The sequence below is a fragment of the Arvicanthis niloticus genome, chromosome 14, assembly GCF_011762505.2.
Source record: "Arvicanthis niloticus isolate mArvNil1 chromosome 14, mArvNil1.pat.X, whole genome shotgun sequence".
Taxonomy (NCBI): domain Eukaryota; kingdom Metazoa; phylum Chordata; class Mammalia; order Rodentia; family Muridae; genus Arvicanthis; species Arvicanthis niloticus.
The window spans coordinates 5,307,730-5,379,347 of NC_047671.1; the positions used below are offsets into that span (position 1 = coordinate 5,307,730).

At 44.2% G+C, this 71,618-nt stretch overlaps 2 protein-coding genes and 2 long non-coding RNA genes across 6 annotated transcripts in view; 2 read left to right on the forward strand and 2 right to left on the reverse strand.

Moving 5' to 3' along the window:
• Positions 1-7,891: 7,891 nt before the first annotated feature.
• LOC143434257 (uncharacterized) lies at positions 7,892-12,545 on the reverse strand. Its single transcript, XR_013103595.1, has 4 exons — positions 12,477-12,545; positions 12,210-12,307; positions 11,891-12,092; positions 7,892-11,625 (listed from the first exon to the last, which is right to left on the reverse strand). It is a non-coding gene; the product is annotated as an uncharacterized LOC143434257 (long non-coding RNA).
• Cndp1 (carnosine dipeptidase 1) lies at positions 10,704-52,122 on the forward strand. 2 transcript variants are annotated; one of them, XM_076912345.1, is made up of 14 exons: positions 10,731-10,811; positions 13,290-13,365; positions 17,662-17,739; positions 21,576-21,783; positions 24,445-24,594; positions 25,971-26,133; positions 28,244-28,332; positions 30,147-30,347; positions 34,421-34,505; positions 41,651-41,811; positions 44,680-44,844; positions 46,119-46,260; positions 49,837-49,984; positions 50,969-52,122. In XM_076912345.1, exons 4-14 carry the CDS (start codon positions 21,700-21,702, stop codon positions 51,063-51,065), a joined length of 1,485 nt encoding a protein of 494 aa, XP_076768460.1. In that variant the 5' UTR covers positions 10,731-10,811; positions 13,290-13,365; positions 17,662-17,739; positions 21,576-21,699; the 3' UTR covers positions 51,066-52,122. The 2 variants fall into 2 exon arrangements, with proteins under 2 accessions (XP_034374513.1, XP_076768460.1); XM_034518622.2 differs by lacking the exon at positions 13,290-13,365 and having other exon boundaries at positions 10,704-10,811.
• Positions 52,123-63,632: 11,510 nt separating this feature from the next.
• LOC143434259 (uncharacterized) lies at positions 63,633-66,182 on the reverse strand. The gene is made up of 2 exons (XR_013103597.1): positions 66,056-66,182; positions 63,633-64,534 (listed from the first exon to the last, which is right to left on the reverse strand). It is a non-coding gene; the product is annotated as an uncharacterized LOC143434259 (long non-coding RNA).
• The window catches only part of Znf407 (zinc finger protein 407), a 389,208-nt gene continuing 383,748 nt past the window's right edge, over positions 66,159-71,618 (forward strand). The window contains exon 1 of one of the 2 annotated variants that reach the window (XM_034518392.2): positions 66,159-66,648. The gene's annotated coding sequence lies outside the window, so the exon portion shown is untranslated. The remainder of the gene's footprint in view (positions 66,649-71,618) is intronic. The other variant, XM_076912347.1, reaches the window with a different exon arrangement.

Below are 71,618 nucleotides of genomic sequence, written 5' to 3' on the forward strand. Positions count from 1 at the left end.
AAGCCCCCTTAGAGTTTTCATATAATTCTTAGATTAAGAGGGATGTGAAAACAACAAGCCGAGCAGAACTCCACAACACCGTGAAGCCCTCAAGACACATGGTCCTAGGAGCCATGCCTCTCCATGACTGTGCTAACCAGTTGGCAACATTCCTTGAGTTCTAAAGCTGTTTGTCATTCCTCCTGAATGGCCTTTGGCAGAGAGATCAGGGTGTAAGTGTTTCTCTGTTTGATCTCTAGATGAGGTAGAATAAGGCAGAAAAGATCAACCATTAGATACTGATTTACTGATTGATTTAGTGACTTACTTAATACACTGTTTGTACCAATCATTTGCCAAGCATGGCTTCACTCGCCACTTGGAACAGAAAGACCCAGAAGAACAGCTGAAACAATAGGCCATTGCCCTTAACAACCTGCTCACTGCTGCATAAGCTTCTGTAAAATCATGCTAGCTTGCATGCCACACCTTGTGGTGTTAGAGTATAAAATACAAATACAAACTAGGCCTGGCATTGAGGTCTTTCAGGAGCTGTCCTGGCTTCAGTCCACCAGTGATATCTCCTCTCTTCTACTCTCATTGCTGTTAGGGTGCTTACTCCAGAAAGAGTCCTGTATCACTTGGAGTATCTGGAGACATGTCCAGGTCGACCAGTTGGCCCTGGTCCTGGTGACAGGTTTTAGAATTTGAATTCTCAGTGTCAGGGCTTTAAATACGGGAACGTCCTAGTCCTAATGGCAGCAGACACAGGCCTCTTAAGGTAAGTAGCCCTTCCTATCTTCAGCCTAACCTGTGGTTCTTAGGAAAGTCCTCATGGGGAGACAGACAGCACTCTATGTGATTTGAGCTTAGTACAGGGCCAGGCTATGAGGACATCACCTTCTAGGAAGCTAGATTGTAAGTTCTGATCAAGAGTCCGCATTCACTGTTAAAACCCCACTTCAAAATAAAACAACTGAAGGCACCTTAACATTTTAATAAAAAATATACTTAAAACCACACTCATGTTCCTGCCAAATAGCAAAATCTGCAGCTTGACTGGTTGTGAAGTCTCAGGAAGCCACAGGATAAAGGAGAGAGGTTCCTCCTGTGTGCCCTGAGGCAGACTAAACAGACCACAGCCTGTCTAGCCTCTGGAATATAAGCTACACAGGCCTGAGGACTCCACTACATGTAGTATCCCCTGAGCTCCAGCTCTCTGGGTTACATTGTTTGGAACTCTGAGCCACCAGCATGAACCCTAAATTGGCACCTTAAACCAGAAGACTAGTTCTTCTAGACAGAATAGTTGAGAAAGATCAAATAGAATACCTTTCACTAGGGCGGAGCCCACAAGAGGAAATTCCAATGTGTACAAATATGGGGCATGGAAAAAAGTGACCCTGTGCTTCCACAGTAACATAAGAGGTCTGGTATCACAAAAGGAAGACTAACAGGTGAGCGGTGGTGGTGCCCACCTTTAATCCCAGCACTTGGGAGGCAGAGATAGGCAGATCTCTGTGAGTTAGAGGCCAGCTTGGTCTACAGAACAAGTTCCAGAACAGCTAGGGCGCTAGGGCTACACAGAGAAACCTTTTCAAAAAAAAAAAAAAAAAAAAAACAACAACAACAAAAAAAAAAACCCAGGCAGACTGACAAAGAAAACATATAGCTTGGTTATTAATGCTTCCAGAGCCAGCCAAACATGAAACTCAGAGAAAGTGCCAGCAGGTTGACACCTACTCACTCTCTGTGTGTGTGTGTGTGTGTGTGTGTGTGTGTGTGTGTGTGTGTGTGTACTTAGGAAGTACATTGGGCTTGGGAAGGCATTGAAAGAGAGAGAGTAGGTGCTGTTTAAAAGAGAGGAAAGAGCTGAGAGCACATAAAATAGCCTGGGGTGAAGTTCCCCTGGGTTCTGGGCCTGTTTATTTTCAGCCTTGTCTTTTCCTTTGGGTAGTAGATTTCAAGGTAGTTGTACATTCTTGGGTAGACAGGGAAGTTCACCAAAAGGCTCTGCATTATATGCATACATATATACATATAATATAATAATTATATATTATATATAATTATATAGTTATATATAATATTATATATTTATTTATATAATTATATATCTTTATTACATATGTATTTATATATATAATAAATATAATATATATTATATATATGTTATTGGATAGTTTGTGTATTTATATTTCAAATGTTATCCCCTGCCCAAAGAATTGTCAGTCCCAAATGTATGTGTAATTATTCCTAATGACAGATGAAGACTGACCTGCTTCTTTAGGATTGTCAGTTACCAAAAGGAGGGAGTTAAATTCAAGAGTTTTGCAACTAGGAGAAAACATTCCTCTAATTAGTTGGATTTTATTATCAGTGACATAAGGTCACCCGTATTACCAAGGGAGGTCTGTTCATTATCTTGGGAGACCATCAGACAGTGTGGGAATGGACAGCTAGCACATAGGGTCCTGTCTAAGTTAGGGTTACTATTGATGAAACACTATGGCCAAAAGCAAGTTGGGGAGGAAAAGATTTATTTGGCTTTTGCTCCTACAGCTCTGTTCATCAATGAGAAAAGTCAGGTCAGTAACTCAAGCAGAGCAGGAATCTGGAGGCAAAAGCTGATACCGAAGCCATGGAAGGGTGCTGCTTACTGACTTTCTTCTCATGGCTTGCTCAGCCTGCTTTCTTAGAGCTTCGCAATGGGCGGGGCCCTCCCACACCAATCACTAATAAGCAAGCTGTCCTATAACCTTGCCTACAGACCAATGTTAGTGGAGACATTTTTTCAGTTGAGGCTTCACCCTCTTTATCTTGTGTCAAAACTACTCCTCTCTACCTCATGTCAAGCTGACATAAAACTATCCAGCATGGGTACATAGGAGGGTCTGTGGTGTGCACACCTGTACTTGTTTTTTGTTTGAAATGGCCTCTGTGGTATAGTTTTCATAATATGGTATATTTTTCACAAGAAAGAACAAGACAGACATCATACCTAACAATCAGAGGGAGCTGTTCTCTGCCTTATTAATGAACCAGACACAGTTAGTCATCTAGAGGTGATGCCATAACAATATTAGAAGCTATTTAGAGTCAGTTTGGTGGCAGATGGACCAGGGATGGCTGGCCTCTGCTGGGGGCCAGCCCTGGGAATGGGCAAGAACGTTGAAAGAGATAAGGAGTCCGTGCAGGAGGAGTGAGTCAGGCACGGGGGAGGAGGGGTTGAGGGGATCTTACAGCCTGATTGGCAGTCAGCATGCTTCTTTATTTATACAGAATTCAGTGGGCAGGGATAGATTCATGTTGTTCCAAAATATACGTCAAATTATTTTAGTCCCAGGACATGTGTTTTAACTTTTTCTTAGTCATAAGTTTAGTCGTTATTGATGAACAGTGACAGAACAGAGTTATCTTTCACAATCATTTTTTCTCATCAACCCCAAAATCCAGCTTTTAAGAATCTTGTGTTTTCAAGGGCACTAGACAGGAGAACAATCTCCTGGACAGCCTGGGCAGATTGCCATGTCCCAAGCAGTGCATTATCAACTTTTAATGGTCAGAGTGTTCATTGTCATTAGGCCCAAGAAGAGTCTTTAGGCCAATTATAATATAATAGCTATTATTCAATGTCTGCCATAACAGAATGTTTATATTTCATGTCTTTATAGAATTTATTTATGTGTCTAGTCTTGGCATTCTTTTGCTCCTTGATCAAACGACACCACAGTGGCCCCACACAAGCTAACTTTTCTAAGAAAGAAGGGGAGATCTTAGTGCTTCATTCTTTTATCATTTTTCCATACTATTCTTTGTCTATCAGTATAAGCCCCTGTATAGGGCAAAGATAACCCCAGCCAATCTAACTTTGTTGCTATATATTTCCCTTGAGGAGCATGCCATATGCAGCCCCCGATCTTATATGCCATGCAGTCACCTGAGAATACAGTAGGAAGAGGATTATAATCTGACCTCCTGCTAACTCTTATCTTGCTTACCTTTTTAAGTTTACTTTGTTCAGATTCTCTTGTTCCTAAGTACATGGGTAGATATTCCAAGAGTATCTTGGAGTCAAAACCTCATAAGATCTCTGGTGTTTTCATTTGAGTCATAACTTCAAGGGTGTAAGGAAAAGACATGATCTCAAGGGTGTAAGGAAGACTTTCAAGTAGGGCCAGGTAAGAATATCTCCCTAAAATTGTGATGGGTAATATGCTCGGGACTTTTGTGAGGAAGCCTAGAAGCAGTCCTTTTGGGAGAAGTCATAAATGATTCATAAGAAATTTCCCATCACTCTAATATTCCCAAGTTGTACCATATTAAAAGCTCCCAATGCAACCTGTGGAGCTCAAGACCAAAAGTGAAGACAGCAACATGCTGGTTACGTCATTCAGCTCAGCTTTGCTGGATCTTTGTCAAACCACTGGGCTGTCTTATGACTTTTGATGTTCCCATTAGATATGACTGTGCCAGCCAGCCATCTCACTCAGAGTCTGAGGAGAGTGACTTCTACAAGTGTAGTGAGTCCCACTTTTTCTCGGTAGTTGGGACCTCAGTCTTACTGGTAAGAGGCATCTGATACAGTTACTCCCAGGTGACTCAAGCTTGGCCTCTTTCTAAAATTTAATTAGAACTCAATCATGGGCTCTTAAAAGGAGGTATCTGGGCCCCCACCCCTGCCCTGTGGCCTAAAGAATAATAAAACAGAAGACAAACCAAGCACATAATTCCACAGAAAATGGTCTGCGATTCAAGGGAGGAAGGCCAACAGGTTGACCTAAATACAGCAGCCTGTAGGACATTTTATAAACAAATAACTGGTCCTTCCATGGGGCTGTTCTGATTCTTAGGCAGACAATTGGAAGACAGCGTTCAGGGGAGCTCTGTTTCCAGGACATGTTTGGATAACTGATTCTTTAGAGCTTGATTCATCCCTTCCATTTCACCTGAGGATGGAGAGTACCAAGGGTGTGATAGGCCCAGGGACTTCTCAGGGTCATCATGAGTCCCCTGAGAATCTTAGCTGTAAAATGGCTTTGGTTATCCAAATATCTATTTTCAATTAGACTATTTCTAACAGCACGTTACCAACGTTAGAAGCAGCAGCACTTGGCTAGCTTCAGTCTAATTAATTAATTGCTCACTGTAAGTAAACTACATCTAAAAAATACTGACTGCCTTAAGCATCTCTGTGTAATCAGTTTGGATGCTCTGAAAGGGTCTTTCCCAGGGTTTTCCCCTCCCATGCATTGTCTCCTTAGGGTTTGTCTGTTAACCCTTGTATACACAAGACAACTCTGTAATTTGTTTGGCTACTGTATAGAGCTCTATGCATCTGTAAAGCTTTAGGACAGTGTCACACACATCCCAAGGACCTCAGGGACTCCCTTGGTGGAGCTGACTTAGGATTTCTGTCATTGTAGTTCTTGAAGGCAGAAGTCATCTCTCTTAGATGACTATTTAAAATTCCTAGATTCCTAATTGTTCATCACTTGGGGTAAAAGTGAGAGAGACACACTGGGTGAGGAGAAAGCAGGAACTACATGGAACATAGATGCCTTTGCCTGGAGACCTGCTTCTTTTGTTGCCTTGTCTAAGATTTCCATGAGAATGTCCCCATTGATGCCCTGGAATATATATATCACCAAAATCAATCAGCCAACCTTCCTTCCTTCCTTCCTTCCTTCCTTCCTTCCTTCCTTCCTTCCCTCCTTCCTTCTACTTGTTCTCTCTCTCTCTCTCTCTCTCTCTCTCTCTCTCTCTCTCTCTCTCTCTCTCTCTCTCTCTCTCCTGCCTTCCTTTCTTCCTTTCTTTCTTGTTAGAGACAGGATTTTTTTTCTACCTATCCCTGGGTGTCCTGGAACTATGTAGACCAGGCTTGACCTGATCTCACAGAGATCTGCCTGTCTCTGCCTACCAATTACTGGGATTAAAGGTGTAGGCTATCATGTATGGCTTCCCATCACTAATTCTTTAGGTAACATTAAACTACCTAAAATTTCAGACACACACACCCATTTTATTTATTATTCTTTATATAGTAAGTCTTGTTCCTGTTAATAAGACCTGTATTCTATGCACATTTTTTTCTGTTGTTTGTTTGTTTTTGTTTTTGAGACAGGGCTTATCCATGTAGCCTTGGCTGTCCTATAACTGATTCTGTAGGTCAGGCTAGCCTTGAACTGGCCCTATGACTGTGAGTTAAGACTCTGTCTTAGTTAGGGTTTCATGAGACACCACAACCGAGGCAACTTGTACAAAGGTCAATATTTAATAGGGCCTGGCTTAAAGTTTCAGAGATTCCGTCCATTATCATCATAATGAGATGTAAGGAAGCATGCAGGTAGACTTGGCTGGAGGAGTCAAGAGTTCTACATCCTGATCCAAAGGCAGCCAGGAAGAGACTCTAAAGCAATTTCAACTTTACAGCTTCTTGTTCCAATGTCTGGTATACACACGTGATATTTTGGGCTCTTCCTCACTTCTCCAGGTCTACTTTCTATAGCACTCTGGGTTCTGACTAACTCTACTCCACTGCTGCTGCTGTTCTTAGTGGTCATCCCATGATGCTGGCATCTCCACTACACTGGGGTTTTCTGCTGCAACTTGGCTTCACCAATAGCTTCTCATAGGCTCTCTTCATGGTGCCAAGCCTCATCTTCTTTGCATGACCCCTTCAGCTGTGGGCCATCAACTGCAACTGATGCTGCACCCTCACCAGTGTTCTGCTCTGGCCTCCCACGGTGCTAAGGCTCACCTGTTCTCCATCACCCCTTTAAGCCTTCAAACTAATACCACTTGGGTGACTCCCAAGTCTGGCTAACAGCATGAGGTACAGCCTTGACTATCTCTAGAACACAGCTTCTTTGTGCTCTCAGAAAACACTGCCCAGATGGTTTCACCACAATGATGCTGGCCTCTTCTTAATCACCCCAATTTCTTAGCTCCCACTAACCAGTGAGAGGCCAAACCTACTCCACCTTGGGACTGGACTCCATCGTAGAAAAACAAAACAAAACAAAACAAAACAAAATGCCTGAGAACTTGGCTCACAGCTGAGTCCAAGCTGCACCCAAGTACCAGGAAGGACCCCATGACTTATCCTTGGCCCATACCCAAGAGTTACTCCTCCCTAGCTGCTTCCTAGATATAGCCAATCAAGATAAGTCTGATTGTTTTAGATGTACTTTCAGACCATTTGTGATAGTTCATGGTCTTGCTTCAGTGCACCCACCTGTCGGCTTATAATAGTCATTCTACTAGATGCTTACCAGGCTGGACATCCCCTCACTTGCTCCCATTTCCAGTAAAACCTTGTTCCAATGAGGTTTGAAGCTAATTCACCAAACTGTCCTGTTGTATTAGGGCTGGTGGTGAGTAGGCCCAAACTCGAGTCTGTAATAAAGAGACCCTAATACGGTTGCATTGGAGTTGGCTCCTGGATGGTCTTTTGGAGCTCGTGAACAAGGCACAGCACCACCATCAACTGTCCCAGTAACCTCTTCTATTCTTGCCTCTAATTCTAGAGCTACTTGGCCGAAGCTGCCCAGTCCTTCTACTTGCTGTGGCTGGAACACAACCTTCTTGTTCTATTACATCATCACAACTTTCTGTTTTGAATGATGTCATTGACTGCCTAAGCTTGTCTTGAAACTGCTTGGCTATTGTTAAGAACTGCACTCTCAACACTTGGTGGCCCCACACTTTGGGAGCCACTAATGTTGGGGACCGCACTGCCCCACGCTTTGGGGCTACTATGTTGCTGTCCACACTGCCCCACGCTTTGGGGCTAAGTACTCTGGTCAAGAGAGAGAGAGTGGAGATGGAGGGGCAAGAGATTAGAAGAATGGAGACAAACCAGAGTGTGTAGTCTAGTCTGGTTACTCCTTTATTTCCCCTATTCTCTCTGTTACAAGGAAATCCTGGGTGTTTATAAGCACAGGCAGGAGAACACAGGTGAAGACATTTTACCACGTGCACCATGCAGCTGGGGTCAATAAACAGCAAAACAAGCTATGTGGGATAAACAATATATTTATCAGAGTGTGCTTCAGCTGTTGTAGGCTTTTGAAAAACAGGTCTCTCATCAGGGTATATGGTTCCAGATGGCTGCAAAGATAATCTAGCCGGTTTCTGCTAAACGTTAGCTCCCAACGGGCCAGAATTTCCTCTGTAGACTGACTATGAACTCAGAGATCTACGTGCCTTTGTCTCCTGAGTGCCAGGATTAAAGGAGTGTACCCCTACACCTGAACCTAAGATTTTTTGGTTTTTAATTTCTTTTCACAAGATCTTTATAAGTTCTGAACTGTAGTTCATTCCAGATTTTTGTCAAGTTGAAAACAGAGATTACCCATCACAAATTCCAAAGGCCATTCCTTTGTTTATATTTACAAACAGATGGAAGGGTTTCTATGAGGGTAGAGTAGCTCTGGTACTGGGCTGAAATAAGATTTTTTTTTCAGCTCTAGGCAAATTCATCCTCTCAAGGCACCATATAATAGGAATGGTTCTTCTTCTAGGAGTTTGAAATAAAGGTCTTGGATTTTAAAGGCATGTGTCAATCATAGTCTACAGTATTTAATTAGTCCAAAATCTTTCTGAGATCTGTTTTATCTTTTTAATAAGACTTATTTTATGTGCTTAAGGGTTTTGCCTGAATCACATGTATGCTTAGTACCTGCAGAGATCAGAAGAGGGCATTGGATCCCCTATATCTGGACATATGGGTGGTCCTGGGCACATGAAACCAGATGTGTGCTGAGAACCAAAACCAGGTCCTCTGCAAGAGCCCCATGTGCTCTTAACCTCTAAGCCATCTTTCCAGAACCTACTAAGGAGTCCCCAATATGTTTTTGTAGAAGAAAGTTGCAAGTTAGTAATTTCCTCTGTTCATTCAGGGCTCAAACTTCATTTTCTTGGATAATTACATGTTTTAAATATGGGACTTTATTTTCAATGAATTGAAATTTTCTTTGAAGACCTTTAGGTCCTGTTATCCCTGTGTTCATTCCTCTTGGGATGTCACTGACAGCAAGAGGTCATCCATGTACTGAATCAGGTTGACTGGGAGGAGCCTCTCCTCCTCTGGTCTTGATGTCACTTTATTTTGTTTGGGAAAAAGTCTTACAGCCCAGGCTGGCCTAGAACTCACTGTGTAGACTAGGAGGGCTCAAACTCACAGAGCTCCTCTGAAGCTCTGTTTTAAAGAGCTATTCCAAAATATGTCCAAATAAGATCAGTCTGCTGGTATTGCTTGTTTCCAATTCATCCTCCCACTGAAAGGTGAAGAGATCCTGACTATCCTCAGCCAAAGATAAAGCCCTAGTGGATCTTTAGGCCAACAATACTGTAACAACTTTGACAGTATGGAGTCTGAGGAAAACATGATTGGGAACTGTGGAGTGGTTGGCTGTGGACTATCTTGGGTCACTGCCCCAAGGTCTTGATACAATTGGTGAAAATCATCACACATTCTTACTGTTAAGTCGCACTGGCAAGTTAAAGACATACAGAGCTTGAGGAGGCCATAACATACCAAGCCATTACTGATGGCATTAACCCTAGTCTCCCTTTAAGCATATGGGATACTGCCCTCATCTAATAACCCCACCTCCTGAGGATTTTAGAGTAATATAGATTGAAGGAATTTTAAAATCCTTGTTCTTCCTAACTTTGAGTTAGACCTCACGAAAGACACCTTTTTCTGCTTTCAGACTCAAAAGGCACCAATAGAGCTACAGGTGGTGGTTACAATCAATGCTACAGCAGTGGCCACAAATGCCAGGTGATGTCTCCTCTCCTGCCAGTACTGTTGGAGCATGGTTGATACAATTGCCCCTGCTTCAGTTACCTGTGCCAGCTGACCTAAAACTACGAGGGACCCAGGACTCAGCATCAGGCCCTGCAGCACACTCAGCGTCTGGTGATTTCTGACTTATTATAGCTTCACTTCATTCTTAGAAAGTTACTTAGGGTTCTCCTAGCTGGGTCTCCTTTGTCAGTATCATTCATCAGTCATCATTGTGTGGGCCTTACCTTGGGCAATGGGAATGAATCTAAGTCAAACTTGGTCTCAGCCAAAGCTTTCATGTCAAACTGGCTGATGAGACCACAGTAGATGATGATACAGAAACCTAGTTCTTGTGGCTTTGCCATTCATGTATGACAGTGACAGACTTACCAAGGGAAGCGGGGGTGTCAGAAATAGAGAGGATATGCAGTTTGGTAAGTGTATGCACTGTGGTTCAGCAGACAGGCAAGGCTAAGAGAAAGAGTCATGCCAGGAGAGCTGAGAGGGTGGGATCTCTTTTTAGCAGTAAGAGATGGGTTACTATTATCTCATGGACTGTTATGCGTGTGTCTATATCTGAGGGTATAGAGGTCTCACTACCTTGCTAAATAATAAGTTTTATACATCTGTTGTCTTTCTAGAGCCTGGCCTTTCAGGATCAGAGTCTAAACATTTGTGTAAGTTCTCACAAAACCCTGGGTCAGGACTGTCAGCTTGTAGGGATGTTTGATTATATCTGCCTATACATTTCTAGGGGAGCCTTGCTCCTCAGAACTGCTGCCTTCATCTTGAGGGAGGGCGACTCCTTGAAGAAGGCCCCGCCTTAACTGCCCCCTGGGTCCCTGCCACTCCTCTCTGCTGGGATCCTTGGACCTTGTTCTGCAGGTTTTCTTCCTTTGTATTTTGTTTTAATCCAATCACCGTGAAAAACCAGGTTAATCAAACACATTTTTCCCTGTCATAATAAATTCACTGAAGCAGAAACAGGACAGAGCAGCCTTCACCACACAGGAACATTAGGACGACAGGAGACTTGGTAAGAAAACTTTTTGGTGCCTAAATTGGTATTGTTGCAGACAACCTCTGGCAAATGGGAAACTGAAGGGTCTCAGGGTCTGAAGTGCAGGTTCAAGAGAGATACTAAGCAGGATAGTTGGGCAAAGTTTCTTAGAAAACAGTTATTAATGCCATGAACAGATAGAGAGCAGTGGTGGGGGCTCTGGGTATAGTTCTGGCCTCAGCACCACAGACCGATGAAGGTGAAGGCTCTGAGGAGAATTGAGCCTTTGTAGCAGAGTTGGGGTCCATTCTTACAGCTCCGTGAGAAAGGGAGAAGACTTTGCACCATGGCCTGCAGCCAGGTTTTCTGATTCCCTAGCAGGTAGCAGGGAACCAGCTGGGCAACAGGATATATGGCCACTAACAGCCTTTTGATGTAAACTCACTTCCCCAGGTAAAAAATCCTGGCACCTGGAGGTCTGTTAGCTCAGGCTTCCCAGACCAATGGGTACCTGACTGTCTCTGTAGGGGTGGGGCTGCCGCAGGCTCTGTGGCCTTGAGCAGTAGTTGGGTTTGGATTCTAACATTACATGCCCAGCTTTTATGTTTATATTAAAAGAAATAAGGGAATGGTTTTATGGAGGGAGGAGGCAAAGGATAATAGGCATCAATGCAGAGACAGCAGCGCTACCATCTCTGTAGATCCTTCATTGTCAGGGACAACTAGTGAGGTAGAAGGTTCAGTTCCAGCTCTCTGCTCTCAGCTATTCGTGTTGCAAGTGGATTGTCACTGATGAAGGAGGCTCTGGTCAAAGTGGTTCAGGATCAGCTGAGCAAACATGTTGACTAACCTGGAGCAAGAAGAGGGGGAAGGATATATGATGTCATAGCAGGCAGGAAGTCTGAGCAGCATCTGTCTAATAATATCCATGCCTTATGACCCCACTCAGCATTAAAGAAGCCTGGTTAGAATTCTCTGAACTGGGCCTTTTTGTTAGCATCACCTTTTGGAAGTGGAAATTTGTGAAAATTTGTTTAGGCTAAACTTGGTCTCAACTTCAGCTTTGGGTCATACTGACTGATCAGACTGTAGTACTGGATGATATAGAAACTTACAGTTCCTTAGGAAAGGTAGGCAGCATGGCTGGGTATAGCTGAGGAGTTTAAAGTATCTGAAGCTAAGACGGAAACACTGGGAACCTTTGTCCCCCACACACTGCAACCAGCACTAGTAAGCAGGAATCCAAGCTCGAGACCAGGCCTCTGCTCCAGAGCCCTCATATGTCCAATCTTCCTTCCTTTTGCTCAGCTCTTCTTTCTGCAAACACAAAAGCCAAGAGTAGTATGGTTTGAGGGCCAGCATGACTATAGTGCGCGCACACACACACAAAAGAAACAGGTCAAGGAACAAAAGGAGAGAGCCAACGGCTCACACCTGGGATCTCATCCTTGGATGGGGAGGACAGGCTCCCGTTGCCCAAAGTCTACCTTGGTGACCTGGACCAAATGCTCAGCAGCAGGCTCTGTCCAACTCTGTAAGCAGAAGAGAAAGAGAGGGACATAAAATGGGCAGGGAAGTAAAGAGTGTACCGGCAAGCTCCTTTATCTGCTTTACTCTCAGGACCACAGCTTCTAGTTAACCCCAACAACAGACCTTGGTCCCTGGTGGCTACATACAACTGTGAAATCTAAGTTCTTGTACCTAAAGATTTGAGAGCTGTTTCCTTCTCTTTCTGTGGTCTTTCCCCTCAAACTCTCCTCCTCCTCTTCCTTCTCCTCCTCTTCCTCCTCCTCCTCCTCCTCCTTTTCCTCCTCCTCTTCCTTCTCCTCCTCCTCCTCTTCCTTCTCCTCCTCTTCCTCCTCCTCCTCCTCCTCCTTTTCCTCCTCCTCTTCCTTCTCCTCCTCCTCCTCTTCCTCCTCCTCTTCCTTCTCCTCTTCCTTCTCCTCCTCCTCCTCTTCCTCCTCCTCTTCCTTCTCCTCCTCCTCCTCTTCTTCCTCCTCTTCCTTCTCCTCCTCCTCCTCTTCCTCCTCCTCTTCCTTCTCCTCCTCCTCCTCTTCTTCCTCCTCTTCCTTCTCCTCCTCCTCCTCTTCTTCCTCCTCTTCCTTCTCCTCCTCCTCCTCTTCCTCCTCCTCTTCCTTCTCCTCCTCCTCCTTCTCCTCCTCCTCTTCCTTCTCCTCCTCCTCCTCTTCTTCCTCCTCTTCCTTCTCCTCCTCCTCCTCTTCCTCCTCCGCTTCCTTCTCCTCTTCTTCCTCCTCTTCCTCCTCCTTCTCTTCCTCTTTCTCCTCCTCTTTCTCCTCCTCCTCCTCCCCCTCCTCTTCTTCCTCCTTCTATATTTATAAATAGGGTCTAACTATGAAGCCCTGGATGTCCTGGCACTTGTGCTACATACCAGGTTGGCCTCAAAGTCACAGATATCCACCTGCCTCTGAAGTGCTGGGATTAAAGGTGTGTACCACCATGTCCATCCTCTTTTCTTTTTTTAAAAATAACCTCCCCTACTTTTTTTTTTTTGAGGGAAATGGATTCCTAAGCCTCCACCTACCTGAGGCATATGGGCAGCCGCTGGCTTCTAAAGGAGAGGCATTTTTCTGTAAGTGTGTTGTCCCTGGTAGGTCTACCGTGCTCAAGTACAGGACCCCATACCTAGGAGTATATGAACAACAGAAGTTAACTGGATGGGTTACTTACAAAATAAAAAAGGACACATAATTGGGGGAGGTAGGGAGGTGAGGTGTATTTGGGAGGAGTTGGGGGAGGACTAGAAATAAGCATGATCAAATTACATAAATTACATAAATTCTCAAAGAATTAATAAAAACATTTTAATTAAAACCATCTTAGTAGCCACTGGATGAGAAACAGATTCAAATGTTGATCTAGACAATGCTTGCCAAGAATCTTTCTGTCTGAGATTGGAGATGAAGCTCGTTAGTATAGCCTTTGTGCAGGGCCCTGGTCAGTCCTCAGAACTGAGGGGGAGGGATATCAGCATCTTACCGTCTCACACGTCTCACATGGACAACGTGGGCTCTCTTTGGTATTCGAGCTCCTCTTTTTTTTTTTTTTTTTTTAAGTTTGTGGAAGACTACCCTGGTTGTTTACCACACAGTTCATTTGCCCCTTGGCAATAGGATGTAGCTGAACCAGCTGTGTCTGGAGTGAGGCAGAAGACAGAAACAGGCCAGCAGTGCCACCTGCTGGCCGAAGTGATTCTACCACAAGCAAGGCTCAACCTCCCTCAAACGTTTCTCATGCTCAGTAATAGCAAAGTGAATGGTATGAATGACAGGTACCTTACATCTGTATATTAATGCATGTAGCTTACAACTTAGCCAGGTAAAGCATGCAACTCAACTATTTGTGTTTTGTTTGTTTGTTTGTTTTGTTTTAGTATATTAACAGTGTTGAATCACCATTACCACAGTCCATTCTAGAACGTTCTCACTGAAAGGAAACTTCCTCATGGACAATCACTGCCTCCTTCACCCTAGTAACTACTCACTGGCTTTTGTCTCCATGTATTGATCTATTCTGGTCTTTTACTTAAAGATGGATTCAATAAGTAGTCCTTTATGGCTTCTTTCCTTCAGCATTATAGTGTCAAGGCACGTGCTTACCCACGAAACTATCCACAACCCCACCAAAACATTTTATGACCAGATACTTTATTATTTTCATCAGCCAAATAATATTTCATTACAGGGATACACAGCCTTTGCTTATCCAGTCATCTGACGATGGACTTTTGGTCTGGTTCTGCCTTTTGGCTACTATAAATAACACTGCTGTGTAACCATTTTTTTCAAGTTGTGTGTGTGTGTGTGTGTGTGTAACATTTTCATTTCTCTTAAGTATATGACTCTGAGTAGAATTGTTGGGTCATATAGAAACATGTTTAATTATGTGCAGAACAGTCAGACTGCTTTGCTTTTGCTCTTTTTTAGTTAATTAGTTAGTTTGTTTGTAGACAAACTCTGTAATGTAGCTCTGGCTGTCCTGGAACTTGCTATATAGACAAGGCTGGCCTCGAACTCACAAAGTTTTATCTGCTTCTGCCTCTGTCTGCCTCTGCTTCTGAAAGTTCTGGGATCAAAAGCATATACCACTACATCAGGCTAGACTGTTTTTTCAAAGGATTGTATTATTATACTATTTGTTTTTATGTTTACTTATTTACTGGGTACAGGACATGTGCAGTACAGTGTCGGTGCGCACACGTGTGTGCAGTGTGTGTGTGTGTGTGTGTGAGAGAGAGAGAGAGAGAGAGAGAGGATTGGGAATGGGTTGTTTTTTCCCACTGTGTGGGTCTAGGGACTCGAACTCAGGTTGTCAGCCTTGGTGAGAAGCTCATTTCTGCACTGAACCATCTTTCTGGCCCAGCAGTTTTTACCATCAGTCAGCATATAAAAGTTCCAGTTTCTCCATCCCTGCACTAGTGCTCGATATCCAACTTTGATTCTTGGCCACTCTACTCATGTGAAACACTGTGTTGTGGGTTTGCTTTGTCCTCAGTGGCAATATCTTGGTACCCTTGTCGATCCATGTTTTATTTTATTTTATTTTATTTTATTTTATTTTATTTTATTTTATTTTGGTTTAGACAGGTTCTAAATGTGCCACCCAGGTGCAAACTCAGTCAATTTGACTTAGGATCATGTCCAGGCCAAGGAGGAAGTTTTTTCTTAACAGTATCCAAGGACATCAGGGTAGAGTCATTCCCAGGAGTGGCCTAAGGGTGGGGATGGCAGATTAGAGGACTGATAAGATGAGGGATGGTGGCTTCTACACAGGACCTCTTTAGAGACCAGGGAGGGAGAGAAGGAGTAAGTCAGAGTACAGAGTGAGAGACTCGCTGAGAGACACAAACTAGAAACAGAGGATGTTCCCCAGCTGTGGCTGCCTCTCAGTGTTACTTATAACAGGGAAACTTGTCTTTGTGTTTTAGGACACTTCAATTGTAGGATCTGTGGAGGAAACCCCACCAATCTGCACAGGATTTAGGCATTATGAGGTTTTTCCATGCACATCCGCTTGGTTTCACCTGGTGCTCCCCACCTTTCTCATGTAAAGCCCCTCCTACCTTTCTTTTAGAACTGGCTCTGCTTATGGGAAATAAACCAGGGGGTAAATTGTATTACAGGAATGACTTGAGTTTCATGGCTTAAAGACAAGCTCATTGGCTGCCTTAGTTACCACTAAAATCCATGTCTCTCTAGGTACACAGGATGGTTTTGAGGCCTCTGAGGTCTAATTTTAATTAGACCTCCTGATTGGTATCAGAAGGTGCTTTGCAAGCTGCCTAGGGAGAGATATCAGTCATCCTACCCAGGTGTGGAGCCTGTGAACTTTAGCGATAGCTAGACCCTCAAGATATATTCGATGGTGCAAGAATGATCCTCTAACCTCTAGAGTTATTAACAGCTGTGTGATCAGCCTTGCAGCCAGCTTGATGGGAGAAGAATTCATGCCTGGTAACGTTAGTCTAGTCAGCACCTGTGGCTAAAGAGGTCCCTAGAGGAGAATTTACTGGTGTCATTTCCCTAAACAAATGTAATTACAAACTGCATTCCAAATATTTGTATACCCACAGATAAGTGTTGTTCTTAAAGAAGCTTCTCTTTTAAAGTTAATTTTTTTATGTGCCTTGGTGTTTAGCCTGCACCTACATCTGTGTGAGAGTTTCAGATCCCTTAGAACTGGAGTTACAGATGGCTGTGAGCTGCCATGTGAGTGCTGGGAATTGAAACCAGGTCCTCTGCAAGAGAAAACAGTGCTCTTAACTGCTGATCATCTTTTTTGTTTTGTTTTGTTTTTTTCGAGACAGGGTTTCTCTGTGTAGCCCTGGCTGTCCTGGAACTCACTCTGTAGACCAGAATGGCCTTGAACTCAGAAATCTTCCTGCCTCTGCCTCCCTGGGATTAAAGTGCTAGGATTAAAGGCGTGTGTCACCACTGCCAGGCTGCTGATCATCTTTCAAGCCCCAAAGAAGCTTCTTTTTTTTGTAACAGCTGAAGATTTACAGAAGTCCACAGCTGCTCAAAATGCAAATAACAAGTGACTGTAGGGTGCTAAGCCCAAGTTGATACATCTACAATGTAACCCTATGCCTAAGCCTTAGATACATCTACAATGTAACCCTATACCCAAGCCTTAGATACATCTACAATGTAACCCTATACCCAAGCCTTAGATACATCTACAATGTAACCCTATATCCAAACCTTAGATAACATCTAAAATGTAGCCCTATACCCAAGCCTTAGATACATCTACAATGCAGCCCTGAACCCAAGCCTTAGAAAACTTGAAGGGAAAGAGAAAGAAAGACTGTAAGCCAGGCAACTAAGATGCCTGCTCTAGATAGTGTCCCCTAAACCTGACGGTTTTTGTAGACAGACAGATGGGGTCCTGGGTATTTGACCTGGATTGGAGAGCCAAAGACTGCAAGGTTAGCAGTGTGACCTCATGTTTGCCCTTTTCTGACCATACTGTCTCACACATGTCTGAAAAACATTGACTTTGTAACTTTAATACTGCTACCCAAACCTCACTTGAGACTAATTGGTGGTCAGGAAATATATATAAAAAAAAATTGTGCTTGCTGCAAAACTTTTATGTTTGAGATTTTATAGTTCCTTTTTTTTTCTGCTCTAAATCTGTACTAGTCTGTATCACAAGACAATGTTGACACAGGAAAACAGAAAAGCATTTATAGCCCCCCCCCCCATGAACTTTGTAACCCAACTTCCTTGTATGACTTCAATAAAAGACTAGAGCTGAGTCAAGTCTATATGGGCATTCTCACTCCGAAGTTCAGAAAGCTCTCATGGAAATGAACAATCCTGTCAGTTTCCTCAATTGATGTGTTTTCTTATTTGCCTACCAGGTATTCCTAGTCCTTGACGTTCTATGACTCCTGTGGAGGCATAGGTGGCACTCAACATGGCGCTCTTGGACCTTTAGGGTAAGTAGAGGTGCAATTCGACCTGGTAAGGACCCCACTGTGGGAATTCCTCAGATCCTGAGTTCAAAGATTAAGGCTGGAAAGAAGGAGTGTGTCATGTTTCCTTTTCCCCTGACTCACAATGGACCAAAGTGAATCATCCGAGAGAGCGATGTATAAAAAGATATTAAAGAGATTATTATTACAAAAGGGTACTCATTTTGAGCAACAACATTTGGATGAATTTATGCAGTATGTTAAAAAAGACTAGTCCTCAGCTTCCGGAGAAAGATACATTAGAAGAGAAAGCCTGGGAAAAGGTAGAGAAAGGCACTAAACAATGGATTCTTGAGCATTCAGATGAGGAGGGCAAGGCCCCAGAAAATGTTGTTAGCTATTGGTTTGTGGTTAAACAGGCTTTTAATCATGTAGAGGTCACTGGTCTACCAAACCCACCCTCTGGTTCCCCTGCTGGGAGTGTGACAGGAGAGTGTACACTTTCAATTTCAAAACCTAAGAAACATTGGTCTCGTTCCTCTCCTGCAAAAAAATTGCATGGTGGAATTGGTGGATACGTCCCCTGATTCTTCTGAAAATGAGGATGACGAACCCCTAGATCCAGGGGATGCGTTTGATTTAGAGGAAGAAGCAGCTAAATATCATAACCCTGATTGGCCCCACTCTAATGCTAGGTGCAGACTTCCTAAGTCCCGGTTGGCTGCTGCTGCCAGAGAATGTAGGAAACGGGGCTCCTCGTTTTCAACGCTTTCCTATCCTATCTAAAGTGGAGAAGTTGATTAAAGAATTAAAGGAGGGAGTGTCTAAATACGGGCCTACTGCTCCTTATGTTTTGTCTCTTGTGGAAAATCTACCAGGGAACCTTATGCCTCCCTCTGACTGGCAAACATTGGCAAGATCCTGCCTTTCAGGAGGCCAATTTCTGTTGTGGAAAGTTGGACATGAGGATGAAAGTGGAGGGCTTCTGCAGTCTAGGGATAAAATCTCAAGAATGAGAAGGTAAAGGTTTCCTTCTCTGTGCAGGCCTGGGCAAATGGGCCACTTGGGACGCTCAATTGGCTACTGTTCTTAAAGAAATCACTGCTAGTGCTGTCCGAGCTTGAAGAGCTCCGCCTAGTCATGATACTAAAATTGTTCCCTGGGTTGAGGTTGGCCGAGATATGATGAGCCTCGGACTGATTTTGTGAGCAGACTAATGGCTGTGGTAGGAAAGACTACCCCTGAGAGACCTTCACCTGACATAGTCATTAAACAATTGGCCTATGAAAACGCTAATAAAAATCGTCAGGCTTTACTGAGAGGCAGATGAAAAGGATCCACGGACATTTTATTCGCTGTCGTGCCGAATTTTCCCCTGCTGTAGTACAGGGTATAGCATTTGCTGTGGCAATGCAGGGTAAGGCCCCGAGACAGCCTCTGTTTGATGAGCAAAACTGGCTAAGTCCTGGTTCTGGGCATGTTTTCCTTGCGGTCACCAGGGGCATTTTGGATGAGACGCCCTCTTAAAAGGGGAAGTCAGTTTCCTGCTCTTGCAAAGCTGGCTCCAATGCCTTCAAGAACGGTTTCTGCTACTCTTTGTTATCCAGCGGAGGCTATACTTGTATCTTCCCAGTGGATGCAGAGTCCCCATTCTGGATTCCAGATAGGCTTATCAGACCCTATTCGCCTCCCCTCAACGAGGCAAAGAGCCCAGCCCACGCGCCTGCGCCTGATGAAAACTTGCTTTCACTTTTACTAGACTTGCCCTCACAAGTGAACGCACAACTGCTGATCTGCCAACTGTGCATCTGCGACTTCTCCTTTCTTCTCAAGCGCTTTCGGTGGTGCAGGAAGCCAGAGTGATTATTACACCTAGTAATCTTCTTCTTGCTATGCTTTCTCTGCTGACTTTGCAGGTGATATTTATCCCTCTTTGTTATGCTCATGATTTCTATTGGACTTCTTTGCCTGATCCTCCGCTTTTTCATTCTACTACTTGGGAGCAGGTTTCCCTAGTCCTTGATGACCCCTGACTCATGTTGAGGCTGGACCCTGGCACAAGTGGTTACTAAGAGTGGAAGAATCAGTTTCAATCCAGGAATAAGCTCTTAGATGGGTTGTCCAATCCCATGTGGTCAGCTCTAGATGTGTGTACACATTAGCAATAGTAAACAAACTCAGCGGATTTCATGTGATTGAACGTGAATGGTGTCTATAAGATCATGTATTCAGAAACAGTTGCTGCAGTGGTCCTCAACCTCCCTAATGCTGACACCTTCCCCTTTAAAAAAGATTATATATATATATATATATATATATATATATATATATATATATATAGTTTATTATATATAATTTATATATTATATATATTATATATAATCAATATATATGATATATATATATGGTTGCTGTCTTCAGACACACCAGAAGAGGGCATCAGATCCCATTACAGATGGTTGTGAGCCATCATGTGGTTGCTGGGAATTGAACCCAGGACCTCTGGAAGAGCAGTCAGTGCTCTCAACCACTGAATCATCTCTCCAGCCCCAATGCTGAGACCCTTTAATGTAGTTTGTCATGTGGTGATGACCCTCAACCATAAACATATCTTTGTTGCTACTGCAAACTGCAATTTTGCTACTGTTAAAAATCATAATGTATATTTGTATTTTCCAATAGTCTTGGGTGACCAATGTGAAAGGTTTTATTCAAGCCACAATGAGGTTGCGACCCACAGGTTGAGAAATGCTGATTTGGTGGAACTGTTTGGGAAGGATTAGGATGCATGGCTTGTTGGAAGTGTGTCATGGGGGTCAGCTTTGCAATTTCAAAAGCCCATACCACTCTCAGTCCTCAACGTTCTCTCTCTCTCTCTCTCTCTCTCTCTCTCTCTCTCTCTCTCTCTCTCCCTCTCTCCCTCCTTCCCTCCCTCCCTCCCTCCCTTCTGCTTGTGGATCAGATATAAGCTCTCAGGCACTGTTCAGTGCCATGCCTGCCTGCCTGCCTGCCTGCCTGCCTGCCTGCCTATTGACATGCTTCCTGCCATGGTGTCATAGGCTCTATGCCTCTAGAATGGTGCTAGAATAGTGAGCCCTCAGATTAAATGCTTTATTTTATAAGTTTCCTTGGTCACTGTGTTTTGTCTCAGCAATGTAAAAGTCACTGAGATATTTAAGAAGAGAGAGTGAGGCAGGCAGATTTCTGAGTTCAAGAACAGCCTGGTCTACAGAATGTGTTCCAGAGAAACCCTGGCCAATACATACATACATACATATGTACGTATGTACGTACGAGCACCAGCATATGCCTTTGTTAGTCAGTAGTGGCTCACGCCTTTAATCTCAGCATTTGGGAACATGGGAGGCAGGGGCAAGCAAGTCTCTGAGGAAGAAGGGGAAGAAGAGGGGGGAGAGGAGGAGGAGGAGGTGGTAGTGCTGGAGCAAGAGCTCGGTTAAGAGCACTGGCTGCACTTCCATAGGACCCAGGTTCAATTCCCAGCACTGACATGGCAGCTCATAACCATTTTGTAACTCTAGTCCCATAGGGTCTAATGTTCTCCTTCATGGGCACCAGGCATGCACATGGTGCCCAGCCAGACATGTAGCAAAACCACCCACACCCATAAAATTTTAATTAATTAAATTAAAATCTAATCTTTAGAAGTATTTAAAAATCCATTCGTTCTGAAAAGGAAGCAGATGAGGAACGGTGTGATGAGACAGACTTCTGCTTCGACCGCCTCTGGTTACTTTAATCCAAGTCACGTGGAGCGGCAGCTTTGGGTAGCAATTTTATGAAGCATTTGAAAGGTCAGACGCCCAATGCTGGCATTTATTTTAATTGTTGTCAACCCACAGGTTCCATCTCTCTCCACACTGATGCTGTGGGCCAATCACAAGCTTCGTCTCTCTAGGCACTGCTGCTCTGGGCCAATCACAGGCATCATCGCTCTTGGCACTGCTGCTGCAGCTGGAGCAGGGAATGTTCTCCTCTTCTCCTCCACACCCTGGGCAGCTGGAGAAGCTCTTCCAGTACATAGACCTCCACCAGGATGAGTTTGTGCAGGTAGGAGAAGCCGCACGTGATGCTCTGCTTGTTCCCTTCAGAATCTGGTGGCAGCAATTTACTGGGACACATGGAATTTTGTATCCAGAGATATGATTCCATTCCAAATGGTGAAACTTCTTACTAGGATAAAATATCTAGGCTCATTAGATTTGTGGCAGAGATCTCTTAGTCCTGGGCTCTAGAAAGATATTCTCTGCTCCTGGTTGGTGTTCACAACACCTCTGTGGAGATCATGATTATTCTAGTCTATCACGTAGCCTACTTAGTTTGCAGAGATATCTAGATTGAGCAGGAGAATCTTTTACCCTCCGGAGCCGAATTTGATAGTCCTTGCTTCATTCCTAACACCAACCTGATTACCAGGATGTGGGGTGGACATGTGGCGGAGAAGAGGACAGAGGGAAAAAAATAGAAAGAGGCCTTGGGAGCAAAAAGAGGAGAGAAACAGTAGGAGAGGAGTGGTAGGTACAGGTCCTATGTCTCACTGAGCAATTTCCCTCTCCTGTCTCCATGGGCTCTTGTCCCTTCTGTTGGCATCTGAGCCTATGACAACAGCTTTCTCAAGAGTTGTTTTGAGGTTTTTTTTTTTTTTTTTTTTTTTTTTTTTGGTTGGTGTTTGTTTGTTTGTTTGTTGAGATAGGGTCCAGGGTCACATGTAGCCCAGGCTATCCTGAACTCAACACCTAGTAGAGGATGGCCTTGGATGCCTGATCTTCCTGCCTCTGCCTCCCAGGTGCTAGGACTGTAGGTGCTCACCACCCACACCAATTTCATGCATCTAGGGCCTCCTTTAGGTCTCACTAGACTTCATGTTCTACACCCCTAATACCATGTTAGTCCAGTGGTTGCAGTCCATCAACCAATGTTAAAAATATTGTCATGTAAACAGAGATGAAGCCTTTGTGCTTCAAGCAATGGCACAAAGTTGACTCCCCAGGCCAACGTTCCTAAATATGGCTTCCGTGTAATCCTTCCTCCTCTGCAATGGTCGCCTGACAGGAAGACCACCTGGATCTCTGGAATTCAAGCAAACTCTCCAGAGTCCATTGAGATACAGTGTCTCATGGGAACTGAGGATGGGTGTGGGCTTTCTCTCCAGCCTCCTCAAACTTGCCATTCTCTACAGGAGGGTGGGGGTGTGTGAGTGTCAGCAGCCCCTGATCTACACACTCTGGGTGAAAATTTCCTAAATAATGTTCCCTAAATAAATTCCCTTATGATAAAAATGTAAATGCTATAGCCAGGGAAGAGAAATCAAACAAGTAAGAAGCAGAGTCAAGATCAGCTGTCCTAAATAGATGCCATTGTCCCATCAACAGTGGCGGTGTTCTGCTAGGCGTGTGGGTGCACATCGGTGACCCCAGCACCTGGGAGGCAGAGATGAAAGGACCCTCACAAGTCCTCAGTCATTCTGGTTTACATAGTACCTCCCTGCCTCACCCCCACCCCCCCAAATTGTCTTAAGCAACTCGGGTTCCAACGCTGGACCATGAGTGATGATTTTAAATTACTCCATTGTGGGTGCCCTTAGTAAATGTCTGGTAATCCTATAACACAGTGGCCACTGTTCACCTGGATTAGGGAGTCCCGTTCTCTTATTAATTTATTGGCTTCATATATTTTGTGTGCATGTGTGCAGGGATCCTTAGAAGCCAGAAGAGGGCACTAGATCCCCTGGTCTGCAGTTACATGACTTTGGGAGGCAATGTGAGGGTACTGGAAACTGAACCTGGGTCCTCTGCAAGAGTAGTACTTGCTCTTAACCAGTGAGCCAGCCCTCTACCCCCACCCTTCTTTACAGTTGGAAACCTGAGGCTGAAAGGTTAAGGAGTTCTCAGAGGCAGGCAATGCCCTGGGCCGAGGCGGGTTGGGTAACTAAACTATGTTGATGAGTTCATGACCTGGCCATGCTGCCTAGAGGACCAAATGTGTAGGAAAGGGCTGACTGCATTCTCACAACCCACCCTACCACATCTTTGGTATCAGATGCTTCTGGTCTCCAGGTTTTTAATTAAACTTCAAGTTCATCCATTGTGTGTGTGTGTGTGTTTGTATATATGTGATTGTGTATATGTGTTTGTGTGTATGTGTTTGTGTGTATGTGTTTGTGTGTATGTGTTTGTGTGTGTGTGTTTGTGTGTGTTTGTGTGTTTGTGTTATGTGTTTATGTGTGTTTGTGTTTGTGTGTGTGTCTGTGTGTCTGTGTTTGTGTGTAAGCCAATAGTCAACATTGCATGATTTCCTCAGGTGCTGTCCACTTTGTTATTTTTTGTTTTTGTTTTTTTGTTTGTTTATTTTGAAACCAAGGTCTTACTGACTTATCAAACATCCTCAGCTGGATAGCCATTGAGCCTCTGGGATCCAGCTGTCTTTGCCTTACCTGTTCTAGGACTACAAGCACGTACCACACTGTCAGCTAATGTTTTACAAAGCTACCTCTGAGGGTCTGAATTAGGGTTCTCACACTTGTGAATCTTCACGCCTGAAACATTGCCTCGCTCCAACACTTGCTGTTGAGCATCCCTGAGTTTTTAAACTAAGTTGCAGGATTCCATGAACTGAAGACTGTTTAGGGGCTTGTCTCCCATCAGCCTCTACCCAACCAGACAAGGGCTCTTGTGCCCTACCTGATAAGCCCCTCATTGTGTTTCCTCACAGACCCTGAAGGAGTGGGTGGCCATCGAGAGTGATTCTGTGCAGCCGCTGCCTCGACTCAGACAGGAGCTCTTCCGGATGATGGCCTTGGCTGCAGACAAACTCCGGAACCTGGGAGCTGGGGTGGATTCCGTAGACTTGGGTTCTCAGCAGGTACCAGGGGTCTCCTTCCAGCTCAGGAGACTCCACATCAATGGACGTTTTCCTTAGGTGGTATCAAGAGAAACACTTACTCAGACCCTCACTGCAATCCCCATAGAGTCCAGGTTTTCCATAAGAATAAACATTCCATCTAGTATAAAATGAGACTGTGCTGTGGACTTCTAGTCATAGCAGGACTCGGGCAGGTGAAGAAGAAAATGAAGGTCATGAGTGTGGGTCAGTTTGTTATTGGAATCCAGTTCTCCAGGCACTTTTCTCCTTGCCTTTTCTTGCATGCACTGGCGGGTTCCTGAAAGCACTATCCGAAGGGTGTTCTCTTTCCCTGGAACCTTCCTAGTTAGGGTTTCCATTGCTGCAGCGATGCCCCATGACCAGAAAGCAGCTTGGGAAGAAAAGGGCTTATTTGGCTGATACTTCCATATCACTGTTTATCATTGGAGGAAGTCAGGACAGGAACTCAAACAGGACTGAATCCTGGAGGCAGGAGCCATGGAAGGGTGCTGCTTACTGACTCAATTTCAGGGCTTGCTCAGCCTGCTCTCTTATAGTACCCAGGACAACCAAACCAGAGGTAGCCTTACTCACAATGGGATGGGTCCTTACCATCACTAACTAAGAAAGTGCCCCACATCTGGATATTATAGAGGCATTTTATCAGTTCAGATTCACTCCTTTCTGGCTTGTGTCAAATTGATATTAAACCAGCCAGCACAGAACCATTGTTTAGAACTGCCTGCCATTCTACCATGGCAGATATGCATTAAAGCATCCAACGTCTCCTCCTTTAGCGCTGATCATCAAAGATTAGATGTCCAGGATTTGGAAAATCTGCTGCTTTAAGACATTTGAGATCTGAGTTCTTGAAGAATATTTCCAAACAACTATATACAATTTGGCATTGTATATCTAATAATTACTGATTATTATAATTTTAATTTTTATAATGGAATATAATAATTTATGTTCCGATAATGCTAGTTATTGGAAGGATATCATGGTATACATTTTTGTTTTGTGGATGTATGTATGCATGTATGTATGTATGTATGTATGTATGTATTTGGGACAGACTCTCACCATGTAGCCTTGGCAGGCCTAGAACTCAGTCTGTAGACCAGGATGATACAAAGGCATAGAGATCTCCCTGCTTTGACTCTTTAGACCTAGAAATACAGGCATGCGGCACATAGTTAGCCATTGCCTGCACTTCAGAGACGGGGAAAAGGATGCTCAGAAAAAATGATGTAAGCTTTATGGGAACTCAAGGACAGAGTAGACAGGAGTCTGTTTTGAATGTTCTAGAAGAGGAGAGAGTACATTCTCTTTGAGTTTTGTTTGTTTTAATGTTGCAATCCACTGTCCCACAGATGCCTGATGGTCAGAGTCTTCCCATACCTCCTATCATATTGGCTGAGCTGGGGAATGATCCCAAGAAGCCCACTGTATGCTTCTATGGGCACCTGGATGTGCAGCCAGCTCAGAAGGATGATGGGTGGCTCACAGACCCCTACACACTTACAGAGGTGGATGGTGAGTGTCATCTGGTCTCTAGGTGGAACCTGTCTGTAGTCAAGGCTTGACACAAAGTCAAAGGTTTTTAGCTATGGTTAAAAATGAGCAGATCTAGGTCTGGTGGGTTCAGGAGTATTCCCAAGACAGTCAGGAGGCTGGAGAAAGAATCACAGTTCCAAGCCAAACCTGTGCTTCAAAGTTAATTTGAGACCAGCCTGGGCAACTGATAGATACCTTATCTCAAAATAAAAAGTGAAAAAAGAAAAAAGAGACCAGAGACATAGATCAATAGTAAAGTGCCTGACCTTCTGACCTACACACTCCATGTCCTAGATTTGATCTCATTTGATCTCTCTCTCTCTCTCTCTCTCTCTCTCTCTCTCTCTCTCACACACACACACACACACACACACACACACAGAGAGAGAGAGAGAGAGAGAGAGAGAGAGAGAGAGAGAGAGAGAGAGGTTATACCACACAGAGAGGATTAGAGAAATCCTGTTTTCATGTCAAAGAAGTTCATTTTCTTCCATTTGTGTTAGGGACTGTGAACTCTGTATCTTTGTGACCGAGTGGGATGGAGTTCAGTGAGAACAGTTGTCTAGATCACATTTTTTAAAAACATAGCTAACTTGTATTTTGTAAAGAAAGGAAGAAGAAGAGTCCATAGAGACAGACACACATCTCTGTTTCATTATTCTTCCAGTAGACAGCATGAGAGACCATGTGGGGTGATCGATGTTCAGCAGCAAACTCTCGGGGATATCAAGGAACTTGGACAGCTGAGTTCTTCTAAGACTAGTGGTGTGTGCTTAAACCAGCCTGTCTTCTATGACTGATGTTGACCATCCTACCTGTATATAAGAATGTATGCCTTACATTTCTTTTTGTTTGTTTTGCTGGTTTATTTAGACAGTGTCTCAAGCTGGCAAAACAACATCCACACCTATAAATTAAATTTAAAAAATATTTTTAGAGGATAAATTATTCTGGAGCCAAATATGAATGACCATGGCCCAGGAAAGCAGATTCACAGTTCTCAAAATAACATGCTCTACTCTAGAAGTGACTGTCTGAGAACAAAGAAAATCATCACCTCTGACAGATACATTGCCAGAGACCGCATGTACGTGGATCTGTAGAGTGAAAAATTATAAAGATCATTTTGTGAGATATATGCAGGCTTTTTCTTTGCCCTTAGACCTGAGCAGAAAGTGTGCAGGTTCCAGAACATGGAACTGGATGTAAGATTTCAGGCCTTTACTGCCACTGCCCCAGGATACATTCAGGGAAGAGCAATATTCCTCAAGACTCAGGGTGGGGAAGTCCCAAAGCAAGAAGACACATTCCTGACTACAGAGAAAGATGCAAGTCATCTGGGTGGTTCCAAGAACTACCTAACTTTCCACTGTTCTTGGTTACTCCGCCCCCTTGAGGTTTTCCCAGTGTTACAGCCTGCTGATGTTCAAAATTTGTAAAACAACCAATCATGTGTAACTGTGCAAAAATGTAGCCAATCATGTGTAACCACGCGAAAATTCCTTCCTTTCCTCATCCATATATATATATAACTCAGCTTGCTGGCCTTTTGTCAAAATTCTGTTCCTGCGTGGACAAGCAGTTTTGACCTTGGCTAGCCAACTGTCCCCAATAAACCTCTGCTGATTGCATCCAGGTATGGTTTCTTGTGATTTTTGGGTGGTCGTGATTTCTTGAGACTTGAGGAATGGTCTCCCGAGTTTGGGGCTCTTCAGATCACATAAGTCAAAAAATATCTGCATAAGTTTCAGATGCTATCTGACGACATGCTTTCCTTGTGGATTGGTGAAACTTGGGGTCTAATTAACATACGATCTCCAAGCTTTAAGGTTCATAAGGATGTTCAGGTTAGATACAGGGATGGCAAACAAATGCGTCTCAAGAGGACTAGAAGTATCCCAAAATGTTTGGCTTTGGTCTGCAATATTTTAACTAACCATAATCACAAAGTTCAGTCACGTGACTTTGTAGAAATTTCTAACACAGGTACAGATTGACCTTTGTCTCAGAATTTGAGTTCCTATAGCTTACATAACTTGACAGACATCCCTGTACCATTTTGAAAAAATTTTTTCTTCCATTTTAAAAGGGAAACTATACGGACGGGGAGCGACAGACAACAAAGGCCCCGTCTTAGCTTGGATTAACTCTGTGAGCACCTTCAGGGCTCTGCAGCAGGTAGGTGGCCGGCTGTGCTTGAAAGAGGAGGGTGTCCTGAGGCAGCACGCTTGGAGTTCTTACCCTGCCTCAGAGCACCGCACTGCAGCACCGCACGGCACCGCACCACCGCACCACACCGCATACTCACTTCCTACAACAGCCTGCGTATTACGTCACAACTGTTTTAAAAGAGAAAAGTAAAAGCTTGGGAAACTCGGGGAGCTTAGAGCACCCCAGCCAGAAGCAATCATCCTGAAAGCTCGGATTCCAGTCTGCAACGTCAGCCACGTCAAAAGCAGAGCATGGAGCTCAGCAAGGAAAGGCACTCGCTGCCAATGCCTGATTTTGATCCCTAGGTCCTACAAGGTGGAAGGAGAAAACATCATTTACATGTGTGCTGTGGCATGTGCATGCCCCCTCAACCATATTACCCAGAACACAGCGCTGGGGAGAGGGTTCCGTGGCTACTTCAGTCCAGGACTTGAGTTCAGATCTCTAGCACCCACTGTAAAATGCTGGATGAGGTGACATATTTCTATAAATCCAGTACCAGGGTCCTGGAGCCAGGTAGATCCTCGGAACTTGTTGACCAGCCAAATTTGGTAAACAGTTCAGTGAGAGACTCTTTCAAAAAAAAAAAAAAAAGAGAGCAATAGGTGGAGAGATTCGATGTTCTCCTTTGTTCTCCATGCATGGTTGAGTGAATCTGCACACACGTGCATGCATGCATACAATGTGAGTACACACACACAGCCTATGAGACAAAACCCACGAGGAGCCTGACACTCCCTTGCACCATGTCATGACTCAGCATGTAATTGTGAGAGTTCCCTGAAGCCTTCTCTGTGCTCTGGGAGAAAACCCCTTGACTTTCAAAGATACACAAATGAATCAGACAAAAAGGAATCAAAACTTTAAAGTCAGGTATCCCACGTCCAGGATAGAAAAACCCTAAGATCCATTTCGCCAAAAGATCAAAGACTTGTATTAACATCAAAGCAGATTGAACACATTTTAAAAAATAACATTCTTGAAGGAAAACTTATCCTGAGGCCTAGCCATCTTTCAAAGGAAAGAATTCTTTACCGTGCTCAGAATTATGGGAACCAAAGAGTAATTTGTAATCGAACCTTCCTTCAAAAACACTCTTTAGGTGTGGAGGTGCTGGGGAGATCGTGCAGTTGGCGAAGTACTTGTCATGCAAGCATGAAGACTCATGTTCAAAGCCAAAGGCCACACATACAAAGCCAGGTGTTCATGTCTATGGCCCCACTGCCTGAGAAACAGGAAGATATTCCAACTCTCTGACCTGCCAGTATAGCCAAAATGGCGAGCTCCAGATTCAATTAGAAAACTTGTCTTAGAAATTAAGGTGGAGAATAACTGAAGAGCACACTAGACATAGACCTCTGGCTTCCACATGCATGTAGCCACATGTGCACACACCTGTGTACATACATAACACACACACACACACACACACACACACACAGAGTTCCTTTCTTTTATGGGAAAGGATGCCTCTTCCTATCCTGTTCCATTGTGCCACCTCAACTTCTTGAATCACAGTCAAGCCTTGCAGAATGGGTGCTGCCATCTTTAGGGTCTCTGCTCCAAATTCTGTCCTAGCATTAAATCAAAGCACCACATGGAATCTGCCTGCTGGCCTTACTTTGCTTCTCTTCTGCTGCTGTAAACAGAGCTTCTGGGAGAATAAACAAGCCACAAGTTTAGTATAAATGACTGTTTCATGTATCTGTATCAAATACGAGCTTATAAATAAAACCTTGCTTGAGCATATTGTACAATCTCTTCGTTCTGTTGTTGACCAGGATCTTCCTGTGAACATCAAGTTCATTCTGGAAGGAATGGAAGAAGTTGGTTCTGTCGCCCTGGAGGAACTTGTCAGAAGAGAAAAGGACCACTTCTTCTCCAGTGTGGACTACATTGTGATTTCAGACAATCTGTGGCTCAGCCGGAGGAAACCAGCACTCACTTATGGAACCCGGGGGAACTGCTATTTCATGGTGGAGGTACTGGCAGGCTCCACCTGTGGAGGGAGACTGGAGCTATGGATAGGATAGGGAAATGATGGAGGACCTTGAAGAAAAGGTTAGGACGTTCTCACTTGGGGCTCAAGACCTGGGAGGCCACAGAAGTCTTGGGGCTTGAGGGTGTGGTCCACAAACTCCTGAAATCTTAGAGTGAGTATGCTTCAGTGTATTTGTTTCAGTGTATTTGCTCTAGAGTCCTAGAGGGTTCCCTGAGAACTGTGGGTATAGGATCTGAAGGCAGGAGTAATACCTACTAAGATGACTACTTAGTCAGAAGCAAGGCTAGCGTTTTGTAACATCCTCTGTTGTGTGCCTGCAGGCCTTGGTGGCAGGGGACCATAGTGCTATGGTCAAGAGGTAACAGAAGGCTGATGGCATCTGAGGTATCATTCTGTGACACACCACAGCCTTGGGAAGATGTCTTTACATCCGAGCTTTAATTTCCTATCTCAAATGTTAGAACAATTCTCTTACCCTACCCCAAGATTATTCCTCCTTTTTAACTTTTTTTAGTAATACAGGCAACCTGTGATATCACATACAATTTATAATATAAAGTCCCTCCTGGGCGAATCAATAGTTAGCCACTTTCGTTTTCTCACATAACGGGCTTTAGTGGACATGGTGGAAATGTCTAAGCGTAGGCACTTATGAGAGTTAAATCGGCTTATGAGACTTATTAACTGGCTAGGCGTGGTCGCACATACCTTTACCTTAGCACTCAGGAGGAGAGGAGAGGCAGGCAGATCTCTGCGGGGTCAAGGCCAGCCTGTTCTACATAGGGAGTTCCAGAACACCCAGGAGTACATAGTGAGACCCTGTATTGAAAAAACAAAAATCAAAATAGAAAGGGTTTGAACCAGATACAAATATCTTGCATCTGTATGATTTTTTATTTTTTTGAAATGACAGTATACGATTTTACAGTTGAAAAGGCATTGCTTGGAGATATAGTTCACGGAGAAGCCCTTGGTTGTCTAGTGTGCGTGGGACCTCTGGTTCCATCTGAGTAGTTCATGACAGAGTGAAAGAGGGAGAGAGAAAAGAGAGGGGAAGATGGAGGAGGTGGAATAGGAGGAGTGGAGAGAAGAGGAGAGGAAAGGAAAAAAAGAAAAATAGGAAAAGAAAACAGCATGTTCTCTCTGTTAAATGTGCTGATATAAATCCCAAGGGTATATAACTGAGTCAGCCTCACTTACAGGGAACTCACTGTGAAGAGACGCAGGTACTGAGAGGGATGGTGTGGGAATGCTGGGAAAAGAGGAAGCAGAAGTTGGGATGCCTGATAGAAGTGTTTGTCAACAAAGCTGGCTGTGAGAAGAAGCAATGGGGCCATTGCCAGAAGGACCAGATGCCAGAGAAGCTTCTGGAGGCAGGGGAGAGGAAGAAGGGAGGCACTGAGGAGGGGCGGGGATGAAGTCTGTGCCAAGGGAAGGAATTAGCCTCTTTTGAGAAAGTGTCAGGTAGACAGAGAGTGAAGATGGTGGAGCATCTTGTCTTTTTTACAGAGCAAAATGATGGCCATGGGCATAGCTGTAAGAGACCCAAGTAGAGCACAGGGCGTCAGGCAGTATGAAGAGTGTGACATCACATGTCCACATAGATGGACAGCTGTGCCCTGTGTCCAAGGCAGAGAGCTCCATGACGGTAGTTTGATGCAGGGTGTTAGCTGTGTGTATAGTAGTAAAAATGTATCCCAACGGAGACCACAGAACGCTGGAGGTCATGAGCACAAATGGAGGAAAATAAAACCAAAGGTTAAGAGCTTGGTAAATCCTGGAAGGGCCAAGGAAGTGGTCACCCTAGTGAGGACCAAGAATCGTTAGTGAACCAGCAGAACAGTTGTAGGGTTAATGGGGTCCTGCATCCGCTCCCCCAACAGGGCTCAGCCACCTGGGGAGGCAGGACATGGGAAGTGGACCCTGCTTACCCCATGCAGTCACTGGGTGGGTGTTGGGCCATAGAACAGCCCCCCAATCCCCACTCCAGGGGTGCAAAAGTACAGTCTGAGGTCCTGGGGACATGGGAGCTGGCTAGTGGGTCCCTGGGACTGCAGGGCGGACAGGGCAGTCTGGTTCTCAGGTTCTTGGACACTCAGGCACCACTGGATGCTGCAGAAGAGAGGAGGGGCTTGGGGTGTTGTCCTTACATGACTGATGGCCACAAATTTATGGAGGGCTGCGGCCTCTTGTCAGGAGCCTGGCACCCGGGAACTAGGCGAAATGTCTACTGTCCCTTTAGCCCGGGGTTTCGAGACTTATCTTAACCAGGAACGAGGCTATCTTTCACTATCCTACAAACGGGTAGCTCAGAATTTCAGATGTGAGACTGTCAACTCGGCACGATTTAGTTAGTCCAAGTGCCTAATGAAGTGAACCTTCGCTCTGAGGTGACCAAATGGGAGACTTGTCTTCCACAAAGGGTTCGTGAGAGCAGGGAAAGACTGCTGAGCAAGAATGGCAGAAGGAGCTGGGTTGTGGTGGCGCACGCCTTTAATCCCAGCACTTGGGAGGCAGAGGCAGGCGGATTTCTGAGTTCAAGGCCAGCCTGGTCTACAGAGTGAGTTCCAGAACAGCCCGGGCTACACAGAGAAACCCTATCTCGAAAAAACAAACGAAAGAAAGAAAGAAAGAAAGAAAGAAAGAAAGAAAGAAAGAAAGAAAGAAAGGCAGAAGGAAAGGGACCAGAGACATACGTAAAGCTTACGTGGTAACTGGTGGGGACCTGCTCCAGCTGGAATGAAGTAACTATAGATGCTGAGCTCCCCTCCAGGTCTTCAGAAACTGGAAGTGGTTCTAGAGGCTTACTCTCTGAGCAACCACAGATTTAGGTCTGGGTTTAGACAAAAGGTTCGGAGCTACGAGGATAACAGCTGAGAGGTAGGAGATGGTAAATGACACTGTGTGAGTTACTCCCAGCTTCTGAGACAAAATCAGTCATGGAGGAAGCTGTAGGGGAGATGGGCGGAAAAGAATTATGAGAGGAAAACTAGGGAAATGGCTCTGGGTAAGAGTACTTGCTGTGAATGCATTAGGGTCTGAGTTAGCCATTGCCCATGTAAAGCTGGATATGACCATGGGTGTCTATAATCCTAGCATTGGGGGATTGGGGTATTGGCCAGCTGCCATAGGCAGATCAGTTCAGTGAGAGATCCTACCTCAAGGGAATAAAGTGGAGAGCACGAAGGGAGACACCTGACAGTCTTCTCTGGCACAATTCCCTGTACACAATGCACACCCTTGCACATAGGTACACACATACCCATACACTCACCCTATCCAACACACACACACACACACACACACACACACACACACACACAGCAGGGAGGGAGGAGAGAGAGAGAGAGAGAGAGAGAGAGAGAGAGAGAGAGAGAGAGAGAGAGTTATTGAAAGAGGCAAGAATTGAGTACAATTGACAAGAGAAAGACTTCCCAGAAATCAAGGGAGGAAGCAGTCTCCTAAAAAGCATGAGACAAACCCAAGAGCAAGCCAGTGATATGAACAACAGTATTTCAGTCAAGGATGGTGTCTTAGTTAGGGTTTTACTGCTGTGAACAGACACCATGACCAATACATGTCTTATAAAGGACAACATTTAATTGGGGCTGGCTTACAGGTTCAGAGGTTCAGTCCATTAGCAGGCATGATGCAGGAGGAGCTGGGAGTTCTATATCTTCATTTGAAGGCTGCTAGCAGAATACTTACTTCCAGGCACCTAGGGTGAGTGTCTTAAGCCCATGCCCACAGTGACACACCTACTCCAACAAGGCCACACCTACTCTAACAATACCACACCTCCAAATAGTGCCACTCCCTGGGATAAGTATATACAAACCATCACATATGGTCTGGTCATCTTAGATAGAGCTGTGCTGGCGGAATCGCTGGGGAATGAAGGGTCCCAAGTCATGTGGCTGGGAAACATAAGGTGTGAGGTCAGGTCTGGAGGTCACCCACCTGAGACCTGAAGGATACTACTAGGTATACCTTCCACCATGTGCAAATGAACCACGACATGGGTAAGTTCATTCTCTTTGATCTACTTTACAGGTGAAATGCAGAGATCAAGATTTCCATTCAGGAACCTTTGGTGGCGTCCTCAACGAACCAATGGCTGACTTGGTTGCTCTCCTAGGTAGTAACTCATTCTGCACTTCAGTTCTGTCTGTTTGCTTTAGTTTCTGAACCACCTCTGGAAAAGTTTATAGTAACAGAAGAACTAGATCCTTAGCCTTTTCTGCCTCCCTTGTGCTCTCTAGGCTTGTTATGAAGAAGCCTGTGCTGTGTGTTATTTCTTTTCGTGAACTGATAATTCTGCTTTTACTTATTTCCTATTTATTTAGTTTTAAAAAGTTGTTTATTTTGTATACATATATATATGTGCAGGCACACAGGTGTGTGCAGGCACATATGTGTGAGTTTGCATGTGGAGGCCAGAGGTCCATCTTGGGTGTCATTCCCCATTTCTTAGGCATTGTCCACTTTTATTTTAGGGACATTGGAATACAGAGCTTACCAACTAGGTGAGGCTGACTAGGCTACAAGAGACTTTTATCTCTGCAATCCCAGAGCTGAATTTGTAACTGCTTGTCACTGTGCTAAGATTTTTATCTTTTGAGACAGGATCTCATTCTTCAGCCTTGGCTAGCCTGAAGTTTGTTATGGAGACTCAGACTCACAGATATCTGCCTGCCCCGGCTTCTTGGGTTTTTTAAATTAAAGGTGTGCACCACATCCCCTGACGCAGTGTCTGTATGTTTTTACATGGGTCTAAGATATCAAATGCAAGTCTCCACGTGTCTAGGGCAAGTATTTATTGCCTGGTCCATCTCTGTAGCCCCCAAACCTTCTTTGATTGGGTATTGTGATACATCTGGCCATACACCAAGATAAAGATGTAGGCCATCCCTGATGCCCTCCAATGCTTCTAGAACATGGGGACAGGAATGACAGCCCCAAGCCATCTGAAGCACAGATGTCATCTTTATAGACAGAGAAGGACTTTCTGACTGCAGATAAATGACAACTCAGAATAGAGTTAGGTGATGTCATGAGTGAGGCTCTATCCCAGCAGCCTCTGTGCATCAGTGGAACCCATGACAGCCCAGAACTCAGTACCCAGGGATCATATAGGTTCTTGGTGGGAGTGACTCGCTGTGGTCATGCACTGTCCCAGATCAGCTGCGTGAAATTCAGCAAGTTACTTCAATTATTTAGTCTTGGGTTCTCCCGATTGCAAGTGGGCATTGTTCCATGTTCACCTAGTAAGTTTTCTGAGGGTTACCATTGCTGTCATGAAACACCATGACCAAAAGCAACTTGGGGAGGGACAGGGTTTATTTGATTTATACTTCCACATCACTGTTCATCATTGAAGGAAGTCAGGACAGGAACTCAAACAGGGCAGGAACCTGGAGGCAGGAGCTGATGCAGAGACAATGGAAGATGCTGCTTACTGGCTTGCTCTTCATGGTGTGCTTAGCCTGTTTTCTTGCAGCAGCCAGGACCATCAGTCCAGGGATGGCCCCACCCATTATGGAGTGAACCCTCCCACATTGATTACCAATTAAGAAGATGCCCTACAGGCTTGCCTATAGCCCGGCTTATTTAGGCATTTTCTTAATTGAGAATCACTCCTCTCAGATGACCACAGCTGTGTCAGGTTAACATAAAACTAGGCAGCACTTAAGTGTTATTTTGAGGGCACAGTAGGATGTGCGTGGAGTATCCAGAGAAGATTAACGGTCTGCCCTTGCCAGAAAAAAACACCTCTTATCTTACCAAGGACTCCAGAGATGATAGTGCCAAATATCTGAGTGTTACTTGGCATCCCATTCCAAGGTGGATTGGCACAGAGATGCCAATGTGTTAGCTAACTGCAGTTCACCAAACCTCTGCTCCTGACCTCTTGCAGGCTGACTGTCCTGTGCAAACAAAGGTTTTCTCGGAAATCCAGTTTTCCCAGGCTTGACCTATCTGGTAACTCTTGCCAGCACCAGTGCTGCCTAAGTAGAATCCCCAGGAAGCTAGGAAAACTTAAACTTGAGGGGCCTTGCTTGTAGAAGCCTCTTCCACAGTCCTTGTGGGGGATCCTCACAAGGGTGTAGCCACACTTGGTGGAACTTTTTTAAGCTTTGAAAGTTGCACAATACCTCAGTTTGCCACATCTGGAATTGTGTTCTCTATGCAAACTTTTTCCTTTGGGACAGATAAATTGTCCAAATCCTACACGTCAACCCCCCTGACCTAGTTAGTACCAAGGTCAACCCCCCTGACCTAGTTAGTACCAAGGTCAACCCCCCTGACCTAGTTAGTACCAAGGTCAACCCCCCTGACCTAGTTAGTACCAAGGTCACCCCCCCTGACCTAGTTAGTACCAAGGTCACCCCCCCTGACCTAGTTAGTACCAAGGTCACCCCCCCTGACCTAGTTAGTACCAAGGTCAACCCCCCTGACCTAGTTAGTACCAAGGTCAACCCCCCTGACCTAGTTAGTACCAAGGTCAAGCCCCCTGACCTAGTTAGTACCAAGGTCAACCCCCCTGACCTAGTTAGTACCAAGGTCAACCCCCCTGACCTAGTTAGTACCAAGGTCAACCCCCCTGACCTAGTTAGTACCAAGGTCAACCAGTTAGTACCAAGGTCAACCCCCTGACCTAGTTAGTACCAAGGTCAACCCCCTGACCTAGTTAGTACCAAGGTCAACCCCCTGACCTAGTTAGTACCAAGGTCAACCCCCTGACCTAGTTAGTACCAAGGTCAACCCCCTGACCTAGTTAGTACCAAGCAGAGTATAAGCAGCCTATCGGCCAGACTGCTAGAGGCCCCTATCAAGGTCCTCAGCAACAGCTTTCTTTCTTTTTTTTTTTTTGCTTGCTTGTTTGTTTTTTGTTTTGCTTTTGTTTTTCCGAGACAGGGTTTCTCTGTGTAGCCCTGGCTGTCCTGGAACTCACTCTGTAGACCAGGCTGGCCTCCAACTCAGAAATCCACCTGCCTCTGCCTCCCAAGTGCTGGGATTAAAGGTGTACGCCACCACGGCCCAGCTAGCATCTTTCTTTATAGCATTTCCTCCGTCATGACCCCAAATTAAAATTAAACAGAAACATCAACTACATTTTAATTGCCTATCTATGTATCATCTATCTATCTATCTATCTATCTATCTATCTATCTATCTATCATATATATGTATCCATTATTTAGCTGACTACATACCTATTATCTATGCATTTTTTATTTTTTTTCTAAGACATCAATATATGTCGGCAGTATCTCATGCTTGACAACTTCAGCAATACTACAATAAGCTTTTTACCTTTAAAGAATTCAGATTGAAAAAAAAAAATTCAACCGGGCAGTGATGGCGCACGCCTTTAATCCCAACACTTAGGAGGCAGAGGCAGGAGGATTTCTGAGTTTGAGGCCAGCCTGGTCTACAGAGTGAGTTCCATTACAGCCAGAGCTATACAGAGAAACCCTGTCTTGAAAAACAAAACAAATAAACAACAAAAAAAAACCCCAAAAACAAAAAAGAATTCAGAGAATATACAACTTAATATTTTGGAGCAGGGATAATTGATCTTTTTGCCAGATTAATTCCTCCTCCTTTTTATCATCATCAAATATTTATTTATTTTTCATAGTGTTACCCTGTAGCCCAGGCTGGCCTGAAATTCATAACAACCTGCCTGCCTTAGCCCCCAGTTGCTGGGAATAAATCAGTATTCTGAGGTTCATATTGTTAAGTCCCAAGCAGTGCATTTCAAGTTTCCCCTCAGACATGAGGACCGTGAGACTTCTTGTTAGACTGTCAGACTTGTGGCTTTAAGCTAGGCATGGAGTTTCACCGAGCTTCACAAACATCTGTTGCTTTGCTAAGTTCATAAAAAAAAGTTCATAAATAGAACAAAATCGCAGGTTATGCTTCTGTCTGCTTTTGGTACAAACCAAACAGTCCATGAGAATGCACCTTTTGGATTTGCACTCCATACGCTCTCTGCGTGTTTTTACAGAATCAGGAATGCAAGGTTGATTGCAAATGTTGGTCAAACTAATAGGAATTTTGCTTGCTGGCATGCTGTGCTGTGCTGTGGTGGAGAAAGCTCAGCAGGAGATTAAATCCACTGCACTGGTTAAGGGGTTACGTCAGTGCACTGGGATAGAGTGAAATCAGGTCACAGCATCTTGGGGGAGCTGGCTGTCTTAATGTTCACCAGAGGCTGAGAATCCAGACCATTCTTGCTTTATGCAAGTCTCTGGCCTTCATCATCCTCTGCTGTTCATCATGGGACATGGGGCTACTTATCATTATGATGACGAACAGTAATAAATGCTCACTGAACACCAAGTGGGTAAAGCCTGTGCTAACCCCAGCTGGGGAACAATATAGAATCAAATAAGCTCCCTGTCTCAAACAGTCACGGGTTGGGTAGGCAGAGAGAGGGATGAACAGAATACTGTGCTCACAGATAAATCTCCAGCCACCAGTGGCTTTTCCTTTTCAATTTTTCGACTCTGCAATTTTTAAAGATCACAAAGACAATGGAAAGACCATTGACCCAAGAGCGTTTTTTTTTTTTTTTTTCTTTCTCCTGTCTTTCTTTGTTTTTGTTTCATATGGTTCAGACAAGGTCCCTTAGCTTAGGTTGGCCTTAAACTCAATACGTAGCCAAGGCTGGCTTTGAACTCTTGACCCTCCTGCCAGAGAGTTGGGATGATGGGCCTGCACTGCCATGCTTGGCTCATGCAGTACTAGAGACAGAGCCTAGAGCTTCAGAAATGCTGGGAAAAGCACTGCATCAACTGAACCCTAGCCCCAGCCCTGTTTTTCTCATCTTCTGAGACAGGATTGACCATGAAAATCATCTTGCCTTCACCTTCCAAGTCCTGAGATTACAGGGAGATATGAGTCACCATGCCTAGTTGTCAAAGGCACTATAGACACCTAATATCTGATATCATTTAGAATGTCAAATTTTTAAGGTGCTCCTGGGAGCAACAATGACAGGAGATTCCAAGACAGCTTCTTTCCCCTCCGTGTACTTTCCAAAGTGACTTTATGGTCTCCGGATTGTGATGTTCATGGAAAGTGAGCAGGAGGGGAGGGATGATCTCGTGATGGAGCAAATGTACCAATGGTGGCTAATGATACAGTTTCCCTAGTGCAAGATTACTTCTAAGTAGCAGATGTGAACATTCCATGGTCCCTGAGGGCCCCTCTGTGGATCTCCTTAATCGGATTTCACTATGAGTGAACTACAAAGGAAGAGAAGATGGGTAACACATCTTTTCTCAGTCAACATGTATGCTCACAGGCATTCCTTCTAGTGGAGAAGATGGTGGTGCAAAATCAATATTAGAATTTTAAAACCCAGTGTGTGCCAAGAAATCTGGTTATGCTCAACCCCCAGCATAGTCCACTGAGGACATCTGGGTTAGCACCATCTTCATCAAGAACGCTACTGTCCGGCATCCCGCTTCTTTGGCTTAGTCTGCCTTTGATGCCTATAGTACTCAGATCTACTTGTCAGAAGGACTAAACTAACAAAAGTCCTGCCGAGTTCTATAAAAGGTTTGAGTGCCGCGATGGCGTCCATCTTGCACATGATCTCCTTGGATCAGCTCGCCTGCCTGGCCATGCAGTCTGATTGGCTCCCTGTGGCTCCTCCTCCTGAGTCAGCATTCCTCTTCAGAGATCTTCTCGTACAAACTACTTGACTCCATGGCTTTTTTTTTTTTCTGGCTAGAGTTATGAACAGGGCCCACGTCACACATTTCTCCGTCTGTCCTTGCATCGGAGACTGCGGGGAAAAGCAAAGAGGTACACGCTCAAGGAGGATTTTGTGATTGTATTATTGGTGCTGTTTTTATGTTTTTGGTAAAAAAAAATACATTACAAATTGGTACTAACCAGGCTCCTCAATCAGTCTCTCTCTCTCTCTCTCTCTCTCTCTCTCTCTCTCTCTCTCTCTCTCTCAATCCATCTATCTGTCTAATACATATGTATGTATGTGGAGTATATATACATATGTATATTCCTGTTTGTCTGTAATAGGTGGTGTGTGTGTGAACTTGTGTATGGATACCAAAGACAGACATCTGTTGTCAGTCTTTTGTGCCCAAAGCTCTTTAACTCAGCTATTTTTACTAGTCAGCTCGCCTTGGAGATGCCCTGTGTGGTGGTTTGAATAGCCATCCTATGGTTTAAAGCATCGAATGTTCCTACAGGAAATAATGTTTTGGTGACAGAATTTGGCTTATTAAATACTAAAATGAACACCACTGGCCCCAAGTGTAAGTGCCCAGCACTTATGACTGACTGTAACACCAGAGGGAAGAGGACGTGTAAGGGATCAGTGCTCTGAGCATCAGTCTCAAGAAAGTACCAGTAGGGAGGAAAATCAAACCAAGCCAGAGAGAGAGAGAAAGAGAGAGAGAGAGAGAGGAGAGAGAGAGAGAGAGAGAAAGGGGGAAAGGAACTTCATCCCCAGCCAGTGGCTCCTCTTTTGAGTCTGGAATGTATGACATCATCAACTGTACTGTGAGGATGACGCACAGCATATTATTTAGCACACAGTGCCATTCACTGGGCCAATGAAGGGATGTGTAACCCCGGACTGGAAGCACAACAGTATTCAATACTATCTTGTAGTGCAGCCATAGAAGGAATAGTTGGAATAGTCTTGGGGAAGCTCTGGGCTTGAGAGGGGCAAAGGAGAGCGGATGAAATACAGAGCACTGATACTTTCCTGTGCATTCTGATACCCTGACACACTTGCACTTCAAGTTTGGCTTCCTGTGGCCATTTTCCAGGAGACTGCTGTCCTTTCTGGTTGTAATTTTGTCTATGGTATATATTTTCTTTGTGTGTGTGTGTGTGTGTGTGTGTGTGTGTGTGTGTGTATGAGTGTGTGTGTATGAGTGCATGTATAAAATATATGCATGTATGTATTTAATAATTTGTAACTATCATTTCTTAACTTGGGATAAGATAAAATGCAAGCATGAGGCTTGCTTGTGATATTAAAAGTGCAGACCCATGTCTCAGCTCTGCTCTTGGCTAGTAGCCATCAGAGCAATCTGACTCAGGCTGAGCCTGCCTTGCAACCACTTCCTTCTTGGCATTACAACCCTTTGGTTAAACGGAATTGTTGCCACTGGTTCTGGCCAGGGGACAGAAGCAGTTATGGGGCTGTTTTTGCCACCAGGGTGGGGGTCTTATCTGACCTGGCTCTAGGACCACAGCACTGGTACATTTGTAATCTCTGCATCTCGTCTGTAGGTAGTCTGGTGGATTCATCCGGCCACATCCTAATTCCTGGAATCTATGATCAAATGGCTCCTATTACAGAGGAGGAAAGGACAATGTACAAAAACATCGATCTGGACCTAGAAGAATACCAGAAGAATAGCCAAGTCGAGAAATTTCTGTTTGATACCAAGGTATAACCATAACTGCACACATGATCTAAACGAGGATGCTGCTCCCAAATCACGTTCTCCGAGCTTCTAATCAGCACCATACAGTGTGGGTCTGTGCATCTCAGTACACAGGCAAAGGTTAAGTTGCAGGCTGGTTTTGACATTCACGGCCTCCGGCCACTTTGCTCTGGTCTGGATCAGTTGTCCTACAGAGCAGTTGGTACAGGCTTCAGCATCTAACCATGAATGACGACTCATTTGGCAGCAGTGTCTTTCCACAGCAGTTTATTAATTTAAATCCCATTCCACTTCCTGTCAGGGAGCTGAACTTTCTGAATGTTCAAAAATTGGGAACCACTGTCTGAGACATCAGCTCCAACACGTGTAATCGTTCACTTTCTCAGGCATTACCAAGACCTTTCAGGGCTGAAGGGCAAGCCACAACATTCCCCTCCCAGGGCTGTGGAGATACTTAGACCTCAGAGCAGAATTCCCTAAAGAATTTGAAGTTCCTGTTTGTTCACTTTCTCCTTTTTTTTTTTTAAAAAAGAATATCTTGCCTGCTGAGAGCTGAAGAGATGACTTCATGGTTAAGAGCACGTGTAGTTCTTGCAGAGGATGAGTTCAGTTTGTAGCCAGAATGTCGGTTGGCTCACAACTACCTGTAACTCTAGTTCTAGGGGATCTGGCATCCTGCTCTTGCCTCTTTAGGCACTGTACTACATTCATATGCACAGACGCACTACACACAAACACACACACATACACAAACATTCACACACATACATATGCTCATATGCACACTCATACACATTCACATACATTCATATACACACTCATACACATTCACATACATTCATATACACACTCATACACATTCACACACACATACACACACTCATACTCACACACATACACATTCACATGCATACATACACATTCATACACACACATTCACACAGATTCATACACACACTCATAGACATCCATACACACATATACACACATACACACACTCATACACATTCATGCACATACACATGCTCATATACACACACATACACATTCACACACATTTATACACACACTTATATGCATTCGTATACATACAGTCATACACACATACACACTCATATGCATTCACATATACACATGCATACACACGCATACACACATACACATTCACACACTCACACACATTTATACATACACTTATATGCATTCGCATACACACTCATACACACTCATACACACATACACATTCACACATACACTCATACACACATTCACATACACATTCACACATACATACACACACTCATACACACACATACACACGCATACACATTCACACACATTTATACACACACTTATACACATTTGCATATACACACTCACACACACATACACACTCATACACACCCATACACACATACACACACTCATACACACGCATAAACACACATACACATTCACACACACATACACTCAAACTAGCAAAATTAAATCTTAGAAACATAGTTTTCTGCTCAGATGTTGGTGGCTGTGGTTGATTCCCCAGGAACTGCCCAGAGAGGGCAAATCCATGTTGATTATAACTGCTATCATTTTCTGTGAGAGTGTATTTCCTTTCACAGATGAAGTTTGTGAAACTACACAAGAATGAAATTGACTTAAACACTAAAGACTTATTTAAGGAGCTCAAAGGAATAAAATTTAGTAGATTCATTTATCAGTGTATAGCACTGGTTAGAAATTTATAATTGGATCCGATTTCTTCTTAAATTATTTTCCACCACCACCACCACCACCACCACCACCACCACCACCACCACCACCACCACCACCACCATCATCGTATGGTGTGTTTGTGTGACACCTATAGAGCCAGAGGATAACTTTCAGGAGTTGTTTCTCTTCTTCCACCTCGTCAAGGAAGGATCTTCTTGTTAGCTCTCTCATTCTGCGTACCCCAGGCTGGCTAACCTATGTGCTCGTATCTCTGCCTCTATTTTTATGGAAGGCGTGCTAGGATTACAGATGTGTGTCTCTACAACTGACTGTTTTACTTGGATTCTAGGGACCAAATTCAGGTTGTCAGGCTCTATGGCAAGTGCTTGTACCCACTGAGTCATCTCACTGAACCTGGATTCAATTTTTAAACCAGCTCCCCTGACAGGGAGAAGTTCTTTCTGGTGGCAGGGTGCACAGGCTGAGGCAGCGGGAGACAAGAAGTCTCATATGCTGAAGGGAAAGTCTGCCTATGCCATTAGTCCAGATATAGGTAACTTTATGCTAATTAACTTGTTGTGAGTGGGTCTCGGGAGCATAGATGTTAGAGATACAAGCAATTTAATTAAGCTGAGATTTAGTTGATTAGCAGTGTTATGGGAATGGCCCTAGGGCTTTGTGTGTGTTAAGCAAATACTCTATTCTTGAGCTAATACACCCTAATCGTTTCGTCCATCTATCTATCTCTCATCTATCTCTCTACGTAACTATTTTGAGATTCATTATACTTCCCTGGTTGGCCTGAACCTCACTATGTAGACTAGGCTGGCCTTGAATTTACAGAGATCTGCCTGTTTCTATGCTGGGATTAAAGGCGTGTGCAGCCACACCTGATTGGCCTTCTGATTTCGAAGCGTGATCTCTTCTGGCTGAGGATTGTCTCCTCCTCCCTAAGGAGCCAAGGGTGACCTGGAATTCCTGATTTTGTCGCCTCTACCTCTCAGATGCTGGGAGTAAAGGCATCTTCCACCAGGCCCACATTATATGGTGCTGGGGACTAAAGTGAACTTTGGGCATGCTAGGCAAGCACTCTGCCCAACTGGGCTACAGTCCCAGCCCCCGGCTGAGCCTCACTCACATGTTCTTTGCATGGTTTAGGAGGAACTCCTGATGCACCTGTGGAGGTACCCGTCTCTCTCCATCCATGGCATTGAGGGTGCGTTTGATGAGCCTGGAACTAAAACAGTCATTCCCGGCCGAGTCCTAGGAAAATTTTCAATCCGTCTAGTCTCTCCCATGACTCCGTCTGTGGTGGAGAAACAGGTAAGATGTGTCTGTTGTCGCTAGGCCCAACAGTACCATTTCTGGGTCCCATACACAATGGCAAACTAAGCAGTTCTGTGGTTATTGCTGAAGTTTCATTTTTTTTTTCAATACAATTGAATAAGTGTCGTGAGACCCCCATCAGTCTTACTTGGGGCAAACCTCTTCCCTCAATTACACATGCAATTACAGAGGTCAGAGAAATAGCCATTTGGAGGTGCAGTGATGGGAAATTTTTAAAAATTAGACAGTAGCTATAAAAGGAAGATTGGTTTTACACATAGATGGAGTGGGCAGGTGACTACGCTTGGCTGGAGCCAGAAACTCTCAGACCCGAGCATTTCTTACTCGTGATGTTTGAAATCAGCGTGTTGAAAGAGCTGTGGTGAGGAAAGCACTATCTGCAAGGACTGACCCGGCTATGCTATCAGCCCGTTATTAATTTACCTCCAGTTGTTGTAACAGGGAGTAGACTCTTGAATGAGGGAGCTCAGGAAACACCTCAACGCCCTCCTCGGTGGTGTCGCCCTTGTCCGTCCTCTGTCTTGGTCTTGGGCTCTAATTGCATCCTAAAACCCCCTTCCCTCTCCATCTGTCCTTCCCTCTCCATCTGTCCTTCCCTCTTCCACCTGTCCTTCCCTCCTGCTGCTTTCTCCCTTTTGGAAGCACTGCTGTTTTATCTTATAATACACAGTCTACAAGGGCAGGCCCTTCCTTGTCTCATTCTCGGCTACACCCTCAGCACCTTGGGGCTAATGAATTCTAGCTGCAGGAATGAGTGGAAGCGATCATCTGGAGGCTGGAGCCTCCTGGAAGGAGTTCCTCATCAGCCATCAGAAAGGAGCAGAGTGGATTGTTGAAATGCCTCCTGCACTGTTTAGCCTGGAATTGCTTCCACTTTGAGGAGTTTCCCAGGATGTGCCGTGTCCCCCAAATATTCACTAGAGTGCTACTAGATCAGAAAAACCAAAGTCATTGCGGTTAAGGAACTGTATTTCGTTATGGTTCATAAATTTACAGCAAACATCACTGAGCTGCCACTATGGATGAGGGACTGTGCAAGCACGTAGGTTGAGGAGTAATTAGATCCCATGTTCCCCTCTGGGTAAAGCCTTGGAAGCTCCAGTTCACTGTCAGGCAGCCAGTGGCATAAGTAAGGGTCCACAATGCTCCAACTCATCAGATCAGGGTTTCCACTGGTTTCTGGGTGGAACACTATACACTCTGCATGAACTAAGTCCAGCATTCTTACAACTGACTGTGGCACCCCCTAGGTAACTCAGCATCTCGAAGCTGTGTTCTCTAAAAGGAATAGTTTCAACAAGATGGCTGTTTCTATGGTAATAGGACTTCACCCATGGACTGCAAACATCAATGATACTCAGTACCTTGCAGCACAAAGAGCCATCAAAACAGGTGGGACTGATATTTTGATTCACCCATTTGCAGCAGGGCCGAGACACTTTTAAAACTCTTCTTTATCTGTGCTGCATTGGTTACAGTTTTCTAGCGGGACAGAGTCAATAGAATGAGTATGTATTGAAACGGAGTTTTTCTGGCTGCTTTTCCTGAGACAGTGTGAACACTCCAACAGTGGCTGCATTACATTGTGAGGTAGCTGCTTACTCTGTGAAGCTGGGTGCTAACTTGATGCAGAAGGCCTGGAAGATTCCTGGAAAGCTACTGGTCTTCAGAGGGTTTACTCCATTTTGTCCTCCATCTTGTCCAGTCCATTGCCCCAACTGATGGAGTGCTATCTCCCACATTCAGGGTGGTTCTTTTCCCTACTAATTAATTTTCTTTGGAAACACTCTCCCAGATTCTCACAGAGCTGTGCCTCAGCCTTCTAAGGTGATTCTAAATCCAAGCTAACAACGACGATTAAGGGTCACAGGCACTTAGCTACTAAATAGTGAAGCCAGGGTTCAAATTAAAGTCGCCGGGAAAAATAATAGGTTAGGAAAACTTAGTACTCTCCTGAAGGAAAACTTACAGACATGTTGGCCAACACATAAAAAAATATCATGGGAGACACTTAGGGATTATACACAGAGAAGCTGTAGTCCAGTGGAAAGTCCTTCCCTTTGAGCATCTCTTCTTGGTCACAGAAAGGAAGGAACATGCTAGCCGGGCAGTGGTGGTGCACGCCTTTAATCCCAGCACTTGGGAGGCAGAGGCAGGTGGATTTCTGAGTTCAAGGCCAGCCTGGTCTACAGAGTGAGTTCCAGGGCAGCCAGGGCTACACAGAGAAACCCTGTCTTGAAAAACCAAAGGAAAAAGAAAAAAAGAAAAGAAAGGAACATGCTGTATAGGCCTATGGGCAGTATGAAGCAGGGATCAAAATGAGACCCATCATGTAAAGGTAGTTGTCTCCTGAGAGCACTGCTTGGCGTGTGAGTGTGTGTGTGTGTGTGTGTGTGTGTGTGTGTGTGTGTGTGAGAGAGAGAGAGAGACAGAGACAGAGACAGTGTATGTGAGATAGACAGAGACAGAGAGATACATGGAGAGACAGAGAGAGACAGAGATAGACAGCTAGACAGAGATAAAGACAATGAGAAAACGAGAGATCCACCATCTTTGTTGTGCTTTGAATGAATACAATTTTCTCTAATAACTTACAGTCCTGGGCCCCTCCTTACTTACCCTTGCTACTCTGGTTTGGTTCACCACATTCTAAGTCTATAGCTGGACTGCTTGGTTCATGTGACCATGAATATGGGGTTCCCACAAAAGGCTTTATGGAAATAGATCACTGTGGCGATTCTTGGTTGTTGACTACATCTGGAATTAACTAAAACCTGAATGTCTGGGCGTATCTGTGAGGGATTTTTTTCTTAATTAAATAATTTAAAGTGGGAAGATCGACTTGTAATCTGGATCTTTGAGGTAGGAAGATCCACCTTTAACCTGGGCTACAGCTTCTGCTGGAAGTCTATACAAAGGACATGGAAGAAGGAAGCTTGTTCTCTTTGCCTGCTTGTCTTTGCTCTCACTGGGCAAGTCCATTCCTTAGGAATATCCAAAGTCTTTGTCTCCATAGCAACCATACCTTACTAGACAGATTCCTGCATATACTGAAGACGAACAGAGCCCTCCACCCTTGTGGACTGAGCAAAACAGGGAAGCCCAGACCTTTTCTATTAATTCTTTAGAGTTATTTTATTTTATGTTATGAGTGTTTTGCCTGTATCTGCATATGTGCAACAACTGGAGGTCAGAAGAGGGCATCGGATCCCCTGGAATTGCTGTTATGGATGTGTTACGCGCACCTCTTCTGTGTCCCCTTCGCCCGCGAATAAGGACACGGAGGCAGTAATCGGGTATCACTACAGACGAGGCTTTACTTCTTGTAGCAGCAAAAGCGGAAAAGACGGAAGAAACCGGAAGAGGCTCCTCAAATACACCCTAGAGTGACGTATTCACTTCTGAATGGCTGTTCGCTCACCACCCAATATTATGCCTCGGGATTGGCAGTGACTAAGGCACGCCTATCTGCCTAGCAACTGCGCAGATAATTGTTTACATCTGGAGAAGACACGCGGCCAGCGCCATCTTGGAAATGCAAATGTATAGCCACTGCTAACAGCAGCTTCCTACATGGATGATTGTAAGACCCGTGTATACTATGAACCAAGATCTTCTGGAAAGGGCAGTAACTCTTTTTACCCACCGAGCCATCTCTCCAGCCTTGCCCAGAACTTTTTGATCATAAACTCTCTACTGGGATTGAGGGACACAGACCTGAAAAAAATACAGAATAAATCCAAGACTTAATGCCCTGCTCTCCTATAGCGCCATTCCTAATGATCCTATTGTTGACAGACAGTTTACTAAAGACACATCAAAGGGAAGAGTCAGGAAGGCAATTGGAATGCCACAGAGAAATGACATGTTTGAAACAGCAAAGGCAGATACTATGAAGGGTTATGAAACACTGTGGCTGGAATGCATAGGACACTTTTTTGGCCTGTGGCTAGTGGTGAAAAGTAACCACCACACAGGGCACAGTTTTGTGTGCACAGGGGGCTTCCTTCCCCGGCACTTCCTGAGGTCCTCACATCCGTCTTCAGGTAGCAGAGGACATGAAGGTTTATAGAAACATTTGCTAACGAGCACGGTGTTAGCTGCTGAGAGCAAATCTGCTCTAACAACAAGGCTTCTATCCACATTCTAACTTGTCTTTGTGAGTAAAGAGAGGGGACATGGGGCGGCAGAGATGGCTCAGTGGTTTAGAGCACTTGTTGCTCTTGCAGCGAGTTCCCTGTACCCACACAATGGTCCAGAACCATCAGTAACTCCAGGTCCAGAGGATCCACACCTTCTTCTGACCCTTGTAGGGACCAGGTATGTTTGTGGTATACACAGAGAGGAGCAGGTACGACACACATGCACATAAAATACAATAAGTAAATAGATCTAATTTTTTAAAAGAGGAGGTGGCCTGCTTTATTTTGTTTCTTTATTTTCCATCTCCACTCCTCCACTGGTAACTTTTTCTCAGAGCTAGAGGTTGGGCTAATCTCTAGATAGAGATAGTGCTAGATATCTCTATCTAGTGCCAAGAGCAGCAGAGGAAAGTACTTCATGAGGTACCTTGAAAACTGGAAAAACTCCACTTCCATAATATTTAGTTCATGATTCTGATGATTAACTTTAACTGTCAACTTGACGCAACCGAGTATCACCTGGACAGAAAGTCTCAACCCAGAATTGCCTAGATTGGGTTGCCCTGTGGGAATGAGTGTGGGGGATTGTGTTGATGAAGTTAACTGATATGGGAAGACTCAATCTGCTGTGGGTAGCTGGTCACACACAAGTCTAGCACCTGGGAGGCAGGGGACTTTGAGTGTGACAGAAGTCTGGGCTGTATAGTGAATTCCATCCCAGCTTGGTCTATTTGACAAGACTCTAAAGAAATAAAGGAAAGTACACATTACTATATTCATAGTCTTGCCATGACTTATTCTAGTGCCTTCTTTGCCTGTGTTTTAGTGTTTGGAGTCAATCCTGATATGATCCAGGATGGGTCAACCATTCCAACTGCCAAAATATTCCAGGCGATCACACAAAAGAGTGTGATGATGCTCCCGCTGGGGGCTGTGGATGACGGAGAGCACTCTCAGAATGAGAAGATCAACAGGTGAGTGGACCCTGTGAAGGCCTGCCTACTAGTCTTGTGAGATACTGGACAATAACTGAGCTGGTGGCTTAAGGCTGGAGTCTGAGCTCCCCACATTTTTTTAGGCTGGGAATACCAGGCTAAGCCTCTTTTCAGACCACTGCCATTCTTGTGTGTCTTGGAATGACAGCAATAGAGCTGAGGAGGAGAGAGAAGGGAGGAGGAGGAAGGGACGGTCCTGCTGGAGGCAATCGAGGGGCTCTGGTGCTTCTTTCCCCATAAGTTCACCAAGCCTGTGCAATTATGGGACATCCCCTAAGATTGCTTAAATTTAATCATCTTCTCACTAGAAGGCCCGCCCTCCAATGTTGTCCCATTGTGGGTAAGGGCTTCAATGTATGGGTTTGGTTTCTATAAACCTCCAAACTAGGGGTAAACAGGAATGTTTGATTCTTCAATCCCTGCCACCAAAGAAAGGCAGGTGGGGCAGTGCTTTGCAGGAATCATATCACCCGAAGAGGCTAAGGCGGGGGATAAAGCAAAAACAAAGATATCGGGGATTTGGGGCATTGAGTCCAGGATTAATTGCCTCCTCTTCCTTCTCCTTGTTTCTTTCTTCCTTCTTCTTCCTCTTTCCCCTCCTCTTCTTCTTTTCCTTCCTCTTTATGTTCTGAGACAGAGCCTCATTCTATACCTCTGGCTAACCTGGAAATATCTGTGCAGACCAAATTGGCTTTGAGGTTGCAATGATCCTTTTACCTCTGTTTTTCAAATGTCAGGATTTGTCATTGGATACTACATCTGGGTAGCATCTTCTTAATAATAATGATGTCACTTTCCTTTTGGAAATGACTTTGATGCTAGGGAATGTCAGAAGCACGCTAAGTACTTTAGATTGATAGGATTCATAACATGTACAGTTTTTCTGTGGACACGGTTGGGTGCTTTTCCTTCTTCATGTGAATGGAAATGGAAATGTGTTTCTTTGGTTTTACTTTATGTTAGGTGGAACTACATACAGGGGTCGAAATTATTCGCTGCCTTTTTCCTGGAGTTGTCAAAGCAGCATTCAGGACAACAGGTGCCTTCCAGTGTGTTCTGACCCACTGGCAGGTCTCCACCCTCAGACCCTGAGCAAAGCCAGAGATGAGAAAATTCAGGAAATGTGGAAAATGAAACATTTGGAAGGCACAGACGTTAGAGATGTTTTAACAATCCCTTGGTCACTTATCTTCCACAAGCCACAGCTACCTGAGCCGTTAGTCCCTGAATCCACTGCAACAGGCTGGGACAACCTTCTACTACAGGTGAGATGCCTCTTCAGTCAATTAAGAGTTTCACTTTCAACTCCATTGGCTCAGCCCTCCAGTTCACTTTCCAGACCCCGAAGAACTGTGGTTCCCAATCATTGGATCAGGGTCTCAGGACCCGAGTCACCTTCACCTCTGTTCTCTTAATAACGGAAGTGGTGGCTTCCACCACCAACTAAAGTGATTTCCCTGTAGATTCACTTTTAGAATAAGAGTTACTAGGATATGTCTCTGTATTAGCTTCTTGCCTTTTTTTTCATTTATTTTTTTTCTCCTAATTCTTGAATATTCCTGAAGCTTAAATGATCCATATCCATACCCTCACACCATTTGGAATCCTTGTGCAAAGGTGATTTTTTTTTCTTTAATTCCACACTTCTTCAGCTTTGCCGTGATCGATGCCACCTGCTCAGCCCCTCTCCCTCCCATTTTTCCACCCCATGAGTGAAGGCTCCTCCCTGAAAATATGTACACCCACCATTCTACCAGTGAAATTCACCCTGATGGAATTTCTCACCCCATTGAAATTTTGCTCAATGAGTTAATCTGAATTGCTCAGAGCTTTTAATAACACCAGCATTAGATGGAGAACTAATCAGCCTTGACATCAGGAAGACATTCTCGATTTAAAGCTCTCAGCTAAATCTGCGTCCATTAATCAGTTTAGTTAACTATCTTGTTTGGCTTGATTGGGCTTGATGTTGTAAACATTACAAAAAGTTAATTTTTTTTTTTACAGTCAAGTGTATATAAATAAACCAAGTCTTATAAGTTAATTACTTAAATCACATTAATAGAAAAGAATTCGAGTGCTTCTCTTATGCTTCCAAATAAAAACATCCCATAATGTGTTTCCCTTCATCTTTCTTCCATCCGATAGCTGTTGGGATGTCACTTTTCAAATCTGTGTCTCTCATTAAAGATGGGTGCCTGAGAACATGACAAGTGGGCAGCTTGTTTGCCTGCAGAAGCATGAGGACCTGGATTCAGACTCCCAACACCTACAGCATAGCTATGAGTGTTGGCAAGCATTTATATCCCCAGGACTGGGGGCAGACTGTTATCAGGTTCCAGAGCTTCCCTGGCCAACTAGTTTAGCCAATCAGTGAAAGGCTAAACAATAAATGTATCCATCTACCCTCATCCCCACAGGCTCTTGAGGCCAACAGTGTCTTGGTTAGTTACTCAATGAGCAGGAGAGAAGGAGGGAGGATAAAAAACTGGACCTAGGAAATGTGAATCTTGCAATGTCAGAGGCCAGCGTTCATGTTTCTCTGCCAGCCGTGGTCAGGGTGGACTCCTTAGTGAATCTCTTCCAGTTTTCCACCTTCCTCTGAGCCACGTGGCTACCACAGCCTGGCTGTAATGTAGGATCCTGAAAAAGAATATCATTACAGTTTATTACACATACAGAAGGGTAAGAAAACCATCCTAGTTACTAGTCAAGCCATTGGCCAGTTAGTTACAAGGTAGCAAAAAAAAAAAAAAATGAGTGCAGAGAACATTAAAATATTTGTTTTCAAAAAATTTTAAAGTAAATGTATGCACATAGTTTAAGTGATTATTCACTATATCCTATATCCTACCCTGGGGCATGGTGTAACATCTCCATCCTAAGAGTTGTTACTTGTGACGAGGCATCATAACCATGGCAATTCTTAGAAGAATAAACATTTAATGGACGCTTGCTTACAGTTTTAGAGGGTTACTACATTATCATCGTAGTGGGGAACGGGGTGGCACACATGACAGGCATGGTGCTGAAGAAGTAGCTGAAAGCTACATCCTGAATGAGAGAGAGAGAGAGAGAGAGAGAGAGAGAGAGAGAGAGAGAGAGAGAGAGACTGAGACTGACTGGCCTGGCATGAGCTTTTGAAACCTCAATGCCCACTGCCATTGACACACTTTCTCCAGCAAGACCACACCTTTTTTTTTTTTTTTTTTTTTTTTTTTTTTTTTTTTTTTTTTTGAGACAGGGTTTCTCTGTGTTGCCCTGGCTGTCCTGGAACTCATTCTGTAGACCAGGCTGGCCTCAAACTCAGAAATCCGCCTGCCTCTGCCTCCCGAGTGCTGGGATTAAAGGTGTGCACCACCACCGCCTGGCAAGACCACACTCTTAATCCTTCCTCCGATGTTCTTCAATTAGAGATCAAGCATGCAAATACATGAGCCCATGGGGGGGCATTCTTATTCAAACCACTACAATCTCGATGAGGTACAACCTTACTGTATCATAAGAGAGCAACATATCAAGCTTAACTAGTAGATGTAGTATACTAATGTATCACTACTGTCAAGTTTAGGGGTTCTTGAGTACCAGTTGGGAATTATAGATGTATTGGAGGAAATTAAGGAGGATCAGGAATGTCTGGGTCCCATACTGCATTCATATAAATAGAATGTAATAGTCTGGAAATCTATTGTGAGTGTCCACTGGACTGTGCAAAAGTTCTGGTCATCGCCATGCCCCTGCAGGTGAGCTGGGAGAGGTTAGTGGGGCAGGGAACACAGAGGTTTTAGTCCAGCCTTTTGCTCACATGAGGTATATTCAGCATTCCCATGGTTTTCTTATCAGCCCAGCTGGTTTTTGAGTGCCCAGCTGGTCTCCTCATCTGAGAACCAGATCTCCTAGTCTTCTGTTTGTTTCATATTGGACCCACAGATCATCCATCTGTCATGGAAACTTCTGCTCACCCCTGACCCCTTTCTCCCTAGAGTTCTGCCTCTTGGTAAATGGGCCATGAGCCAGGTAATGACAAAGCCTGGAACTTCCTCCACACCTACCTTTTGTAAAGACCAGTCCATTCCTTTTCTCAAAAGCCACCACTTCCTTTCATAGCTCCAAGCCCAAACCACTCTACCTTTTGTTGACTTATGACAAAGGTTCCCTCTTGCTTTCTGCTTTCCCCACCAGCACCTTTTGTCACACTGAAGATTAGGTGTCATTCAAATCCAGCAGAAGACTCTGGAGCGGCTGTGTGATCTTACAATAATCTTTGACATCAAAAAAGGGTCTCTCCACAATCACTTCCATTTACTCTGCCGGCTTCACATCCTCCCTCTCTAGCTGTGCCCGGACAACCTTGTTCTTCTACTCCTTCCAGTTCCTCAACAACTCAGCGAAGCCTCAGGGGCTTCTCTGAGTCTCCTCCTTCTCCAGAGATATTCACACTAACTTCTAGGGGTTGGATATTCCTTTTCCCCCATTATTTTCAGACACCAGCTTAGTGTGTGTGTACACATGAGTACTACTACCTAGCACTAGGTCCTACCTAGCACTGGGGAGCTTCAGGGTCTTGTATGGCTCATCATAGATACTCTGATTTAAGACAGTAATAATCTTGTCCAACATGAACAAATTGGGGGAGGAGGTCAGTTCTTTCCATCTACCATATGGATTTGGGGGATTGTCTTAATTAGGGTTTTATTGCTGTGAAGTGACACCATGACCACAGTGACTCTTATAAAGAAAACTGGGTCTGGGTTACAGTTTCGGAGGTTTAGTCCATTATCATTATGATGGGAAACAGGCTGTGTGCAGCAGACATGGTGCTGGAGGAGTCGAGAGGTCCATATCTGCAGGCGGAAGAACATGATTGTATGTCACACTGGGCATAGCTTGAGCATAGATGAGAGATCAAAGCCCACCTCCACAGTGACACACTTCCCCCAATGAAGCCAGACCTCCTAATAGCACCACTCCCTATGGTCCAAGCACTTAAACACATGAGTTTTGGGGGATCATTTTTATTCAAACCACCACAGAGACCAAACTCAAGTCATCAGACTTGGCAGCAAGCACCTTTACCTGGAGAGTCATCATTGGTCCAGCTGTAATTGTGTTCATCTGTGCACACGTGTGTGTGTGTGTGTGTGTGTGTGTGTGTGTGAGTGTGTGTGTGTGCAGGTACATGTGCACATCTGTGTGCATTCATGTAGAGGTCAGAGGTTGGTGCTGAGTTTTCTTCAATTGTTCTCCACCTAATATTTTAAGACAGGGTCTTCTCTTGATCTTGGAGCTTCAAAATTCAGATAGATTGGCTAGCCAGCAAAGAGCCTCCTGTCTTTTTGGAATATTCATAGGTCCTACCTAGCACTGGGGAGCTGCAGGGTCTTGTATAGCTCATCACAGATACTCTGATTTAAGACAGTAATAATCTTGCCCAACTTGAAGGAAACAATCATCCAACAGAGGCCAACAGAGGAGCAGTGTAGGCAAGACACCTGACACATGAGCGCCACAATGTCCCAAGCACTTTTCAATAGAATGCCAGCATTTCAACACTGGCAGATTTCACAACCAACCAACCAAGCAACCAATGAATCAAAGAGTCCTGTTGAGTAATCATCCGATTGGGTAAGACTGCTGTGCCATCCATGAGGGCAACAAGCTGAGCTGAGTCCACATCCTTGTAAACGCCACACACAATGTCTGATCCAGAATCAGTGTCTGCTGGATTTCTTTGTAGAGAAATAAGAAGGGCTCAAAAAGAGAAATCTGTGTTGTTTGATTTCTTATTTGTGTGGGTAGTTTCATCTACAAGCAAAGTCCTGAACAAACTCCGTTGTCTGATAGAGCCAAAGGACTATTGACTGCCATTTTAGCAAACAGGATACCACACCACTTTAATACTAAGGGAATTCAATGTGAAATATATATTTTGAAGACTTATTTATGTGTCTCTGTGTGTGTTGCATGTTCATGAACACATGTGCAGGTGCCAGCGAAGGCCAGAAGAGGACATCAGTTCCCTTGGAGCTGAAAGTACAAGTGACTGAGTGGTCTGTGGGTACTGGGAACTGAACTGTCCTTTGCAAGAGCAGTAAGTGCCCTTAACCAGCAAACCTCATCTTCAGATCTAAATGTTAAATATTTTAAATAATATTTCTTTCCTATTTAAGTTTGACTACTTTGAATGTATAATGGCTAATGAATTAAGTTTTGTTTTGGACATTGAATATGTAAAACAATGTAAAATACTTGCCTCTATGTTAATACGCCCATGGTTAGATATAACATAACTTGTTGACTTTTATTTTATTTTATTTTATTTTATTTTATTTTATTTTATTTTATTATGTGTGTTGGTATTTTGCCTGCATGAATGTCTGTGTGAAGATCTCAGATACCCTAGAACTGCAGTTAGAAACAGTTGTGAACTGCCATGTGGGTGCTGGGAATTGAACCCAGGTCCTTTGGAAGAGCAGCCATGTTCTTAACTGCTGAGCCATCTCTCCAGCCCTAATTTATAATAATGCCATGGGACAAAGGCGTCTACTTATTTGTTTTGCCCTTTCTGCAAGTTCAATTGAATGTTGTAGATTCTTTAGCAAAGAGGGCAGGCAGCCTCCACTCTGCAACGATGCAGAAAGCCTCTTCTGAAAGAGAGACCCTGGGCGGCAGAGGCTGCGTCTGGTGGGCTTTGTATTTTGCTCAGCTCCAAAATCTTTGCTGATGGGTAAAGTACAAGGACAGCAACAGAAGGGGTTTTCTCCGGCAATGAAACGATGTGGTTTATAAGGAAAGTGATGGTGAATGTGATGACTATAATTTCTTAGCAGTTATGCTAAGTAAATAAATGTTCCTGAACTATTTTAGGCTGGGTAGAAGTGAAGAGAAGAAAAAAATGTCATTATGTCAACAAATCTTATTTTAAAACACTATTCTAGTGTAAGTCCTTATTCTAGATAGGAAAAAAAATATGTCAGAGAAATTATGCCTTTCACTAGAGTAGAAAATATAAAGTTTTAAATTATATCACCTCCCACATTGAAATTCACCAAAACACGTTCAGAAAGAGCTAAGATTTAAAATTCTAGAGTGGGTGTTTAACATACATAGTTGCCCTGTTATTGTAAGTAGGCATTTGGATGTAATAACAAAAATGTGACAGGGAACTTGAACATTAGATGACACTGTAAAATTAGTCACCAGGAATGACCAAACTCCCTCTCAAGTTGTAAATTATTATTATCAAATAAAAGGAGCTATTTAAAGTCTATCTACACCCCCCACTTTTACAACCAGAGAGCAGAGGTCTGGGATACTTTAGCAGGTAAAAATAAGGGTGCAGGTTTCTGGGACGTAGAGCCGCAGGGGGAAACACTAGATTCTGCATTCCCTGCCTAAGTAACAAGGACAAGGCAGCTTTGATCCTTCCAGCTAAAGATGTAGGAAGTAAAGGGGATTTAATTGCTTGCTCACCATAGCAAACGAAACAAAGTGTGGCATTAAAGTGCCGCCTCAGCGCTCACAGGGGGATGCAGTGTGCTAAGTGGTGTACTATCTTTCACAAGAGTGGTTGTGACTATCTAAATGATGACCTGTCTAGACTGACCTTAGTAAATTTCCTACAGGGTCTGATGACAAGGCTCATCAGGTAAAGGTGCTTGCCGATTATCCCCTAGAACTGGTCTGACACCCCTCCCCTACCCCCCGTTCCCACATGGTAGAAGGAGAGAGTCTACTTCTACAGGTTGTTTTCTGTATGTCTTCCCCATACATGTGCCATTGTATGTATGTGAGAACACACACACACACACACACACACACACACACACACACACTAAATTCTGATAAGTTATTTTTTCTGCTGGTGAAATAAGTCAATTCAAGACAGATTAGATTATATATAGGCAGGTTTATTAGGAAGCTGCTCTCAGGTGGCTTCACTGACCCCAAGGACTGAGCCCAGGGAAGTCACCAATGGAGGAGGTGTGGGGGAAGAGACAAAAAGAAAGGGTGCACAGAGAGAGAGAGAAGGGAAGGAGAAGAAGAAAGAGAGAAACCAAAGTCCTGTAAGGAGGGGAAAACTAATGAGGTCCCTCCTCAAGGATATGTAAGTGGTAATCAATTGCAGGGAGAAGAGACTCTTTGAAACTCGTTTGAAAAACTCCATTGAGAACTTCCCTCCTCCTCCCAGGTCCACCTCCACCTCCCAATACCCTCAACTTCATGTGCTTCTTGTTTAGTCACGTGTACAACCAATCTGTGCTGTGTGTACCCTCCTGGGTGTGAGGTTGTCCACTGTGGTGTGGTGGATCTATTAGGAGGTGTATCTGTAAAGAAAACTCAGTCTTTTATTCAGAACCCGTAAGTTGTTCATAGCTCCTTAGTCAGGGTTGGGGCTCACACACCCTCCTTTCCTCCATGACAGTATGCTGGCCAGTTTGGCCTTGTGCAGGTCTTGGGCAGACTAGCACAGCTGCTGTGCGCTCTTGAGTGCAGTGGTTCTGTCATTTTTGAAGACTGTTTGAATCCGGTGTTTCCCAGCCTCTGGCTCTTACAAACTTTCCACCCCTTTCTCTGTGGTGACCTTTGAACCTTGGTGGGAGGGGCCCACTATAGATGTTGCATTTGTGACTGAGGACTCCACTGACACTTATTCTCTGCTCGTTGCAAGTAGTGAAAGCTTCCATTTGAGACAGGGTCTAACGCTGTAGACCAGGCTGGTTGGAAGTTCACAGAGCCCACCTCTTCCTCTCAAACACTGAGATTAAGAATGAGATCCACCCCATCTGCTGAAGGCACACACTAGGATAAGGTTGTGACCACCATGCCTGACAAAGGAAAGCGTTTCACAGTAGAGTTGCCTGCAAACTGCCCAGGATACCTAGAGACACAGCGTTAGAGAGTCATCTTCAATGTTGGAGTGTGGCTTTTCAGTGCTCCAGCTGACTGAGACCCCCAGGCCCTTGTGGGTATAATCCCCAATAAACATCTTAGTTCACCAAAGATGGGCTTAGAAGGAATATATACATATATATTTTTGGTCTGTCTGTCTTTGCCCTCGGAATCAGGGGTGAATATAACCAGCCTCAGGAAACGTGGCGTAAAATGTCAACGGTAAGAATAGAAGCATCTCTCGCCTCCCTCCTACTAGGGCTGTCTAAAGCCCCAGTGGTCATGGACAGAGAACACAGATAGGGGTTTTCCCAAATATCATCTTCCATAGTAGTAACAGCTGGCTAGCCTGGAACTTGCCATGTAGACCAAGCTGGCCCTGAACACAGAGAGGTACACCTGCCTCTGCCTCTGCCTCCCCGGAGTGCTGAGACAAAAGACACTGTACCTCCATCTTGGCCTTCATGAAGTTTTTTATAGTAATAGGATAATATTATAAATCAATGTGCCTTTTAAATACATTGTTGGAAACATAAGGTGGCAAAGTGGGAAAATCCTCTCTAGGCTCCAGATGTCATCTGATGACGTGTTTTAGCTTCTGGATTGGTGGAAGGGCGGGGTCTGTTTGCACATTCCAAAGGGATTTAACCTACTAGTCACAAGGATGTTAAGTCAAACAGTGTGGACCTTGGGTGGTTATTTAGAAGGATAAGATAACCCTAGATAATTGGGCTCTGGAATTGAAACATTCCAACTCATCCCAATCATTCGATGGTTTAAAAATCAACCTGGTGAAATGCTTGGTCTTTGACTTACTGTTTGAGGGGAACTTCAGTTCATAGCTTTACTCAGTGGATTTCTCTCAGTGTATGTTCAAGCAGGTCAAAGTACCTCAAGCAAGTTTGAGGTAACAGGAAGAAACCCAGTGGTTTCCGTAGGTATGCTTAGGAGAGTTTCCAGGCTCTGGTATTGTATTGTATTGTATTGTATTGTATTGTATTGTATTGTATTGTTATGTTATCTTATGTTGTTATATTATTTTATATCACATTATACTCTACTATATTATGCTATATTATATCATGTCATGTTGTATTATGTTATGTTGCCTCCTAAGGTAGGACTTGGAGCCAAACTTTTTTTTCAAGTCTCAAAAATAACATTCCTCAGGGATCACCTTAAAGACTTCTGGCATTTTTTTTTTTTTTTTTTTTTTTTTTTTTTTTTTTTTTTTTTTTTTTTTTGGTTTTTCGAGACAGGGTTTCTCTGTGTAAGCATGGCTGTCCTGGAACTCACTCTGTAGACCAGGCTGGCCTTGAACTCAGAAATCCACCTGCCTCTGCCTCCCAAGTGCTGGGATTAAAGGCATGTGTCACCACTGCCACTGACTTCTGGTAATTTTAAGTTTCTTCTTCACCACTTCTCTCACCTGTCATAAGATTAAAAAAAAAAATCTCCCAGAAGGTGCAGTTCGACATGAAAAATGAATAACCAGCCTGATACCCCAGCAAAGTGTTGTAGGCTGATTAATGACATTTCACCCAATTACAGAAAAGGAGTGCAAGAATATTAGGCTTAATTCCTTCCTTAAAAATTAGTCTTTGAAGCTGCGTGGTGGTGGTGTTCACCTTTAATCTCAGCATTCAGGAGGCAGAGGCAGGCGGATCTCTGAGAGTTCAAGGTCAGCCTGGTCTACAGAGGGAGTTCCAGGACTGCCAATGTGGTTAGACAGAGAAATCTTGTGTTGAAAACCCAAAATAAAATGAACATTTAAAAATTTTGTTTGTTAATATTATTTTGTATATTAGTAGTTTGTGTGTGTGTGATAGATAGATACAGAGACAGAGAGACAGAGACAGAGAGACAGAGACAGAGAGAGACAGAGGGAGATTGGGCATGGACATCGAATTATTTATGTGTGAAGGTCAGAGGACACTTTTGGAAGTTGGTTTTCTCTTTTTACCATGAGTTCTTGGCACTGAATTCAGACTGTCAAGCTTGGATAAGAAGTGCCTATACACAAGACATCTCACAGGTCCTTATTTGTATTTTTAATCATTCAAAAAGACATTGCAAGTGCGATGCCATTTTATCCCCAACATGTGTGAGTGCACACCCTTAAACATTCATAGTCTTTAAACCACAATGCAAATCAAAATCCTGAGATTAACATTGATATAACATGTCTTTTTCTAATAACCAGACCTTATTCACACTAATACTTATTTTTATCTTTTCTTATATTTTTATATACAAAAATTTTCCAGAAAGGGTTATTGAGTTGGCTAGTTTTGTTTCCAACTTGACACAAGCTGGAGTCACTGAAGAAGAAATCTCAATTAAGTGCCCATCGGCCATCCTGCAAGCCTGGTAGCTTTTTCTTGATTGAGGGTTGATGTGGGAGGGGACAGCTCTATGTGGACAGGTGATTTGGGGTTGTATAAGAAAGTAAGGTGAGCGAGCTATGAGGAGCAAGCCAGTAAGCACTGTTCTTCCATGGCTTCTACTTCAGTCCCTGCCCTGACTTCCCTCAGCGATGATCTTAAACGTGGAAGCTTAAGCTGAAATAAATCACTTTCTCCCCAAGTTCCTTTTGGTGTTTTATCACAGCAAGAGAAGCGCTAAGACAGAGTAGTGTTGTAATGAGACACAGAGAAAGCTAGTAAAATGAGAGGGTTCACTACAACTATATCAACAATTATATTGAATCTAAATGATGGGACTGGGCCTCAGTCCACAGAATGCTTTCCCAGTAGCCCAAAGCCCTGGACTCACTCCCCAGCACCACATTAAAATGGGTATGGTGAAGCCTGGAGGTGGTGGTGCATGCCTTTAAACCAGCATACCTTTAATCCTGGTCCACAGATAGAGTTTCAGGTCAGCCAGAGCCAGCAGGTAAGCACATTTTGCTCTTGCAGAGCTCAGTTCCCAGCAACTACATGGTGGCTCACAATCATCACAATTCCAGTTTCTGGGGATCTAGTGCCCCTTTCTAGTTTCCTCATGTAGCAGGACTGCATATAATATACACACATACATACGGGCAAAACACTCTTATACATAAATGAAAACTAAATAAATCTGTTTTTAAAACATTGAAAGTCATTTTACTCAAGGGACTCTGCCTCAATATAGAGAGAGCAATCAAGCAATGACCCAATGTCAACCATATGTATATGTGTGTATACATACATACATACATACATATACATACATGTGCAGGTATATGTGTGTGTGTATATATATATACATATATATATATAATATATACATGTGCAGGTATATGTGTGTGTATATATATATATATACATATATATATAATATATACATGTGCAGGTATATGTGTGTGTATATATACATATATATACATATATATGAGAAACACACATATATATACACACACATATACCTGCACATGTATGTAGGTGTGTAGACAGATGTGAATGCACACACACACACACACACACACACACACACTAATTCTAAAACTATCCTGAGACCTTTTGTTTCAGATATATATGTTACCTTCTCAGATTGCTATTTAGAAATGCTTATTCTAAGCTGGGCAGGGTGGCTCACCTTTGCTCCCAGCACTTGGGAGACAGAGGCAGGTGAATGTCTATGAGTTCAAGACCAGCCTAATCGGTTCCAGGACAGCCAAGGCTGTTCACACAGAAAAACTTGGGCCCAAAAGAATGTTTATTCTTTGCCATTGTATATTGGAAGTCTATAATTTTTTTTTTCACTTCATGAAGTTTCTAGTTAAGTGTGTTTTGAGTCTCAGAAGAGATTTTGGCTTTTTAATTTTTATTTATTTTTATTTTTTGGACCCAGGGTCTTACTGTGTAAATTTGGCTGGCCTGGAACTCACTATCTAGAAGAGGATGGCCTTAAACTCACAGAGATCCACCTGCCTCTACCTGAGTTTAAAGGTGCATGCCACTGCGTGCCCATAGGAAGCAGCATTGAGACTGATATTTTGGGAACGTTTAGGGATGGAATACATGGGCTTTACTTTATAAGATGAAATGACACTTTAGGAGCCTGGGTTGCAATTCTATGATTTAAAGTGTTATGTTTTTTATTAAAACACAGTTGTGGTGTTGTGTGGTTTTTAGTCAACCTAACTGCATTTAAAATCAGCATTGAAACCCACCTCTGGGTGTGTTTATAGGGGTGTTTCCAAGAAGGTTTAACTAAAGAGGGAAGGCCCGTGCTGAATGTAGAGGGCATTATTCTAGGGGTCAGAGTCTGGGACTGAATATAGAGAAGACCAGCATTCCTTTCTCTCTGCTTCCTGCCTAAGGACACCATGTGACTAGCTGCTTCATGTTACTTTATGTCATTCCTCTCATAGTAGACTAACACTTTTAAAACCACGGGAAATACTTCCTTAAGTTACATTGGTCAGGAATGTTGTCACAAGTGACTAACAGTTTTCTTTGCAGGAATGAGAATGTCTTTATTGTAGTCGTTGGTAGCAAAATGATATGGGTAAAACATTTAACACTGTCTATCACACAGTGGGGACTCAATATATTTCTTTTTATTAATTTTGATGGATATTTTTACATTTATAAATATTTTAGAGAATCACTATTTTTTATTATTTTTTTTCAGTTTTCCTTTTTGGCAAGTTTATTAGTTAAAAATTTTGTTCAATCTATTTTGACCACAGTCACACTATGGTCCCTAACTCATCCCAGATCCAACCGTCTTTATTCACCTGCCCAACTTTGTGTCCTTTTTTTTTTTTTTTTTTTTTTTTTTTTTTTTTTTTTTTTTTTTTTAAAGAACATCTATCATGTTCAATTTGTGCTGCCCTTATACTCATGGATGTGTGGCTTCTAGTGGAGCATGGTTGGTCGCCTGTACCCTCCTAGAGATCATATAACCCTTAAAGGAAACGGATTCTTTCTCCCAGGCATTATCAACTGCCAATAGCAACCTCAGGAGAGTGGGACTTTGTGTCCACCTCATCTCTTTATGCTGGAATTTTGGTTTGAGCATGCACAGGTCTTGAGCCTGCTGATGTCCGTGAGGTCACACTGTGTGTGCACATGTGCAGCTACCCTTCTGTGTTCAGGTAACAGTTTCTTTGCAGTCACCCTCTGGCTCTTACAGTTTTTTGCCTTCTAAGTCACTGTGAAGAGCCATGACCACGGAAACTCCTATGAAAGAAGGGTTCTTTCGGTTTAGTCCATTATCTTCACGGCGGGGGGCATGGCTGTACACCAGCAGACACAGTACTGAAGAAGTCTGAGAGGTGTACAGCAACAGGGAGAGAGAGTCTGAGCCTGTATGGGCTTTTGAGACCTCAAAGTCCATGCCCCCAGGGGAACACTTCCTCCAGCAAGGCCACGCCTCTTAATCCTTTTCAGATATGTTATAGCTGTTCCATTCAGGACTGAGCATTTCTCTTTCTGTTTCCCAAGATAGCGATTTTCTGTATAACTAACGTCCCTTGCTGTCCTGGAACTTGCTTTGTAGACCAGGTTGGCCTTGAACTCAGAGATCCCCCTTTCGTTGCCTCTCAAGTGCTGAGATTAAAGGTGTGTGCCACCACTCTTGGCTAGGGCTGAGTAATTCATGGCTTCTTCATTCTCCGATCCGTTGTGGGTCTCTGTATTAATTAACCTGTTACATAAAGAGGGGGCTTTGATGAGGTTGATTGATGAGCTAATCTTCATCTCTGTGCCATGTGCCTTTTTTTTTCTGTGTTGCTTTTAAACTCTCAGTTTTTAAAAGGTATAATTAGAAGAGGCTTCTAACCACATATGACAGATCTGTGTAGTCCTTATGCTGACACTGACATTACTCACCAGGAAATGACCTCCTAGTGTGTCATACTGGTGTCATACAACATCCTGGCTTTGGTATGTGTGAAGTGCTGGGATCAAACTCAGGGCCTCACCTCACATGTGCTCTATCACTGACCTGTTCTGTCCCTAGTCCTTTTTTTGAGACAAGGTTTTTCTAACCCTGGCTGTCCTGGAACTCACTCTATAGACCACCCTGGGCTTGAACTCAAGAGATCAGCCTGTCTCTGCCTCTCAAGTGCTAGGATTACAAGTGTGCATTACCACTACCCAGCTGATGTCTCTAGACTTAAACTGTCAGATCATGTCAATCACTTTGTCCCTGCACTTAGTTTTACCTCCCTGATGGGATATATCAAAATCACATGGGTGAAAAGATGAATTCAATTCCATGATGTTATGGTAACTGAATTATTGACTCCTATTATGACTGGAGTCAGAAATGATCTTCCATGACTCGTGTTCTGGATCACCTCTTCCCAGGCTGTTGGAAGTGCTTGTGGAACTTTTGAGACATGGAGAAGAAAGGGGTTACTAGCGAAGGCCCTTGAAATTTATTATCATCTCTGGTTCCTGCCTGAGGTTTGTTTCCCAATCTGCTCAAGAATAACCACATCCACAAGCTAGTTAACCACCGAGGAAGCCACTACCCATTCCTTCCCCAGCATAGGAATGCATACTCTGAAACTGTGAGCCAAAATAGATAAATCCTTCTGTTAGGTGTTCTAGCATTTTGTTACAGGGATAAGGATATAGCTTCCTACCCACACCCATCCTTTCCTTATTTTACTCGTTTTTTTTTTTTTTTTTTTTTTTTTTTTTCTTTTTTGGAGACAGTGTTTCTCTGTAGTCCTGGCTGTCCTGCAACTCACTTAGTAGACCAGGCTGGCTGAGATTCAGAGATCAGCCTGCGCCTGCATCTTGAGTGCTGAGATTAAAGGTGTGTGACACCACCACCCAGTCCCTTCCTAATTACTATTTAGCTTATGTTCCCGTCTGTTTTCCCCTCTGCTAACTGTAGACACTGTGGAAATACTTTTTAAGATTAGGCGTGTAAACCGGCTTTGGCCATGATACGTGAGTCAGCACTACAGACTAGAAAAGGCTGGCTCTTGAGCTTAGAGTTAAGTTCCACTTTTACTACCTATGTAATCTTGGGAACGGTTATTTGATTTTCTTAAGATTTTAATTCCCTACCGTGGATACGTGAATCACAATGAAAATTCAACATTATTCTCAGGAACCACTAGATTCGCGGCTCCCTGCGGTCAGCACATGGGAAACCCCATTCTGGCGTTGACAGATTATCTGTTTTCATTAGCTAGGGTAGCACTCTCACCCGCAGCCTTCATATGAGAACCCCAGAGGCTCTAAAACGACTCGCTGGGGGACCCGATGCAGAGGCAGGCCCTAGCGCAGGCCCCGCCCCTGCCCTTCCCAGCACCGCCCTCGGGTTCGAGGGATGGAGACAGGGCGCGGGGTGCTGCGGGACGGGTCCCGCTGAGCATCTTCGGGTACACGACTGTCTTCCCACGAAGAACCGGCCGTCACTGAGCCCAAACAGCTTCTGCCCTACAGTTTGACTCTCTAGGCTTTCCGTTTCCCTTCCAGCAGGGAGGGTGGAACTTCCTGTTTTCTCCCCTAGGAACTTCCGGAAAGTACTGATGGGTTGAAAACAAGTCGACACGCAGAGCCGCCGGCCATTAGAAGAAAAACAGAGAACGTGAATTAAGGTCTTTAGCCAAGGCATTTGTGAAATCTTTGTTTTTCGGTTATGGTGTTCTGTGCTCCATCCAGCGTAGTCGCCCTGGGAACCGCCGGAAGTGGCTCAGCGGAGAGACAGGAAGTCCCGCCCTTTCCTCCCAGAGGGAAGACGGTGAGCCGGAGGAGTCAGTCAGAGGGCCTAGCAGGAGCGATTTCCCCGACAAACAGGTGAGTTATTCTCCAGCGGGGCGGGGGGTATGGGGGCGGGGATGGTCGGGCGTCGGCGCGGGGTCCGGGGACGGCGGCCCGCGGGCCCGGGCGGGTAGCGCGGCGTCGGGAGCCCGCGGGCCCGCAGCGCTCCCGCCCCCTCCCCCGCCTCCGCCCCTCCCCGCCGGGCCCGACGCCGCCCCGCCGCACGCCGGGACCCACGCCCTCGCCTGTCGGCTGCGCACGTCCCGCTGCCCGGCGCCCTCCGCCCCGCGCTGCCGCAGTCGGCGCCGCGGCGGCCTCGCGCCCTCCCCGGCCCCTCGGGCACGGGTTTGCCCTCGGCTGGCGCGTTGACAGCCTTGCTCAGAGTCTCTGCGCGGCCCCGGGCTCCGAGATCTGGCCGTTCTCCTCTTCGTCCCGAGGGAGGACGCTTCCGTAGCCGTAGCGCTGCCCCGTGTCCGCTCAGAGGGACGGGCTTCCTTCGGAGGCTCCGGGCCGCCCGCGTCAGTGCACTCGGCTCCCCTGCCTAAGCCGCTGCCACTCGCGCCTCTTCCGTTACGCCACGCTGATGACAGGGAGGCCCTGACGGAAAGGGAGGTTCCTGCTCTAGGCGACTGTCGGGAGACAGTGGCGGCGGTGGGCAGCCCGCCCCTTCCCACACAGCTCCGCGTCCTCAGGAGCACCGGGTGGCGGTGCTTCCCTCTGTCCGATCAGTCTGCTGGGCGTTGGGAACAGTAGCTGCTGACCCCTGTTGGTTGTGTTGGGTTTTGATTGGCCCGTTTATATGAAGAGTTCTGGAATAGGACCCCTTGGTGGAGCTGGAATCTGTGAGCACACCACTACACACACACACACACACACACACACACACACACACGCACACACACACGCGCGCGCGCGCGCGAGGATTTCTTATGGGCAGTCATATCTAATGCTACATGACTTGAGTGATAACTTTTTAGCCTATACTTGACAGGGCTGGGCACAGTATGTGCCTAATTAGTGGGACGACAGTCCATTTGGAAAGAAGATACTGCTTAAAAAATATTTGAAGATCTCCTGTTAGTTGCACATACTCCGCATAGTTCATAAAGCAAGGCAGCCTTGTTTAGTAGCAGTTACTGTCAATGTACAAACATCTGTTTAATAACCTGAACAAAATTAATGTCGACATTCAAATGTTTCATACTAAGTTTTGTTACAAATAGGACTTTGTCAGTCAAAACTCATCACTACAGTTGACACCCAAGAACTCAATGCACTGTGTACCACCTTTCCCGCAGAGAATACTGTATCAACACTAGATTGTACTGCCAAACTCTGTACAAACTCTCTGGTATAGCAGACATAATAATTGTTTACAACACTGATTCCATTAAAATTATTTTTATCGAGGAAACATTTTTTAAACTTTTTTTTTTTGATTTGTAGAAAATCCTAAAATACTTTAGCATTTGAACGTATTGAAAGTATTGAGTCAAGGCGGCAACAGGTGTGGCACCTGCTATTGTTGCCTGTCTTGTCCAGGCCCCAGGTAGTGGGATCTTTAGATCTCTGTGTTGTAGTTTTTGGGTGGGTATAGGAACCTGATTTCTCTGCTCTTAGCAGCAAGTGGCTTTGCATTTTCTGGGTGCCATAGTGTCATGGTTACTGTTCTTTTGCTGTGAAGAGGCACAGTGGCAGCTTATAAAAGAAACCATTTAATTAGGGACTTACAGTTTTAGAGAGTTAGTCTGTGATCATCCTGTCTGGAATCCATGATGGCAGCATGTGTGCGTGCATGCATGTATACTTATCCGAGATATGCAAGTTCCAGGCAGAAACAGAGCAAGACCAGGCTTGGTCTGGGGTTTGAAGCTTGAAAGCCTATCTGCAGTGACACACCTCTAAAGTGGAAACTTAAGGGTTCTTTGGAAAGTCAGTTATGGTAGATGGTGTTTTGCTAAGGCAGACTCGCGTTTAGCTGAAGCAGACACAGGTGAAAGGACACGTGCTGGAGGACTCTTTGCTGACAACACACAGGGTGTTATGCCTCACATTTTGTAGTTGAACTCCATTTGTCAGGACTCCATAGAGAGAAACTCGCCAAAAAACTTCTGGTGATGTGCTACAGTTTGTTGTCCCTTCCTTGGACTTAGGCTGATTAATAGAATGATGTCAGCTGAGACAGACTCAAGTGCTGAGACAAGACCCTTGGAGGACACATGATGTTTGCAGGGAGTATAAATAGGCCCAGTGGGCAGGGACTGAGGCTGAGCTTGGCTTGCTTACAAAGCTAAAGGCTTCTTGGTCTCATGTCTTCACTGATCTTCCTTTTTGCTAAGGGAGACCCAGCCAAGAACTTCTCCTGTCATTCTTACTGGTCTGCTCCTAACTTGTGCTGATTTGCCTGAGGCCCAGCAGTTCCTGCTAAGTGGTGCCACCATTACTACTATCCCAAGACTGCCAAACTAAACTACTGGGTGTATCTGTGAAGTGTTTATGAGTGGATTGAGCTGCTGTTACTGGCCTGTGAACTAAACTACAGATTTCCAGACTGTTGAAAACCGTACTAGCCCCACGTTCGGGTGGCCAAAAAATGTCGCGGCCTGAGCAAAATGTTGAGGCCCGAGCTGCCCCACCTTTGGTGGCCACTGTATCCCCGTCCAAGCTGCTGCTCCAGTCCGCGGGTCGGGGTTCAGCAAGAGAGAGAGTGAGGGTGGTCACGAGGAATGGAGACCAGACAGAGTGTGTTTCAATCCTGTTTATTCTTCAGTCTCTCTTCCTCTAAGAAACCCTGTCTTGAAAAACCAAAGAAAGAAAGAAAGAAAGAAAGAAAGAAAGAAAGAAAGGTGTTCTTACCCCTCTCAGCGAGATTGCCTGTTTTTCACATCCTGCATTGCTTAGATTTTTTTCAGAATATAGGCAAACTACAGATAGATGTTTTTGCCAGAATGTAACAAGAATGGCAATACCCAATAGGATACATGTTCTCCTCTGCAAGGTCACGAAGTCTTTACTCTCTGCATATCTGGTAACATTCTGGTCTTTAAATGTCCCAGAAAAACTGCCTGTCACTCTCTGTATGTAACATTCTAGAGATTTTTTTGTATTAACTTTTGCAAAATACCTGACAGAAGCTCCCCAGGGGAGAAGTTTATTAGCTCATTGTTTGAGGGAGCTGAATGGAAAGAAAGCATGGTGAAACTCATGGCACAGCTCATGGAGTCAGAGAGCTGAAGGACAGTGTGGTGTGTGGTGGAGCTCAGCAGTACAGGGAACGTGCTGTGGGCCAGGAAGCAGAGGAAACAGTTGGGATCAAAGGCAAAGCTCTGAAAGGTCTGCTCCTGGTGATCTTTTGCCCAGTAGTGTCTACTTCCTAAAGAGGATTTACAAGTTTCAAAATAAGGCCACAAGCTGGCACTAAGAGATAAAAACAAGCATATGGGGACATTTCAGATTCAAATATAACACAGCCCATATATTATGTGTATATATCTTTATTAAAGATTTCTTTTGGTGAAAAGTGACTTTATTTTTTTTTTGTTATTCTACAACTATACTATCTCACTATTATAATTAGATTATGCTTCCAACAGCTCTGTTTAACTATCCATTGTAACTACCTACAGTACAACCAAGATATAGCTGCAAAGAAGACAGAAGTTCATGGCCATATCAAAGTATAAAGGAATTTACAGCCTTCTATAATTACACTCAGAATTTTCCTACATGTGGTTCTGGAGGAGGAATCTTGGGGAGAGGGTGGACATGGGTGAGTGTGTGGTCTCCAACAGGATGTTTCATTTCTCCTTTTTAGCATTATTGCTTTTATGTACATGGTTATTTTCTCATGTAATGTTACTTTTTAATAATTTGGCTCTCTTGTGTGTACCCAAGAGAGGTTTCTGAAATACTAAGGATTTAGTACTAAGGAATAATGAAAGGTAGTAAAAAACATAGAATTCAATGGAAATAACAATAATGTTTTGAGATCTTAGTTTGTATAAACACTTTTTATAATCTTCAGTATCCAGCATATTCTTTGAGCTGTATACTACATTTTATCGACTGGTGCACTCAATTTAGGGTAAGCAGTTTGTGCAATGCTATGCAGCTCTTACATGGTGTTGCTGGGATTCCAGTCAAGGCAGTGTGGCTACACAGTCCCTATTTGTAGTCGCTGAGCCAGCACATCGACTTCTGTAACATGTGAACATTTACTCATCCAACAGTTAACTTTGTTTTTTAACTGTTAAGGCCTCAGGTGTCTGATTATAGACATTTTGCTCCCAGAGAGTCTATAGTCTTGTTATCAAACATCTTGTTGTAATGTATGGTAGAACCCAAGAGGAGGTAGGTTAAGTTTATGGTAGGACTTAGGAGGGAGACTTGTGGGGTACACAATACCCTTAAAGAGGGCAGGATATTCTAAGAGACTGTCAGGGTAGCTGAGCAGAGCCCTGGGAAATGCAGTGGTCAGAAGCAAGGCTCAAATTGTCAAGAGCCTTACAGGCTTCCTTACACTACTTTCATACCTTAAAGTTATACTTGTTTATGTGCATGCTTATTAGCAAATAGGAACTTAACTTAGCATGAGATATATCTAATTTATGTAATTAGAAACAGTCATGTACAGGTTAATAGAAAACTTAAATATTGAAGGTGAAACTATAGAATGTTTAGAAGATAATCCAGGGCAATAGTTATATGACTTATTGAGATTCTTGAATCAATCAGAAAAGATGCTAGGGAAAAAAGTATGTGTGACAGTGTTAGGATGGATGACGGTATATGAAGCAGACCCATCTAGAAATGGTCAGACAGAATTGAACGTGTCAGCACATATTACTGGCAAAAGGCTAAAATTATCCTGATGGGCAAGCAGTGCATGTCAATAAGAATAGGAAACCAGGGCTAGGGAGATGGCAGGTAAAAGTGACATCTGCTGAAGCCTGATGAGCTGTGTGAAGAGTCAGGACGAGCTGATGCCTGTCTGTAATCCCAGTCTC

What these genes read in the sequence shown, in the direction of transcription:
- Cndp1 (XM_034518622.2), top strand. Translation starts at nt 21,700, where the DNA reads ATGTTCTCCTCTTCTCCTCCACACCCTGGGCAGCTGGAGAAGCTCTTC. An exon ending in ACCAGGATGAGTTTGTGCAG is followed by an intron (nt 21,784 to 24,444) that starts GTAGGAGAAGCC and finishes GTTTCCTCACAG; the next exon opens with ACCCTGAAGGAGTGGGTGGC. An exon ending in CGTCTGTGGTGGAGAAACAG is followed by an intron (nt 44,845 to 46,118) that starts GTAAGATGTGTC and finishes GGCACCCCCTAG; the next exon opens with GTAACTCAGCATCTCGAAGC.